Source organism: Bos taurus, chromosome 7 (genome assembly GCF_002263795.3).
Source record: "Bos taurus isolate L1 Dominette 01449 registration number 42190680 breed Hereford chromosome 7, ARS-UCD2.0, whole genome shotgun sequence".
Classification (NCBI taxonomy): domain Eukaryota; kingdom Metazoa; phylum Chordata; class Mammalia; order Artiodactyla; family Bovidae; genus Bos; species Bos taurus.
Genome location: NC_037334.1, coordinates 27,279,360 through 27,351,448, shown reverse-complemented (window position 1 = coordinate 27,351,448; position 72,089 = coordinate 27,279,360). Strand labels below are relative to the sequence as shown.

The following is a 72,089-nucleotide window of genomic DNA, read 5'->3' as shown; positions in this document are numbered from 1 at the left end:
TTTCTCCCAGACTGTGGCTTGTCTTTTCATTCTCTTTATGTCTCTCCAAGAAAGCTTCTCTCCTCTCCAATGCTCTGCTCTGCCAACTCTAGCCATCTGGGTTTTCTCCTACCTCCTCATTCTGCCTGGGTTCCCTTCCTGCAGCCTGAACATTCTCTCCAGGAAGTCAGCTGGAACAATCAGAGAACTCACCTCCATTGTTTCTCTTCTCTCAGGATTAACTGTCCTTCTGTACCTAATCTGCAGCATCTTGAAAACCATTGTTTATACATTTTTTCTGGATTTTTTTCATTGGGATGATATAATAAAAATCAAATGGAAATTCTTTGAAAATTCCCTGAGCAGACAAAACCAATTTAGACATAAAAGAGAAATTCAGTGTAGTTTATTTTATAAGACTCAGTTGACCTGGGTCATTTCTTCTTCATGCTTCTGGAAATCATAACCAAAACTTGAAGTGTTTCCTAAGGTTGATATGAGGTATATATCCTGACCAATTTTCCCTATCAGTTAGGAAAATCCTAATATGATAACCAATAACAGAAAATTAAACAGTTACTGCCTTTCCACTGTTTGGAGAAGGCAATGGCACCCCACTCCAGTACTCTTGCCTGGAAAATCCCATGGACAGAGGAGCCTGGTGGGCTCTAGTCCATGGGGTCGCTAAAAGTCGGACATGACTGAGCGACTTCACTTTGACTTTTCACTTTCATGCATTGGAGAATGAAATGGCAACCCACTCCAGTACTGTTGCCTAGAGAATCCCAGGGATGGGGGAGCCTGGTGGGCTGCCGTCTATAGGGTTGCACAGAGTCGGACACGACTGAAGCGACTTAGCAGTAGCAGCCTTTCCACTATGTAAGTTGCTCCATAATATACCCCTGAGCCTCGCAGCATGAGCCTCGTTCCATGTTTGGGTTGAGTGCTCCCAATTCATGGACTGTCTTTTCGGTGTGTGCACAATCAACTTCTACTAATGACCACTTCAGTGGTTCACTGATTTTACTTCAGTTGTTGCTGAACTTTTGACACACAGAGATGGCAAATCTAGTCCAGGTTACTCCGTCTTGAGTGGAAATGGAATTCCCACACCAGAGAAATTTGATCTCAAGTACTGTGAAATAGGTAGAAAGAACTGTTAACTTGAACACACCCCCACACCATATACAAAAATAAACTCAAAATGGCTTAAAGACTTGAACATAAGCACGATACCATAAAACTCCTAGAAGAGATCATAAGCAAAACATTCTCTGACGTAAATCGTAGCAATGTTTTCTTAGGTTGTCTCCTGAGGCAATAGAAATAAAAACAAAAATAAGCGAATGGGACCTAATCAAACTTATCAGCTTTTGCACAGCAAGGGAAACTATAAACAAAATGAACGACAACGTACAGAACAGGAGAAAATATTTGCAAATGATGTGACTGACAAGGGCTTAATTTCCAAAATATACAAACAGCTTATACAACTCAACAGAAACAACAAACAAACATCCCAATCCAAAAATGAGCAGAAGATCTAAATAGACATTTCTCCAAAAAGAAATAAAAACGGTCAGAAGGCACATGAAAAGATGCTCAGTATTGATGAGTATCAGAGAAATTCAAATGAATACTACAGTGAGGTACCAGCTCACACCAGTCAGAATGGCCGTCATTAAGAATTCTACAAATAAATGCTGGAGAGGATGTGGAGCAAAGGGAACTCTTCAACACTTGCTGGGAATGTAAGTTGGTACAACAACTATGGAAAACAGCATGGAGAATAGAGTTGCCATATCATCCAGCAGTCCCACTCCTGGGCATATATCCAGACAAAACTGTAATTCAAAATGATGCATGCACTCCTATGTTCATAGTCAAAACATGGAAACAACCTAAATGTCCATCAACAGATGAATGGATAAAGAAGATGGGGCACACATACGCAATGGTCTACTACTGAGCCATAAAAAAGAATGAAATAATGCCACTTGCAGCAACAAGGATGCAACTAAAGAGTATCATACTAAGTGAAGTCAGAGAAAGAAAGACAAATACCACATGGTGTCACAATATCACAAAATATGATACAAAAGGAACTATCTGTGAAACAAAAACAGAATTACAGATATAGAGAAGAGCCTAGCGGTTGCCAAGAGGGAAGGGGTAGGGGGAGGGATGGAGTGGGAGGTTGGGGTTAGTGGATGCAAGCTATTATGTATGGAATGGATAAAAACCAAGATGCTACTGTATAGCACAGAGAGTTATATTCAGTATCCTATGATAAACAATAATGGAAGAGAATATTTTTAAAAAAGAATTATATACATGTATAACAACCACTTTGCTGTACAACCGAAATTAACACACTGTAAATCCATTATATTTCAAAAGAATTGTTAACTTGATGATGTAACCGAGCAGGGTCCTATGAAGCCTTCTCAGAACAAACTCCAACCTCCCCATGTCCTCTGCCTGTCTCTTGTCTGGAGAAAAACCTTAACCTCGTAGGCATTCCCTGAGTTCCAAAGAGTAAATTTAATCAGAGAACTGAGAAAAATGCAGAAGGAAGGGAAAACAGTCAAGCAAGACGAAATAAAAGTTTAGCCATTAAACAAAGTCAAGGACCTTTTGTTCCTCCTCAAGGGCTATGGATAAAATTCTGAGTCATGTCCTCTGAGCTGTTTTGCAGATCCTGACACCACCACCAAGTGGAAGAAGTTAACTGTATGCTGCCCACAAGCACAATAGAATCCCAACCCGTTGGAACCAGAAGGTTGATGATGTTGACTCTCAATTACCTCACCACCAGCCAATCAAAAGAATGTCCGTGAGCTGATCACACACCTCACAACCCAGTCTTTAAAAACCTTTCCCTGAAAGCCTTTAGGGACTTTGGGCCTTTTAAGTATTAGTTGCCTGGACTCCTTGCTTGATGCAATAAAAGGTGCACTTTCCTTCACCATGACCTGGTACATCAGTAGATTGACTTTACTGCAACAGGCAAGTGGACCCAAGTTTGGTTCAATAACAGTGACAGTAAAGGGAATCAGAACACAAAGACAGCATGGAAATAGCAAACCCAGGTTTGGAGGGAACAAGAGTCAGGTGGCTGAAAATAGCCGAGCTTAGAAGCTGGGGACCGGCTGGGTGGAGCTGAAATTCAGCCTTCTGCAGAAGGGGCACGTCAGGGGGCAGTAATGTGTCAGAGGGGGCATAATGAGGCTGGTTCTGCAAATGCTGGATAAACTGCAAACCAGATCCACCTGCTGCTCCAGAACAAATTGCCAGTGCCAAGCCAAAGCCATGAGAATAAGATCACACTCACTGTAACAGGAAGAAGTTAAGAAACCGGAACGAAGCGCAATCCCTTCTTCCTGTCCAGCCTCACAGGCTCTCCCTAGAGCCCCATGTTAGCAAAATCTAATAGGGAGCAGTTGGCAAAACAGAAATATGGTTTGAAAAGTTGCAACTTTAGCAGCACAAAGCAGAGTGCAAAGGAAGGGCTTTAAGCTAAGAAAGAATCCCTTAATAATGGCTATGAGGCACCCCTTGGGCTATGCAGCATCCATACACATCCCTTCTATAGACACTTGAACTCTCACACAAGAAACACAACTTTGTTTCTAACAGGACGCAACTCCACTTCATGCAAAGGAAGGCAGCCTCATCCTTACCCGAAAATGATGAGAAGCAGTCCTGACACTGGTTGTATCCACTTCTGTGACACAGCAACTTCCACAAGCTACTTGGAGATCCAGACTACCTCCTCCGCCCAACCTCCTCCATCTCCTCCATGAGTTCCTTACTTCCCCCGTCCCAGCCCCGACCCCCCCCACGCACAGGTGTTTGGTGGTTCAAAGCCTCAGTGGTTGAGGTGCCTCAGAAACGGGCTAAGAACTCAATATGCTCCACAGTGCACGTGTCTGTGCTCAATGACAGCTCCCAACTCAATGAGTTCTTCTGGGGTGGGGAGGTGACAGTCCTCTGAAGTGTCCAGGGCCCTGTGAATCCTGCCACCTTCTCTGATCCCCACACCATCCCCTTGATGAGCCTGGGCTCCGGTCCTTGTTGAGTCCTGGTTGCACCAGCAACTCTCAGAGAAGAGGGCTGCAGAAGAGGAGGGGCCTTGAGGTGTTGAAATTGCCAAGGGACCATCCCCCACCCCACACCCTCACCATCCAGCTCTGCCCACCTTTAACTGTGGGAGCACCGAAGAGGCATCCAGTGCCCCTGCCAAGGCCCCCTCAGTGAGGCTGAACTTGCCCTCTTGGACTGCTTTTCCAAGGGAGAAGATGCAAGCCTCATGCCTACCCACATCGGTGAGTTGGCATCAATGTGGACAGAGTCATACAGGCTGAATCAGGGTCCTGGGAAATAGGAGGTCAGGGAGAGGAAAAGAAGGAAAGGCCCACCCCTGCTGATCTGAGCTAAGCTTCAGGGCTTCTAACCCAGGGCTGCAGAAGGAGAAGGCAAGTCTGCAGCTCTGCAGGGTTACCAGGACGGCATGCACACGCTGATTCAGGGAGATCCCAGTGCCCCATCCTCTGGTCTCAGGGAGGGTGTGAAGAAGGCAGCCGGCTACCTGAAGCACCGGAGGCAATTCCACACCTGCACCTGTCCCAACTCCCCCCCAGGAAGGAGTGGCTCCTTCCCCAGGGCTCTAGCACTGCCAGCCACCTCCTTCTCTCTCCTGGTATCTGGCCCTGTCCCCAAGTCTTGTAACTCCAGGAGACATTTCTGTATGTTACTGGACCAAGGACGAGAAAAATAAAGAATTCAAAGCTCCCCAAAGAGTTTTAATTTAAAATAAATAAAATTATTTTTCATTATCCCTCAAATTTGGTCATAGTGCCATCTGAATATTCTGCTCTCTAGTGACTAAATTGTAAAGTTAGCCTCCAACAAAACAGTGTAGAATATTAAGGGGTAGGAAAAAGAAAAAAATTGTTACTATAAACAAATATTAATACAAATCATACAAATATACACACACATACACACAGGAAACAATAGGCATAGCTGCAATAGCCTTCATTTTTGTAACTAACCACAAAAACAAATTTATAATCTCCTTCCATCTTCCACTACCCTTTACATCTTTTCTTTGACCTCAGAAAGAACCTCAGCTGATCAGAATTCTTTACCTGGCAAGGCGACTCAAATCTTTATTCCTGAAGGATCTGAATTCCCAGCGCCTTTCTCTCTCTTCTTCTCCCCACCACCTTTTGTTGGTAGTGGTGGTGGTTGTGTATTGGCTCAATGGCATGAACAAACCAAAGTAGATATTTGGCAGTCTTAGCTTCCAATTCAATAGAGACATTTGTCCATTCAGACAAACATTTGTCTGCTCCAAACCAGCAGAGTTCAAAATTGCAGGGTTGGGGGGCAAGAATCCCACAAGTAGATTATTATTAAATAGTAATAGTGAAAGGAAGACTTCCCTGGGGGTCCAGTGATTAGGAATCCGCCTGCCAGTGCAGGGGACATGGGTTCAATCCCTGGTCCGGGAACCACATGCTGCATGGCGACTAAGCCAGGCAACTACTGAGCCCACGGGCCCTCGAGCCTGTGCTCCTCAAGAAGAGCAGCCACTGCAGTGAGGAGCCTGAGCACTGCAACAAAGAGCTGCCACAGCTCACTACAACTAGAGAATGTCCACACAGCAATGAAGGCTCAGTGCGGCCAAAAAAAAAAAAAAAAATTAATTAATTAGTTTTGAAAAATATTGAAAGGAGATACACTTAACTCCAACCTTGACTCTTGGGCCTGTGCCTATAGGAGAGGCACGCGTATGTTAGTTTCTTTCTTCACCCTGTAAGATAGAACCCTATGCTTTCAGGGTGTCTCTTCTAACTGGTAGCCTAACAGGCCTTTTATGAGGCCATGCCCTGTCTTATTAAGCCAGCAGCTTCTGAGTGATGGAGTATGTGGCAAAAAAAAAAAAAAGAAAAGAAAAAACCAGTGGATTCTGTGGGCACTAGTCCTCTGCTGAAATTCTGTATCATGAAATGAGTTCTTGATCAGAAGCAATGTGGCATGCAGTGAAGTCACCACGATGGTGAGTAAGGCAGAAACATGGACAAGGAAGGCAGATCCATATCAAGAACACATATCTATTCCAAAGAGAAATCTTTCCCCTCCATGTTGGAAGAAGTCCCAAGCAACAAAAAGTCTTGCCACCAAGTTGATGGCTGGATCACAGAGGAATGACGTTATATCAAAGGTTGTTGCCAGGTTAGGCACTCAGATGGAACACCCCTGGTGAAGGTAACTTTGTGTGGTTGAATCTAGAACAAAACTTCATGACAATCAATATTCATTCTCTATTTAAAGATTAACATCTGAATGCACTATTTTACAGGACTCTAAACAAGGACTCTAGCCCTTAGGGTCGCCCTTTCAAAAAACAGAGATAATCACAGTTTCTGGTCTGCCTCCCCACCAGCATTGGACTTGTTAAAACGCTATTTATTAAGTGGATGCCTAATTGGGCAGTCAATCCGAGATGGTCAGCTGTCAGGGAAGTGTGAAAAAATTTTCCAGATTGCTTGGCTTTGCATGGTTCTGCTGGCTACTCCAGGAGAGAAGAGCGGTAAGTGAGCCAGCTGCATCTCTTCCATGGCACACTTCCTCATTTTCAAGGCTGTGGCAAATTTCCATTCAAGGGTTAAAGCCGCCCATGGGGAAATTAAACCATTTCTTGCTCAACAAAGAAATAAGGACAACAGCCACATGATAATGCTGGGGCTCTGACACGCTTGATCTGTATAACGTTGCGTGGAGGACGTGATACGCTGCTGGCTTTACAGACAAGCATATGTGACCCAATTTGTTTGCCATACAGTAATTCCAGAGAGGTAGAGTTTACTGACAGAAGAAAAATGAAGTCAGAGTACTGACTGCACAATCCAAGCCGAGTGGCTGCTTAACAGAATACAATGCTGTGTAAATCCTGAAGCCATCCCGGAGTAAAGAAAACTGAGTAACAAGGAGAAAGAAATACTAGAAATGAAATACTGGGTGATTTCCACTTACATCTCCCCCCAAATTTAGTTACCTTTGGTAACTAAAATAGGCATGAGCTCTATTTTCTTAGTACTACTTAAGGTATATATTTAATTTTCTTAAATTCCCTTAAAAAACTTAATTCTATGGTTTTGATTTTAGGTTGCAAACATTTAAAATCTGCAGCAGGAAGTTCTCAGTTTTGCCAGTTCTTTTACTGTCATGTAACCAACTACGTTTGTATGTGGATTTCATGTTACTTTCTGTGTATTTAATCATGAAATTTAATTTTGCATACTTATTTGTAATGTTTCTTTTAAATAAAAGTGACTAATTTTGTTGATAAGAAACAGGGGGAATAAATACAGTCTCAGTCTCCATCTGGGCTCGAATTCCTCCCCATGAGCAGAATCTGACTAGCAATCTTGATAAAAGTAGCAAATAAGCTCTGGGTCACCATACACATCCTTTGTTGTCATTGTTGTTTAACTCTTAGGAATCCTTAAGAGAGGTTTTCAAGTGGATTTTTACATCCTTCTGTATGAATAATGAGTAGTATATGATATTGATGCTTTCCTCCGACACTGTTTTCTTTAATGCGAACATGAAATTCAACTTAAGGCAAGTCTGTTTTGCAGGCTTGTGACTGTATGATCTTACTGCCCAAATGGATTTTTAAATAAAGTTTTATATATATAAAAAAATAACACAGTCTATGGACTTTTTGAGGGGACCGAGCTTCCTTAAGACTCCTGATCTTTTTCCTTGTACTTTCAATATTAGTTTCAAAGAACAAATAATATGAAAACAGGTATCCAAAAATGAGATGAATTTGGCCTAAGAAGCAACCGTAAACCTTTCTGAGCAATTGATTCATTTCTCCATTTGAGGGACAGATAATTAAATTGGGTGGGAATCCACCTATGTCAAGTTGTAGTCTCTAGAAGAAGGGTTTCGTCAGGTAAGGAAAGAACATGCCTGGCTCCAATCAGAACTAGACCCTTCCATTTCTGCATGGAGCCTAAATGAAGGTTAAAAGTTTGCTAGCTTCAGATGAAGATGGCAGAGTGGGAAGACCCTGGGTTCACTTCCTCCCGTGTGCACAGCAAAACTACAACTATTTACAGAGCAACTACTGATGAAAACAACCTGAAGACCAGCAGAAAAGCTTCTCTACAACCAAAGACATAAGGAAGGAACCACAATGAGATGGGCAGGAGGGGTAGAGATGAGGTATAGTCAAGGTCCACATCCCTAGCCAGGCAACCCACAAACAGGAGGGTAATCCCAATTGCAGAGGTTTTCTCAAAAGAGGGTTTTGAGCCCCACATTGGGCCCCCCAGCTCAGAGTCCTGCAATAGGAAAACAAGTCCCCAGAACATCTGGCTTTGAAGGCCAGATGTTTTGGGAGAGTCAGAGGGTTGTAGGAAACGAGCTCCATTCTTAAGGGCTCACATGAATATCTCATATGCTCAGAGACCTAACACAGAGGCAGTAATCTGAAAGGAGCCTGATCAGACCCCTTCTGAGCCTCCCAGAGTGGGAGGAGGCAAATGGGATTCCCCTTGGGACATAAATACTAACAGCAGCCATTTGAGAAGCTTGTTCTACCACAAGGACACTGGTCCTGCAAAGTGCCATTTTGGAGTCCTCTCTCCAACCTGTTAGCATCAGGGCTTACCTGCCCACCAGCTGGGTTAGAACCAGTCCTGGAAACCCTAGACTGCATAGCCCCCTTACCTCTGAACCCAGCCCTGTCTACCAATAGGCCAGCCCCAGCCCCAGGGTTCCCTGGGATGTGCAGCCAGCAGTGCCATGACCCTACCCTACCCAACAGCAGGCCAGCAGCTTATGTATGAGGCAGGGTCTGGCAGCCAACCAGACCAGGGCCCAGCCCTACCTACCCGTGGGCCAACAGTAGTCAGCCACACCACAGCAGATGGACCCATACAGTCCACGCAGGGGCAGCACTCAGTTCAGTTCAGTTCAGTTCAGTCACTCAGTCATGTCCAGTGGTTTGCGACCCCATGGACTGCAGCACGCCAGGCATCCCTGTCTATCACCAACTGCCAGAGCTTACTCAAACTCATGTCCATTGAGTCAGCGATGCCATCCAACCATCTCATCCTCTGTCATCCCCTTCTCCTCCTACCTGCCTTCAATCTTTCCCAGCTTCAGGGTCTTTTTAAATGAGTCAGTTCTTCACATCAGGTGGCCAAAGTTTTGGAGTTTCAGCTTCAGCATTGGTCCTTTCAATGAATATTCAGGACTGATTTCCTTTAGGATGGACTGGTCCAAGGGACTCTCAAGAGTCTTCTCCAAAACCATAGTTCAAAAGCATCAATTCTTTGGCACTCAGCCTTCTTAACAGTTCAACTCTCACATCCATACATGACAACTGGAAAAACCATAGCTTTGACTAAACAGACCTTGGTTGGGAAAGTAATGTCTCTGCTTTTTAATATGCTGTCTAGGTTGGTCATAACTTTTCTTCCAAGAAGCAAGCGTCTTTTCATTTCATGGCTGCAGTCACCATCTGCAGTGATTTGGGAGCCCCCAAAATTAAAGTCTCTCGCTGTTTTCATTGTGTCCCCATTTATTTGCCATGAAGTACTGGAGTCGGAAGCCAGGATCTTAGTGTTCTGAATGTTGAGTTTTAAGCCAACTTTTTCACTCTCCTCTTTCACTTTCATTAAGAGGTTCTTTAGTTCTTCTCTTTCTGCCATAAGAGTGGTGTCATCTGCGTATCTGAGGTTATTGAGATTTCTCCGGGCAATCTTGATTCCAGCTTGTGCTTCATCCAGCCCAACATTTCACATGATGTACTCTGCATGTAAGTTAAATAAGCAGGGTGACAATATACAGTCTTAATATACAGAACTCCTTTCCCGATTTGGAACCAGTCTGTTGTTCCATGTCCAGTTCTAACTGTTCCTACTTTGTCTGCATACAGATTTCTCAGAAGGCAGGTAAGGTGGTCTGGTATTCCCATTTCTTTAAGAATTTTCCACAGTTTGTTGTGATCCACGCAGTCAAAGGCTTTGGCATACTCAATAAAGCAGAAGTAGATGTTTTTCTAGAATTCTCTTGCTTTTTCGATGATCCAACAGATGTTGGCAATTTGATCTTTGGTTCCTCTGCCCTTTCTAAATCCAGCTTGCAAAATACTCCTTATTGCAAAATTCAGACTTAAATTGATAAAAGAAGGGAAAACCACTAGAACATCCAGGCATGACCTAAATCAAACCCCTTGATTATACAGTGGAAGTGACAAATATATTCAAGGGATTAGATCTGATAGACAGAGTACATGAAGAACTATGGACAGAGGTTCATGACATTGTTATAGGAGGCAGTAATCAAGACCATCCCCAAGAAAAGGAAATGCAAAAAGGCAAACTGGTTGTCTGAGGAGGCCTTACAAATAGCTGAGAAAAGAAGAGAAGTGAAAGGCAAAGAAGAAAGGGAAAAATATACCCAACTGAATGCAGAGTTTCAGAGAATAACAAGGAGAGATAAGAAAGCCTTCTTAAGTAAACAATGCAAAGAAATAGAGGAAAATGATAGAATGGGAAAAAATACTACAGAGCTCTTCAAGAAAATTAGAGATACCAAGGGAACATTTCAGGCAAAGATGGGCACAATAAAGGACAGAAATGGTATGGACCTAATAGAAGCAGAAGATATTAAGAAGGTGGCAAGAATACACAGAAGAACTATACAAAAAAGATCTTCATGACCCAGATCACCATGATGGTGTGGTCACTCACCTAGAGCCAAACATTCTGGAATGCAAAGTCAAGTGGGCCTTAGGAAGCATCACTACAAACAAAGCTAGTGGAGGTGATGGAATTCCAGCTGAGCTATTTCAAATCCTAAAAGATGATACTGTTAAAGTGCTGCACTCAATATGCCAGCAAGTTTGGAAAACTCAGCAATGGCCACAGGACTGGAAAAGGTCAGTTCTCATTCCAATCCCAAAGACAAGCAACGCCAAAGAATGTTCAAACTACCACAGAATTACACTCATCTCAAACACTAGCAAAGTAATCCTCAAAATTCTGCAAGCCAGGCTTCAATAGTATGTGAGCCATGAACTTCCAGATGTTCAAGCTGGATTTAGAATGGGGCAACTAGAGCATATAAATCTGGTAACCAGAAGGGAGTGCTGCTGGGTCCCACAGGATATCTTCTATGTAAAGCCACTTCTCTAGTGTTAGGAAACATAACTGATCCACCTAACACAGAAAAATAAAAACAGAGAAAGGCAAAATGAGATGACAAAGGAATATTCCAAACAAAGGAATAAGAAAAAGCTCCAGAAAAAGAACAAAGGAAAGCAATTATAATGAAGAGATCGAGGTAATGATCGTAAAGATACTCAACAAACTCAGGAGAAGAATGAATGAATACAGTGAGAAGTTTAACAAAGAGTTTGAAACTAAAACGAAAAGCCAAATAGAGTTTAAGAATATTGTAAGCTGGACTTCCCTGGTGGTCTAGCTGTGAAAAATCCACCTGCCAGGGCAGAGGACACAGGTTCGATCCTTGGTCCAGGAAGAGTCCACATACCCTGGGGCAACTAAGCCCGGCACCACAATGACTCACACCCTGTTAGTGGGAATGTAAATTGGGGTAGCCACTATAGAAAACAATATGGAGTTTCTGGGAAAAAATTAGAACTACCACCCAACCCAGCAATTCCACTCCTGGGTATTTTTCCAGAGAAAACAAAAACTCTAAAAAAGAAATAACACACCCCACTGAAGCTTTATTTACTAGCCAAGATATGGAAGCAACCTGAGTGCCCATTGATAGATGAATGGATAAAAAAGATGGTATACACACAGACACACTGGAATATTGTCATTAAAAAAAAAAAGAATGAAACCTTACCATTTGCAACAACATGTATGGAGGGTATTATGCTAAGTGAAATAAGTCAGGCAGAGAAAGCAAAATACCATATGCTTTCACTTATATGTGGAACCTAAAAACAAAATAAATGAACAGCACAGCAAAACAGTAACAGACATAGATACAAGAACAAACGAGTGGTTTCCAGAGGGGAGGGAGATAGGGAAAAATGAAATAGGTGAGGCATAAATTCCAGTTATAAAATGAGTCATGGAGATGTAACACCCAGCACAGGTATACAGTCATTTTGTAGTAACTTTGTGGGGTGACAGGTGGTAACTAGACTTATCACAGTGATCATTTTGTAATGCATAGAAATACTGAATCACTATGTTGTGTGCCTGGAACTAACATAGTGTTGTAGGTCAATTATCCTTCAATTTTTTTTTTAAAGTTTGCTAAATGTCATCTGGGGAAGTGGTGATGAATATGAAATAAGGACACCTGAAAAGCCTCTGAAGCTATAAAATGACATAAAAACTGTAATAAGATGATGGCACGTACAGGGCTGCCTTTTCGGAGGCGAGTAACCTTAATGGCCTGAATAGATCTGTGTGAAAGGTTGTCAGCTTTCTGTCTGGTTCTGCTCCAAGCAAATATTCCCCATGACCACGTCGGCTAGTGAGGTGTGCTGTGTGCTTAGTCACCCAGTTGGGTCCAACTCTTTGTGAATCCATGGACTGTAGCCCACCAGGCTCCTCTGTCCATGAGGATTCTCCAGGCAAGAATACTGGAGTGGGTTGTCATGCCCTCCTCCAGGGATTTTCTCAACCCAGGGATCAAATCCTGGTTTGATACAGGTCTCCCGCATTGCAGGCGGATTCTTTACCATCTGAGCCACCAGGTAAGTCCCAACGTATAGAAATAAGAACACGGTCTTCCTGAAAAAAGAGGAGACTGTATCAATTTCTTTTTTTTTTTTTTTAATTTTAATTGGAGGCTAATTACTTTACAATATTGTAGTGGTTTTTGCCATACATTGACATGAATCTGCCACGGGTGTACATGTGTTCCCCATCCTGACCCTCCCTCCCCACTCCCTCCCCATCCCACCCCTCAGGGTCGTCCCAGTGCACCGGCCCTGAGCACCCTGCCTCATGCATCAAGTCTGGACTGGCGATCTGTTTCACATACGATAATATACATGTTTCAATGCTATTCTCTCAAATTATCCCACCCTCGCCTTCTCCCATAGAGTCCAAAAGACTGTTCTATACATCTGTGTCTCTTTTGTGGTCTTGCATACAGGGTCATCATTAACATCTCTCTAAATTCCATACATATGCGTTAGTATACTCTATTGGTGTTTTTCTTTCTGACTTACTTCATTCTGTATAATAGGCTCCAGTTTCATCCACCTCATCAGAACTGATTCAAATGCATTCTTTTAATGGCTGAGTAATACTCCATTGTGTATATGTACCACAGCTTTCTTATCCATTCATCTGCTGATGGACATCTAGGTTACTTCCATGTCCTGGCTATTATAAACAGTGTTGTGCTGAACACTGGGGTACATGTGTCTCTTTCAATTCTGGTTTCCTCAGTGTGTATGCCCAGCAGTGGGATTGCTAGGTCATAAGGCAGTTCTAGTTCCAGTTTTTTAAGGAATCTCCACACTGTTCTTCATAGTGGCCGTACTAGTTTGCATTCCTACCAACTGTGTAAGAGGGTTCCCCTTTCTCCACACCCTCTCCAGCATTTATTGCTTGTAGACTTTTGGATAGCAGCCATTCTGACCGGCATGAGATGGTACCTCATTGTGGTTTTGATTTGCATTTCTCTGATAATGAGTGATGTTGAGCATCTCTTCATCTGTTTGTTACCCATCTGTACGTCTTTTTTGGAGAAATGTCTGTTTAGTTCTTTGACCCACTTTTTTAATTGGGTCGTTTATTTTTCTGGAAGTGAGCTGCAGGAGCTGCTTGTATATTTTTGAGATTCATTCTTTGTCAGTTGCTTCATCTATTATTTTCTCCCAATCTGAAGGCTGTCTTTCACCTTGCTTATAGTTTCCTTCGTTGCGCAAAAGCTTCTTTCAACAACTCAGTGGACATGAGTTTGAGCAAATTCCGGGAGATAATGAAGGATAGAGTAGCCTGTCATCCATGAGGTCGCAAAGAGTTGGACACAACTTAGCTACTGTACAATACTATCTAGACCTTGGTTTCAGGAAGTAAGCAAGCATAGAAGTTAGTTTTTTCTTTCATGAATTTGATTTTCATTAAGCATGTAGGATCCCATGAACATTATATTTCATGTTTAATAGTATTACTTATTTACTGAAACTTGGCACCAGACAGTACAACTAGACATTGCAATTCCCTGGTGAGACTAGTTTGAACAGCTAGGACACAAACGCTGGCTGAGTTTGAAACACTCAGCTCAAGCAGCTCATTCTCCCAGGTACTTAGGTTTCATCTACCTTCAAGCTCTCCTAACTTACTCTGGCACTGGGAAAAGCACAGGCCTGCTGCAACAGAAGTGTTCTTATCTGCCTCTCTTCTCAATCTGATTCTGTGACCACAGGCCCAGTCTGAGAAGGAATTCTTTGATTATTGGGCCATTCTATTTAGCAACTCTGCATTTCTCAGGGATAAACTCACAATGGAATTAAAACCATGGCCCTCGCACCAAAACTACATGGTCAGTGCCAACCTCAGCATCCCAGGGAGGATCCTGAAACCCCGTCAGATCTCCTGAATTAAAATTTCTGGTGATGGGTTTGAGAATCTAGTCTTCTCACTTAGAGTAAAATGGTTAAGTCCAAACGCATGCTAGTTGTGAACCATGAGTTCCTTTACATTTGCAACAGATGACAGTAAGTCTAAATATCACATTTATTAGGTAACTTAAGAACTTCATTCTCAGTCAAATGTACTAAAAAGGATCACAATATGGTGTCCCATTTGGACATAGAATTACTTTGTGCTGAAGGCTTTTGAGTCTATGAAATCTCTTATCTACCAAAAAGCAGAGTCTCCCAACAGAACTCAATTGTCGTAAGTCCACTCCCTGAGAAGAACTCTAATTTAATCACACCCAACAGACATTGTTGGACGACTAGCATTTTTCCACTTAGTCTCCTAAGTGAGCCCATTTACCTTTCCAAAACTTCATTTGTTTTCCCCTAAGTGCCTTTTCTCTCCCTCCCTTTCTCCTATTCATCTAGGTATATAAGACTCCAACTATGTAACTGCTTCTTTGGGGTTTTCACTTCTTTTCTGTGAAGTCCTTCATACATGTAACATTATTTATATCAGTAAAATCTGTATAGATTTTCTCCTGTGAAGCTGCCATTTATCAATTTAATTTGCAGGTCTCACAGACTGAACACAAGAGGATGGAGGAAAAGCATTTCCTCCCCTACAGTGTCAAGTAAAGTCCATGGAAATTTGTGACATTCATCCAGTAGAACAACAGTCAGAAGAATTTTTTATTTTTAGATTAGAACTGGCCCAGACAAAGGACATAGATATTCTTGATATTCCCAGGAGTTCTGGAAGAAGTGATATACCAATTTCTAATTCTAGTGACTTATGAGCTCAAAAGTAGTTAGCAAGTGTCGAGACCATAGATTCTAGAACCCAAATCGCTACATTCAATTTTTTTTCCAGTGACTTACTAACACTGAGGTTTGGCAAAGTTCCCTGTCTTTTTGGCATTCATCACATTGCCTGAAATGGAGATAGTGACTCACAATTCTGCATGTTTATTGGAAGCATTCAATGAAATAATGGGCAAGAGAATCTGGGAAGCGAATCTGAGCCTCATCTTCCAGGGATGCAAAATCCCCCCTTTATGATCATTTTTACTTGATTAAGGATCACTTGTGTTGGAACTGAGTATCTCATCATAGAATGCAATTATGAACATATCTGAGGTTTCTCCTTATGAGTCACAAATTATATGAACACTGTCTTTCTCACACAAATAGTAACAGGAACTTGTTACAAAGCTCTTTTTTATATATATAATATGCCTTCAAGCCACAGAAAAATCTGGCCAAAAATGAATTTATTCCTGTATCAATATTAAAATTTTACAGATGAGGAAGCTAAATTCTGAGAAACTAAATGACTTTACTAAGGGACTAAATGCCAGGGGAACACACTTGAACCCAGATGCTCTGGTTCAAAAATCCCAGCCTCTTCCTACCACACACTCTGCCTCATGAGCTTGTCCTAAATCCACACTGTAGTCCTTTGAAAAATCTCCTAACCAGGAGGGTGGAAAAAAAAAAAAAAACTAATCCCAAAAGACTCTCAAATTAAAATTATTGTAGACTTCATGTTATATCACATTTCATTAACCATAATGAGATGTCACATGTCACAAACCAGCTATTATATGGACAAGATTAATATAGCCATTCTTTAAATAACTCAGTTTGCATTTTTTGTTAAATATAACAGTAACTTAAGAATTTACATTTTGCCTTAAGTTATGCAAACTTTACCCAGAAATTCTGAAATAAGTTTGATTTTGATCTAGTGGGAACAACTCTCCTTTGCTTAAGGGCAAAGTGTTGGGCCCATTAACCTTTCAAAATCCATTTAGTGCAACGATCCTATGATTTTACTGAGACCTGATGTTTCAGTTCAATTGTATGACCAGTATTTGTGACTGTGGTGTTGCCATAGTAACTTACATCATTATAAAGAAGTTTAATGCACATACAAGGCTGCTATTAAGGGGGGAACAAATTCATTACAAAAGTATCTTTGATAAGAACTAATTGAAGTCCACATAGTAATGTGAAATTACTATTCTCTGGACTTTCAGTTCAGTTCAGTTGCTTAGTCATGTCTGACTCTTTGCAACCCCATGGACTGCAACACATCAGGCCTCCCTGTCCATCACCAACTCCCGGAGTTCACTCAAACTCACATCCATCGAGTCAGTGGTGCCATCCAACAATCTCATCCTCTGTCATCCCCTTCTCCTCCTGCCTTCAATCTTTCCCAGCATCAGAGTCTTTTCCAATGAGTCAGTTCTTCACATCAGGTGGCCAAAGTTTTGGAGTTTCAGCTTTAGCATCACTCCTTCCAATGAATATTCAGGACTGATTTCCTTTAGGATGGACTGGTTGGATCTCCTTACAGTCCAAGGGACTCTCAAGAGTCTTCTCCAACACCACAGTTCAAAAGCATCAATTCTTCAGCGCTCAGCTTTCTTTATAGTCCAACTCTCACATCCATACGTGACTACTGGAAAAACCTTAGCTTTGACTAGATGGACCTTTTTTGGCAAAGTAATGTCTCTGCTTTTTAATATGCTGTCTAGGTTGGTCATAGCTTTTTTTCCAAGCAGCAAGCGTCTTTTCATTTCATGGCTGCAGTCACCATCTGCAGTGATTTTGGAGCCCAAAAAAATAAAGTCTATCACTGTTTCCATTGTTTCCCCATCTATCTGCCATGAAGTGATGGAACCAGCTGCCATGATCTTAGTTTTCTGAATGTTGAGCTTTAAGCCAACTTTTTCACTTTCTTCTTTCACTTTCATCAAGAGGTTCTTTAGTTCTTCTTCGCTTTTTGCCATAAGGGTGGTGTCATCTGCATATCTGAGGTTATTGATATTTCTCCCAGCAATCTTGATTCCAGCTTGTGCTTCATCCAGCCCAGTGTTTCTCATGAAGTACTCTGCATATAAGTTAAACAAGCAGGGTGACGACATACAGCCTTGACAGTAATGTAAATCAATTCATGTATTACTGGTATCAAATATCTCACATGAATCTAGTCCTAACACATTAAGATTTAAATAGCCAGATTCTATTCCAAGCATCCAGGGCATTTTTGAGCTTAAAAACATTTCTACACCTCCCAGATTTCAACGTAATTGCTCATTTACTCTATTAGTTTCTACTCCTACAGACTTAATTTACATCACCTCATTTATCCAGATTTCAACCCTCCAGAACTCTCAAGCAACCAGAGCATCTCATACTCTGATAGTTCAAAATAAAAGAAAGCAAGAAACAGTAATAAAAAGGCAAAAGTTAACCAAACAATTAAAAAGAGAAACAGCCCGAAGAATAACTGAACACACAACTTCTGGAGGTTGTTAGAAGGCAAAATTCTGGTTTTCTAATGACCAGGCCTGGCCTTTTGTATAAAGCTCATAAAACAATGGGGAAAGAAAAGATGATTGGAGAAAAAGAGCAAAGGAAATGGGAAATGGCTGTTGATAAGGAGAAAACAGGATGGGTCAAGGAGCCAGGCAGCGTCCACTTAGTGAAAAAGAGAGCAGAGGCACCCATCTGAGAGGATCCGCCTCTCTGAATGGGTCACTCAGGCTTCCACCAGCCCTGTGAGCCAACACCAGAGCAGGGTGTGCCCCTGCCCCCAGAATGCAGTCTGAGGACAACCAGTTCCCACTGTCACCTGGGGGGGGAAGGCTGGGAGCCAGACCAGGCCAGGAGAGCCCTCAGACCTAATTGTAAGTCTAAGCCCAGGGAGGAGACAGAGAGAAGGGTGGCTGAAAACATCATGAAAGATGGGTTAGGCAAAGCCGTCAAGAAGTCCTTAGGCCAAAGGGGCAAAGAACGGAGCTCCAAGAGGTCCAAGATTGGGTCTGTCTTCACGTTCTACCATACGCAGTGGGCTAGGAGCAGCCGTGGGGGCCTGGCCTCAGTGCACCTTGGTGATGGATGTCAGAGTACAGCGGCTGGCGCCCTTGGTCAGTCATGCTTCCTGCAGCCAGAGGTCTGTGAAGCACATCTGAGTGACCACCACGTCCCCCACCCCACTGGATAAGTAGTGAAACTGAGTCACAGAGGGAAGTTAAGTAACTTCTGAAAAGTCAGAACTAGTAGTAGAGGAACCAAGGCTTTGATGCTCTGGTTTCAGAAGCCATGCTGCTGAGCACTATGCTATAGGCTGTCTCCTGCCTAAGCCTACGTTTTTCACACCTTCAGAAACTGTTTAAAATTCACAACATTGTCTTTAACAGACAACTGCATGTGCTTCACTGGGAATACAGCATTCAAGAAAAGGCACTCTATAATAGTTTCGGTAGATGCCCATCAAAGCACAGTTACTACATTCATAAACCACCAAAATTAGGACAGCATTTCCTAAGCCTAGATAACTACAGAGCAGTCTAAAAAACTAAAATAAAAATCATACATCCAGAATGACTCCTGAGCCCATGATGTGGAATAATTGAAATGATCACTATTTCTTGTTTTATTTCCATCCCACCTCCAGCCCTTGACAACCACAAATCATTCTCTATGTCTGGTCACTATTCTTTTTAATAGCACAACATCAATCAACTCTATTTCATTAGGTCCCTCAAATCTTAGAATACCTGATGTATGTTTCCATTCTCTAGGACCAAGCAAGGCCAAATTCTGAATGAGAAACCACGTATCACTGGGTGAAGATTTTCTTAGTAGACTTGGAAACACGTCTCAGTATCCTAAGTTTCTTTCCTACAAGTAAACATTTCTAGAAAAATTTTCTTTATGGAAAAGGGACTACAGAACTGAAAGCCCTGGAGACAAAAGCTGCACAAGGCTCCCCCAGGGCCTCTCATCACATCTCAGGCTGAACCAAGTCCACCTGCCACTTGCTGTCTGGCTCCAGCTCTGAGGGTCAGTGCAGGCACCCCTGGCCTCCACAGCAGCCCGGGACCCTCGTCTAATTCCCTCTGTGGCCAGGATTGCAGCCAGCACCCAGGGCCCTGGGAGCAAAGACATAAGGAACCAAAGCCACTCCTCGTTCATGCCTCACACCCAGGAGCTCCAGGGGCCCAAACGTCCCATTTCTTTAAAGTCACCAGGGAGTAAACCTATTAAATTGTTCAAGATTTCAAGGGCCAGTGAAAAGTTATCCCAAACTAAGTAAAGTCCCTCCTGGAAGCCATTCAGTGGAGAACATCCATGCTGTGGCTTCCATCCATCTATCCATTCAAATTTTGCACCCAAGGGCACTCATTTGGGAATCACTGTCCCTGGACTCAGAATCATACAAATGGCAGGTCTTTTGTCCTCTTTCTGGGCCTCAGATTGCTTAATAAAATACATTTCAAGTGTCTTACTCCCTCTGCATGTGACAGACAACCAGGAACTTTAACTTTTATATAAAGAAAATCCACTAAAAGCAAAAACCTATTTGTATTAATTTGATTTGTTTTCCTTATGATAATTCAGGAAAATAACTGCCAAGAATAATGGTCCCAAATCCTCTGAGTTTGGTCTGAATTTGCAATGTATGAGGCCACCCTCCATCCACCCCCACAAACACACTGATCCCAGAATGCACTGGGCCCCTGAGACTACAGCTGGAAGCAGCTGGCACATCTCAGATCTTAGGTTTCACCAAAAAGTGTATCAAGTGGGACATTTCAGCTGGGTGGGGATTGTGGGTGGTTTTTCCCTCAGACTGGGTGTGTGAGAATGTGGTGTCCTTTTCTCACCATCCACCAAGCGAAGCTTTCCAACGCACAGACAAACGTGAAAAGAATCTCCCTTTTCTAACACCCTGTTAAACTCTGGGAAATCGCCCATTTGCAAAGAAAAAATGTCCTTGGCTTTTTGTTTGCTTTTGTCTTGCGTAAGCCTGCCATCAAGTACCACCCAGAATACGCCAATCATTTTTGCCATACGTGCCTCTTAAAACACTGTCTTTTTCACTATGAAGTTTGACTAGTCAGGACTGGATACTGAGACTCTCAGCACTGAAACTCTGAAAGTAACTCATGTCAGATGGGCACACGCCATAGTCCCTGTCTCCCTTTTGGTGATTATCAACTGAAAACAGTGATGATGACCCAAAAGAGGATAGTGATGCAAAGCAAGCACAGTATCTCCCCAAATGCCCCACTGATCTACCACCTGAAAGGCAGAGGGGCATATTACTTTCTCAGAGAAATCAGAGTATTACTCTGGCTAAATATCAAGTTATGTGATATTCTGAAGAAAATAAAAGTAGACAATAGACAATACAATGTTAATTAATAGTATTAACACCGTGTACAAATTAAATTTTATCCTCTATTTGGGCTTCAGAGAAGGCAGGAGACAGGCCAAAAACAAAAAAGGGTCTTTTCCTCTCAGGAAAAGGCCCACTTGTGAATTTTTACTCAGTTCCAGGGAAACAACCTTCATAGCTCCATATACAGGTAAGGGGCAGTTTTCCCCTTACATTGGTAGGAAGGAAGAGCTAGTCTAGTTCCCTAGGTTACAGAGGCAGTGACAGAACAAGAAACAGGCAGGATTACCTGGGTAAGGACCCTGTCGCAGCAAAAAGACTCTGGACCCAAACCGTAGGTATTGATAATTTAAGAGTAAGTTACAAACAATGAGGGACACAGACGTATTCCATTTTTGCTTTTAAAACTACATCTATAACTAATATCCCGTGGGTCAGAATTCTAGCTCTCTTCCTAGTCTCGTGAAAGTGTGCACCACATTGCCAGCACACACCCCCTGCCTCCCTCCGGGCCGGTCACACCAGTCTCACCCCCCTCCTTCCAGAAAGTCTGTCCTATGTGCCAGAAATTGTTCCTCCATCCTCTCAGCTTCTGTGGCTCTGGAGCCTATGGACTGAATGGACAAAAGAGAGATTAAGAACAAAAATTTCCACCAGGCCAACCTGATGACCCAATCTGCTTTCAGGGCATGGGGCATGCAGAGCTAAAAGTGCTTGTTTTAAAATCCCATGACTCCAATCAGATTGATAAAATTCCCAACTTCATGACTGTCTAAGCTTAATGGGAATTCCTAGAGGGGAAAAAAATATTATAAACTGAACACTGAAGGGAAAGCCTTTTCTCATACAAACCTGTTATCTAGAGGCATAGCTCCCAGACTGCCTCCTCCCCACTGTCTGCACGTCACCACAGTCACCACTGCTTGAAAAGAGACAGAATTTCCTTGTTCCTTTACGGTTAAGGTAAGTGAAACGCAGCTTAGACAACTAGGTGTATGTAGGAAAGAACTAGGTTAAAAGAGAAGGAAACATGTGATTGTCAAGAAGTTCTTACTCATATGAGCTAAATTAGACTAGGCAATAAAGAAATTAAAATCTTATAAAGGACACCAGGAAACAGAAATTGCTTCCAATGACATAAACATAATAGAGGAAAAAATCTTAAAAAAAAAAAACAAGCAAGTGATTGCTTGCACTCTCCTTATACTTAAGAGCAAAAAAATTCCAAGGTGCACATACCAGACTTTTTGCTTTGCTGCCAGTTGTAGGCATGTAGCTATTTTCAGCCTCATAGGACAAACCAATAGATCAATACTTAATGTACTGATTTGTTATTTACATTTCTAATCCAAAGGGTAAGAGGGGACATGCTCCATTTTGGTGAGCATATTTATGAAATAAATTACCAAAGAAAATAGGCTTCCCTCATAGTTCAGTCAGTAAAGAATCTGCCTGCAATGCAGGAGACCTTGGTTCGATTCCTGGGTTGGGAAGATCCCCCGGAGGACAGCATGGCAACACACTCCAGTATTCTTGCCTGGAGAATCCCGTGGATAGAGGAGCCTGGCAGGCTACAGTCCATAGAGTCTCAAGAGTCAGACACAACTTGCCGACTAAATTACCACCACCAAAGAAAATACCCTCAGCTGAAGCTGTCTTAAGATTCAGAACATCTCTAACTGGCATGGTTTTCTATGATCATCCCAGCTAGATTCAGATTTCTAATCCAAATCGCTCCTCAGAAAAGCCAAGACACCTGTTTCAATTAGGTTTGGCTGCAAGTCGTAAACCAAACATGGTAACTCCGATAGCATAAACAAGGCAGATGGTCATCTCTCTGTCTCAAAAGAGCCTAGGAGCTGGCACTCCAGAGGTGATTCGTCTGCACCCAGAAGTTTTCAGGAACCCAGGCTATTTGAATACATGGCCACAGCCTGCTGTAAGAGACTAGTAGATACTATCTGTCTTTATCCAGGCACTCATGCACCCTCCACAAGAAGGAGAGGATGGATGCTGGAGTAGGAAATGAGCTGTCTCTACCAGATCCAAATTCTACCAAACACATAAAAGGGATCACAATATGCCGCCCCCAAATATGCCACTTTGGCATAAGAATTCTCCTTGAGCTGAAGGCAATTGAGAAAAAGCTCTCTGCTCATCCCCCATCAGCCTAAAAGCTTAACTTGCCTTGTGAAGATGTCCTCCTCTCTCACACCCAGAAGGAAAGAACGTTTATCACCAGAGCTTAAGACAGCACCCAGACGAGTCTGCAGAAACTAAACCTTACTATTGACAGATAACTCTTTCTCTGTTTCCCCGTATACTCAACATCCCAAAACTTACTACCCCTAGAAACCCAAATCCCCTTAACTTCATCTTTTCAATCCTCCACCATTCATTGCCCTTTGTTAAAATGGAATGTAAGTCCTCAACAATAACTACTTCTTGGGTTTTCACTTCATTTGTAAGAAGGTCTCATGTCAGTTGCTCAGTCATGTCCAACTCTTTGGGACTCCACGGACTGTATGGACTATAGCCTGCCAGGCTCCTCTGTCCATGGTGATTCTCCAGGCAAGAATACTGGAGTGGGTTGCCATTTCCTTCTCCAAGGGATCTTTCCAACCCAGAGATTGAACCCGGGTCTCCTGCATTGTAGGCAGATCCTTCTGAGCCACCAGGAAAGTCCCCTCTGTGTACATAAAATACTATTAAAATTTGTATTTCTTTTCTTCTGCTAATCTTTTTCTCAGTTTAATTCACAGGTCTCAGTGAAAGAACATAAGAGTGAGGAAGAATTTTTTTTCCTTCCCCACACATACAAATCGAAGTCAAACCCTCCACAGAGCATCCATTTATTTCTTTATTCAACAAACATTTACTGATTCCATACTATGTGGGAGGAGAGACAGAAAACTTAGTTAAGCTCGGTAAGGTCCTGCCCTCACAGAGCTTTCCTTTAGTAAGGGAAGCAGACATTAAAAAATGACTGGTGCAGGGCTTCCCTGGTGGCTCAGTGGTAAAGAATTCTGCTCATGCAGGAAACACAGATTCAGTTCCTGATCTGGGAAAATCCCAAATGTCCCGGAGCAACTAAGCCTGCAAGCCTCCACTACTGAAGCCTGTAAACCTAGAGCCACTGCTCCTTAACAGGAGAAGCCACTGCAGTGAGAAGCCCGTGCACTGCAACAAAAAAAGTAGCCCCTGCTCTCCACAACTAGAGAAGAGCCCTCAGAGCAGTGAAGACACAGCGCAGCCAAAAATAAATAATTTTAAAAATACATTACCGGTGCATCAGAACCGTGCGGATGCAACAAGAAGATCTAACACCGGGGTGAGAATGATCATATGAAACTTTCTGTAACCTTCCTTATTGTTGTTAAGGAACAGACAAAAAAAATAATAATAATAATAATAACAAACCAGAAGTAGGCCTTGTAAGTTCAATAACAGCCCTAAAGCGAATTTCCTGTAGTGATTGACTTGGAGCCACAGAGCGGCCAGCACAATGCTGCTTAACCGTAAACAAAGGTCAGCCAGGGAGACTTTGCTGGAGGAAATCGGTCATCTAGTTAAAAAAAGCCTCTTTGTTTCTGGAAGCTACGAAAAATCCAAGCCTTTCAAGTCATTTGGGCAACACAGAGGGAACAATTGGGCTTTTCCCTTTTTCAGAGGATGCACTTTACGGAGATGAATCCGGCTGGGGGAGAACGAGGGCAGCACACCGACTAGGTTCTTCACAAAGATCCGAGACTGGGGGGATGTCGTGACTTCAGCCACTTAGCCAGAGTGGCATGTAGACTGTGACATCTCGACCTGGGAGGGAGGGGGCCCTCGGTGGTGCGGAAGCTCTGAGAGGGCTGGGAGGGAGGCGGGGGGATACCAGCAGCAGCTAGCTCTCTGCTTTCGTGAGCAAGAATAAAATGAAATCCCTCAAGGAACAAAGGAGGGAGTGTGGTCCTGAGAAAGTCCTTGTTATATGTGCAGAGGTCAAAAAATACAATGGGGAACGCAGACTCAGCTTACCTGTGTTCATAGGAGATGCTGGAATGATGTGCCACTTACTAGGCAGCTAAGGCAGACTGCAGACGTAGGCAGAGGTGAGAATTCATCTTCTCTTTTTCTGACTCCTTGTGCAGGGCAAACTACGAGAATAAAAAGTTCACTGAGTCATTCCTACAGAGTCTACAGCCCTAAGCTGTAGAAAGTTTCCTGGTACTTTTTCCTCAGAGGTTCTTTCAATTTCAAGAGGTTAAAATCATTTGATCACTCTGTTTTGGGTAGCTAGAGTCTGGATTTAAAACACCAGGAAACACTGCAATGATTATGCAGAATTCTTTTAAGTTAGGGCAGATCACTAAGTCAAGAAAAGAAAGAAAAACCTTCAATGAATCATCTTTGTTATTCTTACCACAGTTTGTTACATTTTTAAAATGAATAACTGAGGGAAGTAATATAAAACTGACATTCCATTCTCCACGTTGCAATTCAAAATAAAACAAGATGCATCCCTGAGACACTGTCCCCTCGTGTTATCCCCAGAAAAGACAAGGCCACGTGTCGTCTCCTCCCCTAAAAAGAACACAGGAAAAGACGCTCTCATAGTCTTCTCATGAGGACTCCTCTCACAGGCTGTTTGAGATTATGAGCAAAGAGCATTTCCTGGCTCACAGCTGAATGTCCTCATTTTAATTGCAAACTCAATCCCTAAACTGGAGAAAATGTCTCCTCTTTTCACTCAGATTTTTTCACAGCTGAAAGCCAAACAATTTGAATATGAGTTCACCAGCTCAAAAGGAGAGATTCAGTGCTATGCCATGTGGCTCACTGCAATCCAAGATCAAACCAGTTCCAGTCATGGTTCTTGGGTTCCTCTCAAGAGTCTTATTTTAAGACTTCCTTAAAGGGACTCTGAGCTCATCAGAGAAAGCACTGGCAATCCCACCACAACAGGAGTAGCCCCGCCTAAGGAGCATCTTTCTGACCATACACGAGACCATGCCATCCTCCCCACTCCTTTCCAGATGTGTCTATGCGACAGCCTAGGTCTGGACCTGTCAAATAGGGGTTAACCTCCACATTGTGTGGTCTCTCCCAGACCCTGTTTATCAAAGGAATGACCTTTGAATCAGAGGTGACCCCCATCAGTCCAGATCTCTGAGCTTCTCTTAACTAAATCAGTGCCCCTGGACTGGCCCAGACCAGCTCCACACAGAATACTGGGAGCTCACTGCTTCTTCCAGTATCACCATGCATCTATTACACTTTACCCAGAAAGTTCTAACATCTGACATCGCACTTGTATTTTACAATAGTGCTGGGAAAAGAAGTATTAGAGGAAGATTATGCCCATTTTACAGAGAAGACAGGGGCCTCAGAAGAGATGTGGTTTAAGTTGAGAATGGAATCCTGCCCTTCTGACAGCCCTGATACAAAAGATTAGAAATCCACTGAGCCACACCAGAAAATGCAGAGGAAGCTTGCATCTGGTTCTCAGCCTTTGTTTTCCCACTTCTCTTAAACCAGCACTGACTTCTCCAGGTACCCACTTTCCACTTGGCTATTGGCTCTCTACAGGATTTCCTGACTTTGTCAACTCTACCTCCAACTATCCTATTTGTCGAAACTTCTCTCTTCCACCTCCCATTCTGTTCTAACCACCTCTGAAATTTCCCTGACTGGCTGCTTTTGGAAGCTGATGACTTCTATTTTTTATGAAGGGTCATGACGAATAGCCCTAAGTAATCATAGCAGAATCTAAATGAATTCTTAACTGGCTGATCATCAGAGCCCAAGGAAGTAAAATGACATGTGAGAAGACATTCCCCAAAGTGGGCAGAAGGGAGTATTTTTAACAAGCACTCTGGTAGAAGTTGCTAATTTTCCCCCAATAATCATTTTGTCCTCTCTCAACAGAACACCCAAGTTGTGTCTGAGTACACAGCTGCCAAAAATTAAGGTTTGTTTCTCAACCTCCCATTCGGCTGTATATGCTATGTGACTAAGTTCTGCCACGTGATGTGACATGTTGCAATTGACATCTGCAACTTCCTGGTCACACCCTGAAGTGGAAGAGTGCCCTCCCCTACCCAAGTATGTGGTAGCGATGAGTCATCTTTCATCAGGCAGAACAATCAGAAGCTTCAGGCCCAGACACCAGGAGGTCACCAGTTCACCCTGGACTACCTACATCTGGACTGTTAAGTAGGAAAGAGATATTACCTTGTTGAGCTTTCATTCTTTGCAGTCTCTGAAAGAGAAGCTAAAATCATATCCTGAATATGGGCCTTGACTGAAAGTCTATAAGCTGTCTTCATTCTTCTTGGTATAAATACTGCCTTTAGCCGAGAAGGGTCAGACTGGGGTAGGCTTGATTCACCAGGGCCTAAACCTCAGAACCTTTCGGCTGGAAGGAAATGTGTGAAACTTGGAAAGATCATCTGAGCTGTGGCCCACCTGTGGCTAACTGGCATGCACAGCCTCCTTCCAAAGAAATTTAAATTTGAATTCTTTTCTGAAGGCTAACACCCAAATATAAATCAAGCACTTAGCCAATTTTGGTCCACGGTCTCCACATGGCCCAGCCTATTCATTTTATAGATGAGAGAGCTAGGGCACAGATAGGTCAAATTATTCCTCTAAGAACATTCAGGTTCTTAGAAGCAGAACTGAGCTGAAGACACAGATGCTCCACCTCCCAGACCTGTGCCACCTATACATCTAGCTGAAGCCCCAGGCATCTCAGCTCCCAGAAAAGCAGGCAGGGTGAGGGACAGCATCATTTTAGCTGACTCAGGACTCAACATTTCAGGAAAGGTCACAGAAACTACCTTGTTGAGCCTTCATTCTTTGTAGTATGTTACAGGAGCTAAAATCTATTCTTTGTCTACTTTATTTCTTCCAGAGCAGTTCAGTCCTAACACCACTAGGCAGGTGGAAGACTGTCCCCATTTGGGGACAGCTATGTATAGGATGCCTGAGTGGGCTGAGAAAGAAATCCACCCAGGAGATGAGACCAGCACCCTCAAAACCAGAAGTAGGTGAGGGAAGTGTCCTCAGAAAGATGGGAGATTGGCTATTCCAGTGAAAAATACATCAGGGGTAATGAGAGGCAGTTTCTTACTATCAGAGTTGCAAATACCAAAAGATAAAGAACTAAAATGAACTGTGATGTTGGGTTGGATATGGAAGTTTTGATGTGAACTCCTAGCTCTCAGTATAAGCAGATAGATTCAGAAGACAGAGGTACTTGTGTATACAGTTGACCCTTGAACAACGCATTAGAGCACTAACCCTCTGCAGTCAAAAATATACATATAACTTAAAGTTGGCCTGCTGTATATGAGGTCCTGATCCTGCAGATTCAACCAACATACGACTGTGTAATACTGTAATTCTGTTGAAAAACATCTGAGCGTAAGTGGACCAGTTCAATTACTCAATTGTGTCCAACTCTTTTGCGACTGTATGGACTGCAGCACACCAGGCTTCCCTGTCCATCACCAACTCCTGGAGCTTGCCCAAACACATGTCCACTGAGTCAGTGATGCCATCCAACCATTTCATCCTGTTATCCCCTTCTCCCCCTGCCTTCAGGCTTTCCTAGCATCAGGGTCTTTTCTAATGAGTCAGTTTTTCGCAACAGGTAGCCAAAGCATTGGAGTTTCAGCTTCAGCCTCAGCACTTTCAATAAATATTCAGGGTTGATTTCCCTTAGGATTGACTGGTTTGATCTCCTTGCAGTCCAAGGGACTCTCAAGTCTTCAATACCACAGTTCAAAAGCATCATTTCTTCGGCATTCAGCTTTATGGTCCAAATCTCACATCCATACATGACTACTGAAAAAACCATAGCTTATGTAGACTAGACAGACCTTTGTCTGCAAAGTAATGTCTCTGTGGACCAGTGCAGTTCAAACTCATTCAACAGTCGGTTGTACGTGTATTTCCCAGCTCTATCCTCTGTAAGGATCTAGCAGCAGTGATATCTTCATGTCACTAGTCATACCTACACCAGATTTTGGCTTCCAAATGACTCTCTTTTTTTGGCTGTGCTTCATGGCATATAAAATTCTAGTTCCTTAACCAGGGTTCAAACCTATGCCTGATGCAGTAGAAACACAGAGTCCTAACCACTGGACCACCAAGGGAATTGCCCTAAATATGGTTCTTGACTAAAAGGAATCAGAGCTCCTGGGAGAAATGGCTGGTATCAGAACTGGAGTAAGTTAATTACAAGAACAACCTGGGACATCTTGTTTCAAAAAGCTAGCAAGTGCCCAAAGACCAAGGACACACTCAAAAAGCACAAACGTCAGCTCGAGGGGAACTCTGCTGGCCAAATCAGGAACATCAAGGTACACTGTGAGCATCCAAAGAGGTAATAAAACAAATGGATTATAACTCACTGTATAAAATAGGAAAATAGATGCGACAACTAAGTGGATAAAAGAAAGTTTGAGGGCGAACTGAACACACAGGTAGTTTCAAAGTACCTCCCCACGGAGGACATTAATTTACAAAGGAGAAATAGTTCACAAAGAAAAAAGCTAGTAGACACCACTCTGGTCAAGGTATCAATGGTCATATGAGTAATAAGACAAAACGCAATCATGCACCATCTCATGGGACGCAGTTAGGGGAACATGGCATCATTTCTGCAATTGGAACTGCTAAAGTGCACAACCTGAAGTTGAAGGTCACCCTACAAAGGAAGTGGTCTGCAGTTTCCAAAGTATCCAGGCCGTAAAAGTCAAGAAGAGACTAAAGGAAACTAAGTATGTATGACATGACTCCCTTTGCTATAAAAGACTCAACTGGCTCAAAGGAAAGGATGAGTGGAATCAGAGTATTAGTAACGTATCAATTGTATATGGTTACATAGTAAAATGTAGTTTGTGGGAAATAAATGCTGAAGTACTTGGAGCTGATGTGGAATCAGGTCAACAACACACTCTCACGGTTTACAGGGGGAAAAGTTACTTCTATTTTTAAGTTCATGATTATATAAAAAATAAGAACATTACAAAAGAAAAAAGATTAGCGATTGAGAAACAGGCAGGGAAGGAGGCATTACTAGAGCTCCAGTTTCAGGGGCTGCAACTCCTGTCACCAGACACTAACTCTGGGGCCAAAATGCTTGGGTGGAAATTTTAGTCCCATCATTTATCAGCAGTGAGACCTGGGGAATGTTGCTTACCCCCTCTCTGTACCTCATCAGTAAATTGAGGATCATAATACCTAATTTGTGGAACTGTTGAGAATTAAATGGGTTTATATTTAAGTGCTTTGAAAAGTGCCTGGATCACAGTTTAAGTAAAACACAGTGTCCCCTGGAGTTGTTAAAAATGGAGTAAACTCACATATATGCTCACTACGGGGAGCAGGGGAAGGAAGAAAAGTAATATTTTTTTTTAATGTAAAAGACACTATTCTGTGATTATAGCCATTGTTTTTCCTCTGACACTTCGGGCCTTATGTTTTACCTAAGCACAATACTCAACTGCAGCAAAGATGATCTGTGTAGTTATCAGATGGAGGTAGGGAAGTAACCAACGGTGCTGGAATGAAAAGCAGCTCAGAAAAGCCCAACCTTAAGTTTAGCACATTGAGTTTAACGAAAAACCTTTTCCATGGCGACTTCCTGGATACCTAAAAGTCGGAACGAATCACTCCCCTGCCACACTGAGGCGCTTGCTCTGATCAACAGCGCCACCTGCAGGGCAACACCGTGAAGGCTATTTGATAGTACTTGATCCTTGGCCAGAATTCTCTAATAGAAAACCCTAGAATTGCCAGTGAAAAGACCAACAAATTGCAAACGCTGAGGAGTTACTGAATCTGTCCTCCTATTTTCACACCTAATCTACCCAGGGAAGAAAACTGCCTCTGCAAAGATTTACACATAAGGAAAGAGGAAAAATCCAACTGACAACTAAAATCGTAAATTATATAGGAATAAATTTTGCTATGAATGATAAATATTTGAATTCAACAGATACCGTATACCTAGGTTTTTAAAATGAGTATTATAAATGGTTCTTTCCTACTTATAAATTTGTGATTCCAGTAAACATTTCAAAGAATTTCACTTTTCAAAACCCAATGCTTCTAAATTTCTTTCAGGAAAACACATTAAAAAAATTTTTTTTCAAGTGCAAAATACAGAACACACCCTAATAAACATTTACTGAGCTCTTACCATTGACAGGCACTATGTTACTTTGTGGGAGAAGCCAATGGCAACCCACTCCAGTACTCTTGCCTGGAAAATCCCATGGACGGAGGAGGGGCCTCGTGGGCTGCAGTCCATGGGGTCACTAGGAGTCAGACACGACTGAGCAACTTCACTTTCACTTTTCACTTTCATGCATTGGAGAAGGAAACAGCAACCCACTCCAGTGTTCTTGCCTGGAGAATCCCAGGGACGGGGGAGCCTGGTGGGCTGCTGTCTATGGGGTCGCACAGAGTCGGACATGACTGAAGTGACTTAGCAGCAGCAGCAGCAGCATGTTACTTTGTAATATTTTTTAAAAATCTTTATAATTGTTACTGTCCTGTAGAGTAGAAATGCTAACCACAGCTGCTCAGGTCCACTGTGGAGGTGGAACTCTCACAGTATGGTTACAACACTCAGGGAGGGTCAGTCACAAGGGGATTCAGTGTAACCAGCATCCAGCAGCACAGGACTAGGACCTGGACTCCCAGCACCTTAAATCACATGGCCAGAAATAATGCATACAGATGTACATTTTAACTTCTATGGCTATTATAAGTAACTTTTATTAAACCAGTAATAAAACAAAGAGGGCCATTTAAAGGCAAAAATTTTTAATAAATGTCACAGCAAAAAATGTCCTTGTTGCTAGAAAGATGTAGAAAACTGAATTAGTTTCAGAGAAAACTTCTGGAGTCAGTTTAATTTGACTTTTATAACCTAAGATTAGAGCTGTTGGTACCCCTCTCACCAGTGTATTGCAGATTATTATTTCAAATTGGCTATAGCATGGCATGGCTTCAGGAGATACACAGGAAGATGGAGAACCTCCTTAAATACCTGATTAGAGAGAAATTATAAATGTAAAAATTTTTTAATTAAAACACTAACACAGCTTGTGTTTCAGAATACTCATTAAAAAATAAAATGCTTGGGAAAAAAACTGGGTATAAAAAATACTTCAATTACTATTAATCTCATATAATTTCACAAAATGAAAACAACCAGTTACTACATGGTTCCTAAAAATGTTTTAAAATAGTGTTTTATTTTCTTTGGATTATATTCTATAGACAGGGCTACAAGACCTAGCACTGTAACTTACAAAGAAAAACCATGGTGAGGTTTTTTTTAAAAAAAAAAAAACAAAACAAATGCTCAAAGAGAGTAATTTTCTCAAGCATCAGCTTGTATTAAAAAGTATGTATATATCAATACAAGGTGATTTAGTCTATTCTGAACTTCAAAACATGGAAGAAAACTTGGCTTTCGGCACAATCATTTCATGAGATGTTTAAAAGGAATCCCTGGTTCAGGAAAAAAATGGGAAACAGTGTGCGGGTATGTGTGCTAGGGAGTGGGGGTGGTGGAAACGGGATCAAGAAGTGGAGGATTTCAAGCACCTGATTCTCCAAGATCATTTTCTTTTTCATTGGCTTTAATTTTTAATCAAAGTTATACATCCTCTTGATTTAAAGACACAAACAGCTCTGTAAGACCTGTTATGGAAAACAGTAACGTCTCCTTCTTCGTGTCCCTCCCCCTCAACCAATTTACCTTCTCCTGAAGCAAAGATTTTTACAGAATTTCCTATCTTTATAAGCCTATGTTGGTATTTCCTGTTTTGTAATTTTAGACATTATTGATTCTCCACCACAGAACATAACTGCCTGCCTTTCTAACCTACTCTCATACCCTGAACTCCTGCCAACATGCTCTAAAAAGGTTTATCACCATGTTTGGCTTAATATTCAAGGTTGACCACAGCTTTACTTAGGTGAACACTAGTCACAGCTGGGCCATAGAACATGCTATGAATACCATTCCTTCCCTGACAAATTTTAAATTGGTTGGTCTTTTCATTTGCTTGCTTCTCTGTCATAATTCAGCCCCAAACTCTTTGCCCATTGTCTAAATCTCTCCAATACATCCTGACACATCAGGTCCTGTACAAACGTCATCTTCTTCCAAGGCTTCTGCCCAGTCCAGTCTGGCAGGAGTCAAGGTGCTGGGTAGCTGCTACCCATTAGGGGAGCGAAGGCTGCCAGGAAGATGGAACTGCAGGAGCCAGTGTGCGCTTGGCAGGGCCCTTGGCTGAACCACTCCCGGGGCTCCTGGGCAGATTCTCAAGAGAAGGAGGCAGATGCTCAGCAAAGAGAAGGTGAACTACGCCGAGGTCACTGCAAACACACACTGCTACACACTTGGTATTCTCTAAGAACAAACCTAAAGGAAATCACAGAAGCCTAACAGCTAAAAAGGAGGGTCTGAGGTTGCCTAAGAAATCCAGAAGTGCTTCGCATAGAAGCCCAGTCATCCAGAGGTGCAGGTTCTAGGGGGGCAGGGGCAAATCTCCGTCTGTCTCGCAAATTTCTTCTGTGGTGACACAGGTGATCCTGAGCGAGAGAAGCTGTGATGGTGATGAACGCCCTCAGTCATCTTAAACGCCAAGTCGATCCACAAGCGCAACTGTGCTATGGTCCTCCATAAACAACGGACACTCTCTTCAATCACACCCTTTCCAGGCTGTGAGGGTGACGTGAATCCAGCTCGCCTCTGATTTCTTTATTTGCTTAGGAGATGTTCCTGCATCTACTGACAAGACTTCTATTTTCTTCTCTATTATGTTCTGATTTTTTCCAAATTCCCACCATGACATGTACTATTATTTTTTCTAAATTATAAAAATAATCCTAAATTTAAAAAATCAGTAACTACTAGTAACATAAAAATTCACCTACTCTACTTTTTATTACTTGAGATGACGTCATGAAAACTTTTATTTTTTAAAAAATGAGTCTCTTGATTTAGGCCTCAGACACATAAGGGATTAGCCACCGTCATATTCAAAATGATACATTTATTCAAGGCAAATACTCATTTTCTTTGTCTTCCTCAGAAGAAAGAGTTGTAACAATGCGTGAAAGACTTGAAATGTCAATTTAAAGCACTTTTTACTGAAACTTGATTCCTTGGGCCAGAGGAAGGTCCTTACTGTAGTTGATGGTACTACGGGGGGTAAAAAATGAACAAAATTAAATGAAGAATAGTACACACGTAATAGAGGAAATTTTATGTCACGCAAAAAATGTAGCCGATCTGCAATATGTCAACAAGGCCAAATGTTCAAGTTATAAGATGGTGAAAAAAATTAGTATACAAAAAAGTTAGTATAGATCCAGTTTTATAAAAGAAAAAAAAAGGAGAAACACAAAAGTCTGAAAAGACACAGCATTATCTGTTAGTCGTGGTTTTCAGGGTGTAAAGAATATGGAGACTATAACTTCATCTTCTTTATGTCTCTCAATAACGTGCAGTGAATTAGCAGGAAAAACACAGGGATTCACATTTGATAGAGATAAGAACTATACTAATTTGGAAAATAAAAGGTTCCCTTTTAGCCATCTGGCTTTACTCCTGACACAGAGCGTCCCCATTAAATGGGTTCCAAAAAGGCCGCAGCTATTAATACATGCTTGGTCCCCTAGATCCCAAGTACACAAGACAAATAAAAGGAACAAGACTGTCTTCAACAAAAGGGAATCAGACAAAGAGCATGCGTATGTCTGAGACTAAACAAGCCATAGCCAAAGCACCTCAGAAACTCCTGACATACATTCAAAAATTTGCTAAGAGTAGATCTTAAGCATGCATGCACGTGTGCGCACACACACACAATGATGTGAGGCTAAGAATGTGCTAACCTGGCTGTGGGACTCTTTTCACAATGTATGCATACGTAAATCATCATGTTATACATTTTAAATATATTGCGATTTTCTCAATTATATACCTCAGTAAAGCTGGAGGGGGAAAAAAAATTCCTGACCTACATGAAGTTGCTGGAGAACCCCCCACCACCTCCTTCTGAAGTTCTAGAGCCAGTGAGAAACAGTAAATGAGACCAACAGTGTCCCGGTTCCCCACCTGTGCTCCTTTAACACCTAACACCACACGGGCCTCACCTCACATACCACCTTATTGCACTTGGATGGAGCGATTTCTAGTTAAAGGGGAGGGAAAATAGAAAACAAGTAAAAACTCCTAATCAAAATCTCCCAGCAACAGGTTCCCTCACCGGCTACCCTTGTGCTGTTCTACTTTCAAGGTTCATGCTCGCTATTCCCAGAGAGCAGGATATCCCCCACTCACTAGCCAGGCCTGCAGGCAGCCCGCCCACCTCCATGTCCTTCTACCCTGGTAGATTGCTGGGGTAGGTTAACCACACCCAGGGAAAAAACTCAAAGGACAGCCTCTTCCGCTTTATCCTGCGGGATGACCTCAAGTGTCTTGCTACGGTCCTGTCCCTAGACAGAAACCACTGGTTTCACAGTCAGGCGCTGGGCACTAGCTGAGGACAGTTAGGAAAATAACAGTACCAAGTGGATGATCTGGGAGGGGAGAGCTGTGGAATGTTAGAAACACAAAATCAAGAGAAATTACACGAACACAGAGCAGGAAGCAGAAATGTGTAAAGCATGTTCCAGAGGCTGTAAGGCCAAACCGCTTCCCCAAAGCCTTCTCTTACCAAGTAGATCTTCTCATGTACTGCTTCCAGGCATCACTGCCTGACTCCCTGCCACCGCCAGTGTGCTTCTCTCCTCCTAGAGAAGTACACAAACAGCTCATGAGCAGCGCCTGTGTGGGCTCCTACTCAGCATCATGGAAATGAAGACACCAGGGGACCAGAGCTACCTGACCAGTTACCTTACCTTTGGCCACAGTAGCTCCTCTGCAAACAAATAAATAAAAGAGACCAAAACAAACACAAAAAAGGGAACTACTATGAAAAATAAAGTTAAAGGAATTAACAAAAAATAGAAATATCAAGCAGCAGAAGGAACCTTAAAAAATACCTTACCATTAGACCAAGGTGTTAAGAGTAGAAACCTCTCGACAAGGGAAATATAATTTATTTTCCCATTTATGCTTATCTCTATATAATTTTCTAAAATATACATAAACTAATCTTATAATAATAAAATGCTTAAATGTTTTATTAATATTTTTAAAGATATTATAAAAAGATAATGATTCCACAAAACAAGAAAAGGCTACATTTAAAAGTATGCTATCAAAGTACACTTAATATTGTTTTTTGGTAAGAGCAGAGGAGAAAAAACTTGAGAGAAGGATTAGAAGAAAAGTTTGAAGAAATCTCTCAAAAAGACTTATGATATAGATAAAGGGAAAAAAATTAGATAATTCTTCAAGAGATAACATTCAAATAATAGGAGTTCTAGAAATTAAAACAGAAAAAAAAAAAATCAAAGGGAAAAAAACACCACCAAAACAAAATAAAACTATCAAAAGCTTTCCACAACTGAAACTTGTGAGTTCCAATACTAAGGCCAATTACTAGCCCACTGACTGTGCAACAAGAATCTTACCAAGATCTCCACTGAGGCATATTACTGAAGAATTTCAGAACATCAGACGTAAGTAATAGACCCCAAACTTTTGAAATGAGGGGAAAGATCAGAAATCAAAGTGGATTGGGCTTTTCAGCTACAGTAATGGAAACCAGAAGACAAGTAAGATATAACTTCAAAGTCTGAGAAAAGTTACAATCTGCGCAGAAAATACACAGCAGATCTGTTTACAATGCCGCTAGCATCTGGAAATTTACAGGCTAACCAGCTCCCCATATGGTCTCACTGGGCAAACAATGTAGTTTTATGTTTAATACCGGTTTTCCTTCTCAAGAGTCTGAAATCTGGGGGCATGTTAGGCCTTGCATGCCTGGGCGACCAACTCCCAATAAAAGCTTTGGGTACCAAGTCTCTATGCTTTCCTGGCAGACAATGTTTCACACATGTTGTCCAACACAGTAAAAGAAAAAGGATTCTCCACATACCAAATGCACCTCCAATCTCAGCCCCACTTGTCGGAATGTTGACGTTTACAATGCCACAGTCTGATCCTTTTGGTCTGCATATATAAAAAGGGAGGCACAGCGAAAGCAAAATATAGGGAAGTTAAAAAAATACACACACACACACACAAATGAATAAATAAATAAGCCAAACAAAACTTCTAAGATTCTCAGTGCTGAAAAACAGATTTTCACCTATGATGGTGTCATTTTCTTTTTTGTAAAGTCCATTCACCACACAAATCAGACTTATATACATTTTCAAAATAGATAAAGTTATACCCAAGCCAGCGAAAGATTCTGCCCATATCCTTGGTAAAGATGCTACTTGAAAGTCCCTGTTTGACTTCATTGTTCCATGCAAAGACCTCATCTTCATTCTAAAAGGAAAGACATTGGAAGCTGTTAGATGATACAGTGTCAGGTCCAACCACTAATGGTAAACTCATTCCATAAAATTTACCAGTGTAATCGTAGGGGAACTAAGGAGTCAACATCTTCCTAATACAGTGCTTTGTGGGATCTTCCCCTCAAATGAACTTTGAGAAAAACATAGGGGGACTTGCTTGGCTGTCCAGTGGCTAAGATTCAGTGTTCCCAGTACTGGGAATCTGGGTTCCATCCCTCATCAGGGAACTAGATCCCATATGCTGCAACTAAGAGTTTCCATATGAAGACCCAGCACAGCCAAATAAACATAAAACACACATACACACACACAAGTACATTCTTCCGTTCATGCCAGGACATATAAGATCTATGATTTACTAAGCTCTTACTACATGCAGCATAAACACACTGACCTGGGCATTGAACATGCATTTATATATTTAATTCTCAGCCAATGACATAGGATCAATGTTATCCAAAATTTACAGATTAGGCAAGAGGGGCTAAATGATATGCTCAGAAACTCAAACATGTAGACACACGACAAAACATGAAACTACAATTTATAGTCACATTATGTGGAACAACAGTAGACAACTTAAAGCAAGATTTTAATTCATGCAATCACATAATTGCAACAAGGCATGTCTCGTTACCCTTTAAGTGTTAATCATAGTAGCCAAGCCTCAATTCAATCTCTAAGCTTCTGCTGGCAGAGTAGGACCTGCTGCATGTGAGGAAGGAGACCCTCTAGATACCTATGTCTGCTGAAACCTCTGGCAGCCTGTCCTCTGATACAGGTTGTAACTGTATGTTTATATCTTCTCATTTTGTCTATTGATATTGAACACTCAGACTATCAAACTACCTGATCCCTTTTGTGCACAAGATGATTGCACAGCATACACAGCTCAGAATCAGGTGATACAGACAATCTGGGCCACATTCTCCATTAATTTCAACATTGGCCCTTGGCTTGTCTCAATTCCCCTGGAATCTAGCTTAACATGCTTTATTGTCTGAAGTGTTCGGATCATGATATTTTGTCCTTAACTTTCAAATCCCTACTAGTCAGAGTCATTTTATAAAACCTCCCCAAAAGGCTAACTGAGTGAAATTTAATATGCCTTTATTTTCTCCTGGTCTTCTCATTTGTTTCAACATTAAACTAGAGAAAAGCGAGAAGGAATCCACATTTTACCTTGAATTTAAAGACATAAAGAATCGGGGCAAAAGTCTCTGTGTGTACAATGGATGCGTCATGGTCAAGACCTGTCACGATTGTCGGTTCTACGTAATTTCCAGGGCGATCCATAACCTGCAGCAGAGAACGGAAATAAAACCAAGAACGTTTGTTTTTGGTTCTTCGGTTCAGCAGATACCATCTTTGCCTATACTTTAAGGTCTTTTTTTTTTCATATGGACCGTTTTTAAAGTCTTTATTGAATCTGTCACGTTATTGCTTCTGTTCTATGTTTTGGTTTTTTGGCGGGGCATGTGGGATATCAGCTCCTCAACCAGGGATCAAACCCACACTCCCTGCATCGGAATGCGAAGTCTTTGCCAGGGAAGTTCCATGCCTATACTTTTGGGGAAAAAAACAAATATCATTTATAAGTGAATTATTTCTCCAAAATAACTTCCCATCATGAATGACAATTTCTCTGCCACCTATTGGTTCTAACTTAGTTGGTCAGAAAAAGAAAAGAAAAAAGGGTCCAGGACAGAGAGCCAGGCTAAGCATCATGACCAAGTTACAGTGAAAAAAACGCAGCTACAGGTGGCTATTTTTAACTCCACATAATTTTTAAAGAGGTAATCTATATCCATCCTGTTAACAACATACCCCCCCCACCTCCTCCCTAATTCTTACGTTGAAGCCTTAAACCTCACCTTCTCCACTGTGACTAAATTTGAAGACAGGACCTTCAAGGAGGCAAAGTTAAATGAGGTCATGTGGGTGAGGCCCTTAGATAGAACTAATTGCTCATAAGAAGAGACACCAAGGACCTCCTCTCTCCAGCAGACCATGTGAAGACACTGAGAGAAGGTGGCCACCTGCAATCCAGAGGCCTCATCAGGAAGAACCAAACTTGCCAGCACCTTGATTTTGGACTCAGCCTCCAGAACTGTGAGACAATAAACGTGTTGCTTAAGCCACCCACTCTGTGATGCTTTGTTATGGCAGCCCTAGCAAACTAACACACAGGAACACAGAAACCTGAAGCTCCAAAAGGGCATACTGTAGACACGCTCCTAACTAAGCTCCACATAACCAAATCGCTAGTTCATCTCCACGTTAACTTCTATAAAATACTCTGATGCCGGCAGCAAGCTGCTTGGCCAGTGGTCAGTTCTCCGGTGTGCCTGTAGAATTCTGTTCTCACCGTTCTGAGCTGTATGTTTACCAACAGTCATCTGTATTTACCCCCAGTTCTGTATGCAGCAGCTGTATTTGTTACTGTAATCCTATATTGCATTATGTAACTTAAGCAAATATTACCCAAGGGGGGGAAAAAGTTACTTCTAAAAAGATTAAGTTATATGCTTAAAAAAAAAAACTCAAGGTAAATAAGTAACAAAAATACAAATATGGATACACATGTCTATCAGGTGAAATGTAGGTGTGTCAATGTTAAGAGAAGGATTCTGCTCTCAGAGAGCTTTGCAAGAGACTCAGTTCACTGTGATTTTTAAAGAACTGAAAATACATTGTAGATAATAAATGATACTTATAGCTTATTCAAGGATGAAGACAAATTTCTATCGTACATGAAGAAAATGCCTTGGATCTACATCTCAAGAATCAAACAAATAGAGTGTGAAATGAAATTCATATTTTACAGCAAGACAAGAAAAATTTAACCATCAAAAGCTTTCTTTGCCCTATGGCCTCCTCTCTCCCCTCTACTGTGCATTGTGTATCTGTATTATGCGTCAACCAAACCTCCCCATAAGCAGAAACACCTGCTCAACCATAAAGAGCAAACATTCTCCAAGCACCAATAATACAGTTCCTAAAATGTAACACTCCTTCATTATCTTGTAAGGAGCCACGATGACATTTCTCTAGACTGTGTAAACTCTCATTTAATATACAGCCCTCTGTCTAAAATACTTTTCTAACCGCCTTGACTTCTAACAGGCAGAATGGTTCTCGAAACGTTCCAAGATGCTGTTCCTGGGTTATAATCCTCAACTTGGCTCAAATAAAATTTTCCATTTCTTTCTTAAACCAATTAATTAATTTTCCACTGACAACAGTAATATGTGTCAAATTAAAATGCTTGTAGTGTGTATTTTTTTGACTCTCTGACTTAAATGACTTAAAAATCACGATTAAATGCAGATTTAAACTGTACTGAATACAGTCTTCCCCTGTACCATGAGAAAGGTCTTCATCTTCCTTCCATACAAATTGCCAGGCACACAATTCAAAGATAACCTTGGCTCTGAGTTGTGTCTTTTCAGAAATGTTCCATGCGTGTTACACTGTCATTCTTTCAAATATGTACTTACTCCCCTATTACAAAAGGAATGCAGAAAAGAAAGCCAGCAGTCAGGGACACTTCATCAATTTACCCAGAGCCTACTTGTGCGCAAAAGGAAAAGAAAGTCCTGATCTCAAGTGGTCCTTACCTTGCCACCATAGACAACGGTGCCACCTTCTTTCTTTGCTTCTTCCACTGCTCCAAGAAACATGCTCACTGCCTGTTTGGTGTGGAGTGGCCCATACAGAACATTAGCTGGAGAGAAAAAAAGAATGCTCTTCATTTCACCCTAAAAGGCATCATTTTATTATTCTAACAGCTATTCCAATGAGCACACCAATCCCTTCATGTATCACTTCGGTTTAGAGCAGGAGGTTTCAGCATTCTTTCTCTGCAAAGAGCCAGACAGTAACTATTTAATGCTTGGTGTGACACGTGGTCTCTGCCATGACTACTCAACTCCACCAATGCAGTGCAAAAGCAGCCACAGAAGACTTGCAAAAAAGCAGGTGTGACTGAGTCCTCATAAGCTTTCTATAGAGAAACATGGAGGGTCAAATCTAGGCAAAGAGCTATCAATTCATCAGAGAGCTGCAGTCAAAATATAGGCTCTGCTTCTTCATTACAGGGTGACTATTCTCTAAGAACCTCATAGGCCCAGCAGTCGTGAACAAGTTAAGGGTGCACAGGGGGTCGGGGAGGCGATGAGGTCAGACCACGCAAGACTATAAACTTGCTAAAATGGGGCTCCAAAGGCATCGAAGTTTTAGTCCAAAAGCAATGAATGTGTTAAGCAAGAGAGTGAATTATCTGATTACATTTTTTAAACTACTTTGGTTATGCTGGAAGGCAGAAATGGAAGCAGAGAAGTCAGGTAGGTGCCTCTTGCCACCTTGCCTAAGGGAATATGGTGGTTAACTCCAAAGAGGGAAACAGAGAAGGAGCAGCTCCTCAAACTCTCCCCACCTCAAGATCATTTCCCAAGCTCACGCACCAGCTCACATGAAACACTCAGATCCTAACTCGGAGCAGACTTGTCACTCCAACTGCCCAATAATAACCTGTTTCAGAGTCCCTTGGGCCTCTCGGAAAGGGAAAATATATATGTAGAAAATCAGAAACTCTTATACCATCAGCAGTTAAAAAGAAAATCTCTGAACTCAACCGGATACTCACAGTCCCAAGGGTTCCCAACACGGATCTGTGCGTAGGCCTTTTTAAGTCTATTGACAACTTCATCATGGATGCTTTCATGTAAGAACTAAATGAAGAAACATTCAAGGGATTAAGAAATAAAAATGCACTATTAATAGTACATATAAATGCACAAAATTGCTAACAATGTACAATTTTATTTTTTTCCTGCAGCATTTTTTTTTTTTTTTGGCCACATTGTGAAGCTGTGGGATCTTACTTCCCTGGCCAGGGATTGAACCCATGCCCTCAGCAGTGAAATCTCAGAGCCCTAACCACTAGACTGCCAAGGAATTCTTCCAATTTTTCTTTTTCTTTCTTTTTTTTTTTTTAAAGGTTTACCTATTTATTTGGCTGGGCTAGGTCTTAGTTGCAGCATGTGGGATCTAGTTCCCCAACCAGGGATCGAACCTGGGCCCCCTGCCTTGGAAGCTCATAGTCTTAACCACTGGACCACCAGGGAAGTTCTCCCAACTTTTCTTTATAGTACTGATTTATACAGGTGACCCTGGAACAACATGGGTTTGAACTGCTCAAGTCCCCCTGTATAAAAATATTTTTCTAGAATAAATGCTTCAGGACTACATGGTTCACAGTTGGTTGAAACAGAAGATTTTGAATACAGAGGGCCAATGATAAATCATAGAGAGGTATGTAGTACTGGAGTGGATTTTTCTAAGGACTACTACTGTCCCTATAGAAATTGATTTGGGTTATGACCCAAATAGTATCCTTTAATATTTGACACTTAATAGAAAGGATACAATAGTATCCTTTGATATTTGACCCAAATAGTATCCTTTAATATTTGACACTTAATAGAAAGGATACAATAGTATCCTTTAATATTTGACACTTAATAGAAAGCATAGCTATGCATATTTGCTCCAGGACACAAAAGAAAAACAAAAGTTGACCAAATAAAAAAATACTTGACATTTACATCATTTCATAGTTTGCCATGTAATTAAGACTACAATATTTTGGAGTATGACTGCTTCCTTCTAAGCTTTAATGTAATAAATGCTTAAGGTGAACAAATGTAATAAATTATAAATACTTAATGAAAATTGTAGCTTATTAAATGTTTTTGAGAACTTCAACTGAATAATGCAAAAACAAAGAAAAGATTGATATTCATTCACTATAAAATATAGGAAAAGTGAAAATGAGAGGTCATGGCAAAAGTAAAGACTTAATTTCCCTATTATCTTATTCTAAAATTAATTTAAATTATGCTAATCTTATAAAGAATTTGTTCACATTCATTGTGGGTGAGAGGAAAAACTCAAAGCTATGGCCACCTCAGAAGAGTTGACTCATTGGAAAAGACCTTGATGCTGGGAGGGATTGGGGCAGGAGGAGAAGGGGACGACAGAGGATGAGATGGCTGGATGGCATCACTGACTCAATGCACATGAGTTTGGGTGAACTCCGGGAGTTGGTGATGGACAGGGAGTCCTGGCGTGCTGCGATTCATGGAGTGGTAAAGAGCTGGACATGACTGAGCGACTGAACTGAACTGAACTGAACTGAATTCCTCCATAATTCGATTTTTTTTTTTAATGACAGGAGGAAAACTCAACAACAATTATTTTTAAAAAGGCAAATGCAGCCAAATTTTCTGCCTAATCAAAACTTGTTTGGCACAAATTTTCAGTAGCATGAGTCATGAAAATCAAGGCTGTATCCCATAAAAAAACATTTTAAAATCCAGCCCAAAACTAAGAGTGGATATTAAACTTCCCAAGCCCCAAACACTGAAGGGAAACCACTCTTATCATATTCACTTAATATTTATGTGCTCTATACACTATGTGAACAGACTTAGACATTTCTAAAGACAGAATACACATAACATTTACTTTCCAGAAAATTATGTAACATCAAGTCAGATCCAAGACTTGACTTACAGGCCAAAATTTTTTTAATTTTTAAAATATTTTACTACTTAAAATGTCTATAAAAAAGCCAAAATTGTCTGTCTTTTAGCAAACAGTTTCTAATTTTTCAAATGTTTTGTTGTTGTTCAGGCTCTAAGTCATGTCCGACTCTTTGCGACCCCCTAGGGTGTTCAGGTTGTTTTATTCTCCAAGTGGCATGGGACTCGGTCCACATTGTTAGGTGCAGGATTGAAAGCAGGTCTAATCTCCCAAGTCCAACTTCAGGGAGGGCTGGGCCACGTCTAGCTTGGGGCAGAGCTGAGGCAGGGACCCCCGCTGACCAGCACAATGTGCCACGAGCACAGAACAGAGCCTGAGCATCAACCACATTCAGAAACCGCAGGTTTCTAGTGGCGCTTCTATCACACTGCCTGAATGGTACAGTGTGTTAAAAAATGGCAATGGAAAAGCGGGACACCCTCACATGCCCACGCAGACACTCACCAGGCGCCTCGCGGTGGTGCACCTCTGGCCGGCTGTGCCCACGGCTGCAAAGAGAGCTGAGGGGACGACTAAGCTGAGGTCCGCGTCCTCAAAAGCTTAGGGAAACAAAACACACCCATTAGTGTCATGAAGTAGGCAGACAAGGTCCTTGACACTAAGTGGTGCAAGATGATGCCTTTAGAAAGCACTGGAAGAGAACAGCAGAACTATTTCTCTAAGATGAGCAGGTTCATACCGCAGAGGCAACTTCTCTCCCAGGGAAAATGATATGAGAATAGAGCGATGAGTTCATCCTCTTTGACCTGTTTTATCTTTCACCTCTTGGGAGTTTCTGGTGCTGACTAAGCCTTGTCTGCACTCAAACGTGATCTCTTCTATAAGACACCGTTGTCTTTGTCAGTTTTACTTGCCTCCACCCTCAACCCCACGGCCGATTACAATGGCAGCTTCCCTGGGCCATAGAGAGCCCACTGGGACCCTTCTGATTTATTACCAACATCAAACCAAGCTCTCTAACAATATCGACACCCTCACCTGCATCAGTCCGTTCCCTTAAATGCCACTTGTTCCCCCCTTTACTCCCTCACCAGATGACCTTACCCTGCACTTCGCGAAAAATCTTGGATAAGCCCTTTCCTGCTTCCTCTGCAACAAAATCACCTCCAGATTCCTCTCCCCTTTTGTCTATATTCCTTCCTCCTACTCTTCTGCCCTCTGAAGAAAAAACGAGCATTGTCTTTACAAGATTAACCCTTCCAGTGATACACTGTATTACTTATAACTCTTTCCTTTCCACTCCTTCCATAAACTTACAGTCCCAATTGCCTTTTACATCCTCAATTTTCCCCTGCCCAGTCTAATAGCATTCTCAGACTAATGTGATAGTTAAGAAGGTAGTTTGTACAACCAAACAGACCAAAGTTCTTATCCATCCCCATCCCTTTTTAGTTGTGTTATTTTTACCTTTTTAAGCCTCAGTTTCCTCACCCATAAAATGGAATACTATTATCTGGGGTACTAATGGACGATAGGAAGGAGTTTTAGAAAGAGAGCTGTGCTCTGGGGTCTGATTGCCAGGATACAAATGCTGACTCTGTCACTTTAGGCACATATCATTTTAAGCCTCAGTGTAACTTTCTAATGAGATTAATAAAGGTATCTGCCTCATGGGACTATTGTGGGGATTAAATGACATATGGCATATGAAACAGCTTATCACAGTACTTGTCAAATGCCTGCTGCTGCTACTGCTGCTGCTGCTAAGTCACTTCAGTCGTGTCCGACTCTGTGCGACCCCATAGAAGGCAGCCCACCAGGCTCCCCCATCCATGGGATTCTCCAGGCAGGAACACTGGAGTGGGTTGCCATTTCCTTCTCCAATGCATGAAAGTGAAAAAAATAAAGTGAAGTAGCTCCATCGTATCCGACTCCTAGCGACCCCATGGACTGCAGCCTACCAGGCTCCTCCATCCATGGAATTTTCCAGGCAAGAGTACTGGAGTGGAGTGCCATTGCCTAGTGATCAATAAATGCTAACTGTATTTTTTAATCAGCTCTCTCTTACAAGACTAGAAGTTCATCCAGAACAAATCCTTCATCATACACTTTTTCTATTCCTGGTGTCCCCCACAAACACAAAAGCATTAAACACAATAACGACAGCAATGTACAATTAGGAAGTTTTTTAATCATAAAATTCATGATTCTGCGAAGTCTCAACCAACTGATATTCATTATATTATCCAGAAGTTACGATGGTGGACTATTTCCTTTTGTGTCAAACAAGTGAAAAAGAGAATTAACTAATCCCTAAGACTATAGCTAAATGATAAAATACCTTAAGGAAGTGTTCCTTCCCAATGTGAAAGCACTCAACATTCCACTGATGACAAACTAGTATTTCTGGAAACAGATCATATAAAGAGTGACTTATTTATTCTAGAGAAACATGTGGCCCGTTTAAAAAAAAAAATAGGAGAACAAGAAACATGCTACATTAGAAAGTCTCACACATAGGTTCTAAGCCCCAGGGAACATTTTCCAAACATGAACACACTGTGCTCTGTCTCATAAGGAAAAGTTCCCACGCACGGGAGTTAGATCTCAAACAACAGACAGAACAGATGAGTTCTCACATGAGTTCTACACATTCAGGATGACTACTGAAGATATGTCAACCAGAAAACAAACAAACAAAAAAGGCAGCCTTACCTATAATGGCATTGTTTCCTCCAAGTTCTAATAAACTTCTCCCTTTAGAAATATATAAACACAAATTAATGCCTATTTCAGTTTATTGCACACACCTGCAAACCACAGCCTATCCCATTTGCTTTACTTTCAGATTTAAAATATAGCATGAGCATAAATCAGTTGTACCTTAAGGAAAAGAAAAGTGAACGAGCATTGCACTAATGTCAAGATGACTGATTTTAATAACTGTCTGATGGTTATATGATAGAAAGTCCTTGTTCCTAGGAAATACACAAACATATTTAAAGGAATACAATGTCTTCAACTTTCTCAAAAGGTTCAAAAACAATATGTATGTGTTTTTGTGTGTGTATGTGTGTGTGTGCTGCTGAAGAGAAAGTGATTTTAAAAATGGGGCAAGTGACTGGTAAAACTTATTAAAGAGTATATGGGATTCTTTGTGTTAGTCTTACAATTTCTCTAAGCTTGAAATTATATCCCCTTTAACTCCAAACAGTTAGTGTAAAATGGTACAGTCACCGAGGAAAATTATATGACAATTTCCCAAGAACTTAAACACAGTACTACCATAAGATCTAACAATTCCACCTCTGGGTACTTAACCATAAGAAGTAAACAGGGGCCTAAGTAGTATTTGCAACAGCATTTTTCACAATAGCTAAGAGGTAGAATCAACCCAAGTATCTATAGACAAATGCACAGATAGATAAACAGTGGTATATCCATACAATAGAGTATTACTCAGTCTTTAAAAGGAAGTTCTGACACATGCTACAACATGGATAAACCTTGAAGATACTATGCTAAGTGAAATAACTGAGACACAGAAAGGCACCTACTGTATGAGTCTACTTATAAGAGGAGGCTCTTAGAATAGTCAAGTCTGAGACAGAAAACAGAATGCTTGTTCCCAAGGGCTAGGGGATGGAAGAAATAGGGAACTGGTTTTTAATGGGTAGAGAGTTGGGAAGACAAAAAAAGTTCTGGAAATGGATGATGGTGACAGTTTCACAACAATGTAAGTGCAAATGTCCTGAATGCAACTGAATTGTACAGTTATATATATAAACCAAATGTTAAGTTTTGTATATATATATATATATATACACACACATATATATTACCACAATAAAAGAGTTTAAAAATTATGTGCTCATTGTAGAAAATTATTTGGGGAAAAAAAAAAAAGGCGAAAAAGAATCAAATAAGCCAAAGGCATGGCACAAGTTACCATGAAATCTCTCCTCATACTTTGATACAGTGCCTTCCAATCTCTCTCCTATACATCTATATTCAGTTGAGATCATAATAATCAATTTTGCTTTATTTCCTTAATAAAAGCCTATCAGTTCAGTTTTTCTCTAAATTATTAAGAGCTGTATTTTTTAAACATCACAATATAGCATTCCATCACCATGATACAAGCCACCTTTTGTTTAACAACTTCTCTAGTGTTGCATATATTTGATGTTGATTACCTACCTCTCGATTATCTACTTAGGTCAGGGGCAAAGGGTATGACTATTACAGCTCCTGATACACGCTGCCAACTTACATTCCAGGAAGGTATACAGGAGGTTATGTACACCATTCTCATTTTACACTCCTGAGCACTGAGATTTGAGACCTGTTTGCCTCAACTTAGAGCTGTGTTTACTACTGACCTTTTAAATATATATTTATTTTTTCTTAACTGCACTTCAAAATCAGCTTCCATGTAAGTAACTTTTATTTACTTGTGGTATTAGCAGCATATGTAACAACCGGAGAATATGTTCTCACCTCCACTACTCTGAAACAGTTAAGCATCAAATGGATTTTTATTTTTAAAGGATTTTTTAAAATTAATTTATTTTTGGCTCTCTTGGGTCTTTCTTGCTGCGTGGGCTTTTCTCTAGTTAGATTGAGGGGGCTGCTCTCTAGTGTGGGCTTCTCATTGAGGTGGCTTCTTTGTTGCAGAGCACGGGGCTCTTGGGCCTGTAGGCTTCAGTCGTTGTGGCTTCTGGGCTCAAGAGCACCAGCTCAGTAGTTGCGCACAGCTTAGCTGCTTCAAGGCATGTAGGATCTTCCTGGATCAGGGATCAAACCCATGTCACCTGCAGTGGCACGTAGATTCTTTACCACTGAGCCACCAGGGAAGCCTAAGCATCAAGCAGATATTACATTACATAGGGATGGGGCTGTTATTACCAAAGCCACTGAGAGCTACATCATAAATGAGAGAAGAACAGACGCAAGTCTTCTATACCACATTCACTCTAGGTCCTGTACTCTGAATAGTCCTGTTTAAATCACGAGTTTTCTTTTTTTACTTGCTAAACTGGTCTGATACAGATTAATAAATACATTTGATATGATTCTACTACAGTCAGTTAGGGAGGGAATGACATCCTTTTCCAAATTATCGTATTATATCTGCTGTTAATATTAACCCACTATTAACTATATCTTTTCTTTTACTTGGACAGTCAGTCAAATAATCCATGGAAAAAACCCAATCTTTAGATTGCACATCCATAGTTGAGGGTATTAAAATGCTCATTATAAAGCCAACACTTACCAAACCTCTCCTGTACCATAAGGGCCACCTGTTTTCCCACTTGAGTGCTCCCGGTGAAGGACAACAGGTCCACTCGCTCATCCTTGGCCATTGCTGTGCTGCAGGGGAACAGACACGGTCACCCAAGGAGAGAAACCCAGCAATGCTGGCATCTGACAGTGCCTAACCCATTCTGGGAGCTCTCCATAAACAGAAATCGCCTCAAGGATGTTGTTAAGGAAGATATTCCTTCTTGTACTGATGGGTGACTGGACATTTCAACTGGAGCATTTCCTCGATGAGCATCTCAGTTATTTTGAAGTCTCTTAAACTGATTCTTTCAAGAATTAAAAGTTTAGGGACTTCCCTGGTGGTCCAGTGGTTAAGGCTCCATGCTCCCAATGCAGGGTGCACGGGTTCAATCCCTGGTCAGGGAACCGAGATCCCAGATGCTGCATGGCTTGACTAAAAACAAATAAACTCTTCAAAATAAAATAATTAAAAAATATTTTTGAAAAAGAATTAAAAGTGCAAAAACTGTAGGGAAATATCCTAATCATCCCTCTTGGAAGCTGACTTAGAAAGTCTGTGCTAGGATTTCCAGTTTCTAAGGAAGGTAGACCAGACACTGTCAATCTGAACCTCCTTGCTTATAGCTCAGTGCTTCAAAGGGTGTGGTGTGTGCCAAGCAAGACAGACACAGATTCAGACCAATGCAGGGCTGGAAATGCTTGATGACACTGTACATGTGGGCTTTCCCAGGTCAGTCCAGCACACATGGGCACTGACACTGGAGGGGGTTGCTGCTTAAAGCCCTCTTGTACACACTACTGTTATCACCTGAGCAATACCAAGGCCAACTTGAAGGACTGCACATCTCAAGTATAAGAACAGAGTGGGTCAAAGGATAGACATGTTTTAAATGTCATGTTTTAAATGACATTTAGATAATACTTCACTATATGCACTCTTTATATAGGAGTTGTATTTTCTAAATAAAATTTCTAAAATGTTTTCACTTATCTAAAAAAAAAACAGTCTTTACTACTCCTTTTTTAGACTGCCCATTAAGTACAATAGATGGAGACAAGAGTAAGTCTTTCACCATACCAGTAAGGGTCCTAAGACCTGACTCCTAGGAAACATCACCTAATAAAAAGGCCAGTAGAACCAGCTTTTACCATGGTTCAGAGAAAGTATAGTCCATTCCAGCTAAAAAAGGAGGTTGTGACATTCTGCCAAGTGAAAGAAGCCAAATGCAAAGGCAACATGTTGTATGATTGCATTTATAAGAAATATCCCAGACAGGCAAATACAGAGACAGGAAGTAGAAGAGGGGCTGCCAGGGGAAGAGGGAGGGGAAGTGACTGCTCTGTGTCTCAGGCTCTTTTGAGGGGGGGTAACAAAAATGTTCTGGAATAAGGTAATGAGGATGGCTGTACAACACTGTGTCTATTCTAAAAACCACTGAACTGCACATTTTTAAAGAGAAAACTTTATGGTACGTGAACTACATGGACTTTTGAAAATCAATAAATCAGAAGTTGCCTCTCCAGGGTTCCCTTCTCTGGTCATGGAGGAACCCAGAGAACAGGCTACGTGTCCTCGGTGGGGAGTGAGACAGCAGAGCACAGCTCCACAGCTCTGCTTTGTAAGTGAGCACATTGATATATCAAACTCCAGGAAACCACAGGCTGCACGCTGGCACAGTAATGTGTAACACGAACACCTTACAAGAGTAGCTCTGGGCAATGAAAAAGACAATTCTCACTCACCCTCCAACAACATCTACATATTAATGAAGTAAAGCCCAGTGAGATCTGTAATAGTAAAGATTTCAAAACACCACTCTCACCTCCTCCACTATACTGGGTTTTGAAATTCTAGTAAAGATGATTCTAGGTGATCATCCCAGGTCCTTCAGCAGAAAGACACTCTGGGCCTGCTGACTCACCCGATATCTGCTCCACCACAAGTCAAGGAACAAATTGCACCAGGCAGCTTGTTGTCCTCCAGAACTTTGGCTATTATTCTAGAAAAGAAAAGGCGATTCTAAGGAAGGGGCTGATTTAATTTCTTACCATATTTTGAAAAATAATAAATTCCAACCATTTGGCTTTCCTTTTTCAACTTTCTCTCCCATCCCTCAAATATCTAGGCCTCACATACTAGAGGAGGTTTTCAAACACTTAAATGCAGAACTTTTTTTTTTCCCCTAAAAAAAACTTCATAAGAAGACAGGCAAAATATATAAAAGACCTAAAGCATTGGTTAAGAAGTCCAAGTGATCACTGTTCTCAAATACCTTCTGCCCAACTATGAAGACATCCAGTTCAAAGTGGTAAACTGATTACAGGGCTTTTGGGGGCAGGTGGGGGAGCCCTTTCTCACCACAAATCCATTAAAATAATGTTAAAGAAATAAAAAGGGATATATGGAATAAAACCCAGAAAGATGAAGACAATGAAGGATAGTTTCCATTAGCCATGAGAGGTTTTGCTGCATCTCTTCCAACCAGAGTCAGCTAGAGAGAGGGTAAAGGATGAGATGGGAAAAAGGTTCCCCAAACCAAGAGGGGATGTGGAGGAAACAGAAGAGGGCTCAGGACCTGCCTGCAGAACCCCAGAGAAGTTCAGGACTAGTGTCTACTGGCCTCCCACCAACCTCTCAGTCAGGAAACAGTGCCCCACCCACGAGACTAAAGTAAGGTGGACAAGCACAGTCCTTTCTTAAGTCTATGCTTACAACTGAGGCTGTTAGAGTCAAAATGAGAAACACAGTTCAGTGCAATTTAACTCTGATTTTAAGTTGTAAAATATGGCTCCAATAATTACGATTTCTCTGAAACAGGGTTCTTTCGTTGATTTTAAGCTTCCTGAGGGGGAGGTGCCTCAGTGGAGCAAAAATTCCTTTGATCCATCACCCCAAGCTATTGGCTACTTTCTACCTGATATTTCATAAAGATCTAAATCCTATACCCACTTCCATAAAAAAGATACCATTATCATACCCAAGTAAATTCTCCAATTGGCCCCCCAAATGTCCTTTACAGCTGTTTTCTTTCCTCCACCCATCAAGGATCACACACTGTAGCTGTCATGTCTGAGACTAAGGATCAGGTTGTATGATTCTCTCCAGGGACTCAGGGTGTATCTGCTGTCTGCACAAGCAGCTGACTGCGCCTGAAGGGCAGGCATTTTGCTTTGCACCTGCGGGTAAAAGTTAATCAAACCCTCTTTCCCTAATTCATGAGAATCTGACCTTGGGTTAACTCTCAGTTTTGTTCCTCAGCTTACCTGATAAACGCCAATGTCAACAATGCTATCTAGACAACACGGCTCACGGTAAAGGCAACCCCTGACTTATCACCCCCATCTAAACTGGAATAATGACCCGAGAACTATGACTGGAACCTCATGCTTTTGCTCTTCTCTGACCGCAGTGGCTTCTGTAACTACATGTCCCTCGTGAGTGGCTGAAAGCCACGCATACAAGAATTGTTACAAGACTTTTTGGTTTCTGTGGGGCATTGAGCTTCTAGGCCAAGGTAACCCCTGTCCAGTGTAGATCTCAGCTCCTTTTCCCGAAATAAACTGCTCCAAAAACAACGAATGAATAGAAATACCTGTACCTGATGCTATCCTCCCAGAAAACTATGTTCTTGTCTATATCCTTCTGAACAGACAGGTACAATACGTAGTCATCTTATGAGTCTGAACAGCAGCTGAATTTAAAAACTTCCAGTGAAAAAAAATAAACTCCCAGTGGATGGTATGATACCTGTGGTTAACTCCAGCACAATATATCATCATTTAACTTACTGTCTTCTATCACAAAAATCAGATGATATTCTCAATCATCTAAAAAAAAAAAAATCGGCCATGTTCCTATGTGAACACCTCAAACCTTTCAAAGGTTTAGCCAAATAAATATTTAAAAGCACAAAGAATAACTTTATGTTTTAGAATACCAAAGCAAAAAAAAAAAAAAAAAGAATACCAAAGCAATAACTGAAAACATTAAAATAATAATTTAATCTGCTATTTTATAACAACTGGCAAGTCAGTTCACCATATTCATATTAACTGTTTGCTTTTTTTTTTAAAGATTATTTTTAAAAACTGCCTAGGGGAATCTCATCATTTTTATGTGTTTTGTATATGGGTTCTTTTTCATATTTAATTTGAACCCTTACCTTGCAAGATATTGTTTCCTCAATATCACACATTCCTTTTAATACTGACACACACCACTCTCTTAGCCGACTTTTTGCTTCCTAAGCCAGTGTTCCTAAATGATCTTCTAACATTAAGGACCCTCTTATGAATAGACTCCATCACAAGCTCTCTGCCAATAATTCTTAAATCAGAGAATGCAGGCCATGCAAACAAGGCATCGTCAAGGGCCCATCATCACCCATACAGGCAGCCATTTTCCTCTATACGTTCTCTAATTCTGGAATGATAAATTAGTAACATGGATTTTATGACTTAACTAGTGTTATCATGTTTCCAAAGAGAAATAAATAAAACAGTAATTTTTAACCAAAAGATGAAATACATTTTAGACAGTGTCAGAAGAATCAGTTGAACAGTATAACCCTTTCTTTGTTTTGCTAAGGTCTATTAAACAAGAGCAATAAAAGTATTGGCCTGAGTAGAAATTAAGACCATTAACATGCTGCATAGTTACAGCATATAGCCCCTAAATTGCAAGACTATTTCCTCTCCACTGGATTTGTTTTTATTTTGCAAGTGACCAAAAAAAAAAAATGTTTTAAGAGTTCAACATTTATATCAGTATCTGGCATGTTTCCCACGACTTAAATGACATGGCCCTGAAAAAGATCTGTAAACTACACAATGATATAAAAATGTTATCACAATCAAAGAACAGAGTTTATCCAGATTCTATGCTAAAATAAATATGACACTTTCATGTCAGATTAAAAATTCAGTGCTATCAATCACCCTTTTACGATTCTCCCTGACCCAGGAAAAAGAAAGCCACACATACTTACTTTGTGACAGCTACACTGATGAGGGAAGTTGTAGGAGCTCCTTTCCTTGTAAGAGTAAAAAATAAAAACAAAAAATCAGCTTAATTTGGTGACAATCATAAATACCTTTTATTTTTAAGCAGAAGCAACAGTCTTTGTGAGAAAAAATTCTAAGTAAATAACACAGCCTAATAATTGAAAGAGAAATCAGTCCTTCGGTTTGGTGCCTCTGGGGTCCAAGGGACTATAACACTTTCATAAGTACAAAAATGGCCCTGAGCAGTTATGAACCTGCTTGCTGCACTGATCGCAGGAACTTTACATTAACCTCTGCCTATTGTGCCAACTCGGAGAAGGCAGTGGCACCCCACTCCAGTACTCTTGCCTGGAAAATCCCATGGACGGAGGATCCTGGTAGGCTGCAATCCATGGGGTCGCTAAGAGTTGGACATGACTGAGCGACTTCACTTTCACTTTTTACTTTCATGCATTGGAGAAGGAAATGGCAACCCACTCCAGTGTTCTTGCCTGGAGAATCCCGGGGACGGGGGAGCCTGGTGGGCTGCCGTCTATGGGGTCGCACAGAGTCGGACACGACTGAAGCGACTTAGCAGCAGCAGCATTGTGCAAACTGAGTAAAACAGAGATCAATCAACATGAGCTTTCACTGGAAGACTCAGGGGGCTTCGGAAAACCATACTGCTAGCCTTTGGTAACATGATGCCAAATCACTAACCCTTCCAACTATGCCCTGCTTATATAGTCTTTGAGTACCTTCAACTGAGTACAACACAACACTAAGATCATCAGTACGTACTAGCGGGGCAGACACAAAATGGGCAAAAACAATTCTCCTGGTTCTCCTGATGTAAGTTGCTCCATTGAACATGAAAGCTAAAAGCAAGCAACTGTTTTGTCATCTATAAACACTAACGTTTCCCCAGCTAACTTTTACTATTGCATATTTTATAGCAATGTAACATTTAACGCAGCAACGAGAATACGGGCCAAGTGCCTCAAAATCACTTGGGAATTCACTATTAAATTTTTATTGAATTAAAAAAAAAAAAGAATCATGTTTCTAAAAGAAGGTTGTGACTTATCACGAGTTCTCTTTTCCCTCCTAATTGTTTATTCAGTTTTCTGCTTGTGAAATGTAGCATAATGAAGACTGTATCTGGTGTTCAGTTCAGTTAGTCGGCCACTCAGTCGTATCCAACTCTGCCACCCCATCGACTGCAGCAAGCCAGGGTTCCCTGTCCATCACCAACTGCTGGAGCTTCTCAGAGATTTGGCTCCCAGTTTCTTGCACACCCAGTATCAACAACCTCGGAACTGTCTGAATGACAGAAGGGCCTTTGTTATGCTACTGAAGTAACTAGAGCCCCTCCCCACAAGATAGCTTCAGGATGGGAGGTGGTGATGAGAAAGATCAATCATGGGGAGGGAAGGAGGAAGACTTGAGTTTAGTCACATGTACAGTGATTTACTCAATCATGCCAATGTCATAAAAACCCCGTAAAAATTCTGGACGCCAAAGCTCAGTGATGCCTTCTGGTTGTGAAAGTGATATGTCCTGACCTCACAGAGAGAGGGCAGGGATGCTCTGTGTTTGAAACCCTTCTAAACCAGGCCCTAAATAGACCCTTTACAACAAAAGTGCAACCATTAAATACTGCGCTTTCTTGAGTTCTGTGGGCCATTCTAATGAATTACTGAAACCAACGTATGTGCTGTGCTTAAAGTCACTCAGTCATGTCCGACTCTTTGTGACCCCATGGACTGTGGCCTGCCAGGTCCCTCTGTCCATGGGGATTCTCCAGGCAAGAATACTGGAGTGGGATGCCATGCTCTCCTCCAGGGGATCCTCCCACCCAGGGATCAAACCCAGGTCTCCCACATTGGAGGCAGATTCTTCATCATCTGAGCCACCAGGGAAGCTCTACTGAAACCAGTGGTAACCTCCAAATCTGTAGACAGCCAGTGAGAACTGCAGATGTGCTGAGGACGGGGAACATTTGCAGCTAGCATCTTAAGAAGGAGGAGTCTCATGGAAGATTGAGCCCTTAAACAGGTGGAGTCTGACACTGAGCCCAAGCAATTAATGTCAAAATGGAATTACAGTATACTTGCTTGGGGTAGAAATAACTAGAAGGAAGAGGGTATAAGGCTGTGTCAAAAAGTTAAGTCAAAAAATATAAATTTTACCAATGGTAAAACATGTAAAGAACTAAAACCCAGCATTTCATAACTAGCAGGTGTCACTTGCTATGTTAACAGAAAGACTAGTAGAAAACATTTCAACTAGCAGAAAACATTTTGATATGCAAAGTACTACATTTGCAATACTTTCAGTAGTACCTGAAAACGGAGACTTTTACCATCTAACTAGTGCATAAAAAAAAATGAACCGTTCTTACCAAAGACAAGCATTCCCACAGATCATGGCAATGGCGTTGTTCCAGCCATACACGGCCACAGGGAAGTTGAAAGCAGTGATGATTCCAACCAGGCCTACAGGATTCCACTGTTCAATGAGAGCATGGCCAGGTCCTAAGGACGAAGAAGGCATGCAACATGCTTAAACACATTAATTTAACGCCTGCCGAGGTCACAAGAACAAAGTCTGCAATTTTTCAGTTTCAGAACAAAGATGCACCAGATCACGTGGGGACTACAGATGCTTTGAGCAGATGACCTTACACAGCTGGGGAACACTGGTACACTCACCAGCATACAACAAATGCTGTTATTACCAGACTATCTTATAAACCATAAGGATATCCATTAAGCCTCTACTCCTCAAAGGAACTCTGTGGATCAGGGCAGTGCCAGTCCCATCTGGGAGACAAGGAAACTTCAGAGGGTAAACGAGACATGTCCTCGGTGATGTGATCGCCAAGGGCAGGGCACGACCACAACACAGAGTCACGACTCTCAGGGCCATGTTCCTGACGGTGCCGGATGAAGCCCTCAGCTCACCTCTCTAAATTCAGGACAAGGTGACTCATGTACAGCGGGAAAAGTTTTACTAACTACATAAACGTTGAATGAATTAACTGTGCACATCTTTACATACATATAGGAAAACTGAAAATATAAATTAAAACAGTTGTATCTTATAGACCAACTTAAGTCACCATAATCCCACAAGTTGCTGTTGTTCAGTCACTCAGTTGTGCCTGACTCTTTGCAACCCTGGGGACTGCAGCAGCCCAGGCTTCCCTGTCCTTCACCATCTCCCAGGTTTGCTCAAACTCACGTCCATTGAGTTGGTGATGCCAATCAACCATCTCACCCCACAAGAGCCTTATTTAATCAAAGGCAGCTTGAAGCAGTGAAGAACCAGAGCAAGGAGTGCGAAGGTTCATGAATCCCAGCCATCTACCTTTCTGGCCATGCTCAGCCTGTCAGCAAGAACAGGGAACCCAGCACTTGTTCCACCTCACTCCCAGGCCCTCCCTTAGTCCGGGAACCCTATTCTCCCTGGAGGTGATGTGCTGGTACAGTCTCTTCCTCACACAGCCTGTCTCCTCCTCTCTGCCCCTCCCCTCCGTATCCTTCTCTCCAGGGAGACAGAATAGCTCTGATGACACCCTCCCGCCACACTCCGGCAACCCCATCACTACTGGAGCTGCCCTCAGGATAAAGTCCTAAACTCCAGGAAAAGTTCCTTCCCAAGGTTCCTCCTCCACCCATCTCTCCCTTCACACTGCGCCCTCCGGCAGGGCTGAAGTAACACAGTTCCCCTAATAAACCAAGTTCTCCCATCTTAAGCTTTCACACAGGCTTCTTCCCCGTTTAAAACCACCCCTGGGAAGACCCTGGCAGTCCAGTGGTTAAGATTTCATGCTTCCACCACAGGGCACAGGTATGATCCCTGGTTGAGGAACTAAGATCCTGCATGCCGTGTGGCAAATAAGTAAAAATAAGCAAAATTAAAATGCAAGGAATCTACAGCTTTATACATTTCTTGAGGGAAAGAACTACACTTTTTCAACCAAGTATTACCTATTAGATCACTTGGCAGACACTCAACAAACATTAACTGAATTAATGAAGTCAAAGTTACCCACTAGCTTCTGCATAAATGAATAATCTATTTTTTTAATGTGTAAGCAATTGAAAAGGATTTTAATTGGTGAGTCAGACATTAGAGCAGGTAAAAATCAAAGTTACTTGCTTGCACATATATACCTCCCCAAATTGGCAGTTTACCTTAACTCTGAAAAACCTCTGCAAAGTGTTCAATATAAAACTAACCTTGGCTAATGGGACTCACTGTTACATAGCAAATTATGGACAATAACTATACATTTGAAGAGAACTCCCTCTTTCTACCAGCAAGGAATTTGCCCAATATTCCAAGAGGAAACAGGAAAACGTGATTTTTTAATGTCTTTTCCTGATTATAAATGTAACCTAATTCCCAGTGTGGAAACTTTGGAAAATATAGAAGACAGACAGTACCAACCATTAATAATTCTGCCTTGCCAGATAACCAGCATTACTACTTCAGGAGATTTCCATCTCTGTGCTTTCAATACAGTCACATGAATTCACCTGGTTTGTTCCACTGACGTGGCAAACACACAAACTGTGTAAGCCCTTGTCTCCATCACTGAGTACAAGGCCGCAGCACAGTTTAACTGCCAAAGACTGAAAACACCCTAAACATCTATTACTTGGGAACCGGTCATCCTTGCAACAAAACAGCCATTAAAAAAAAAAAAAAAGATGAAGGAAGCACCTTATTGGAACAATATGAAACAATTTCTAAGATACAATAAGTAGGAAAGGAACACATGGTTTGCTACATATTCCGTCTGCACCTGAAAAAGCTCCAGAAAGATACACTCAAGAAACCAGAAACATTTGCTACGTTCATGGGAATACTATGGAGTATCCCACTGGGAGGAGGAAAATATTTCTTCCTTCACCTTTTTAGTCCTCTTTAATTCTGTGAAACGAAAAATACTATCTTTTCCAAAAAAAATCAAAATAATCTAAAAATAAGTTAGGTATATATAAAAAAAGAAGACAAAAGAAGTAAAAATAAGTACAACTTTCCTATAAAGTTTGCAGTTGGGGAAGGCAATCTTTATGATCTCTTGACAATATCTGCTAATAGACTGCCAAAATTATTTGCTCAGGCTTTGTCATGATTGGACATTTAGGCCATTCCCATTGTTTCCTGTTAATGGGACAATGCACACCCTAACACTTGAACCTCGGTTGCATTTCAGATTATTTACTTAAATCAAGATTCTGCAAACTTTCATTAAATATTTAAGGGATTTAAGGGAAACTTGCATTAAATATTTTTGGGATAGATATTTTTCCAAACTGTTTTCCAGATAAGATTGGTGATTCACTTCACAAAGTCTCCATAAAAAAGTGTCAGTCTCACCCATGAATTTGCCAACACTGAGCTTTATCTTTAAAAATTTAAAAAGTTTTAAGCATCTTGACCTGATTATTTTCACCTGTTTTAATTTGACTTTCTTAGTAAAGAGATTAAAGACATTTTCATATACAAGTATTTTGTGGAAACTGCTCACAACCAGAGAATCTTGGGGAGTTCTGTTTTGGAGTGCAATACTTCGCAGAACTGACTTCGCTGCTTACTTTCAGAAGGCAGGATGGGTCCCCCAATCATCCGAGATAAGCCAACAGCATAATCACAAACATCCACGTACTCCTGAACTTCTCCCACACCTTCCACCAAGATCTTCCCCATCTCCAAAGACACCTAAAAATACAAAAGACCAAGCAGCATTTTTCCAACAGAATTCCTGCTTTAAACATTAAATTTGAGGTGGGGAAAGCAACACATTTTGTTTCTACTTTGTGAGGGTTATAAACCAGTCTGTTCTTATTTTTCTGAAGAATTTTAAAGCCCAAGAATTGTCTTCACATTTTCCTGTCCATCTTGTTAATCCTTCCTCTAAAGAAAAGATTTTTGAAATATATGTTACAAATTTATATACATATTTTTGAAGTACATAAATTATGACCTTAAAAAGATCACATCTTATACACACAAGTAAAAAATAGCCTTATTCTTCACTCAAAGTACTATATATTTACTACAAAAATACTTTACCAAGCTTCCTAGTACTTGGATCTTCTCCCGCAAGGCATCTCCAATCTGTCTCACTACTTCTCCTCGCTTTGGAGCAGGAATCTACGGAAGGAATGGCATTTAAGTGTCTGCTGAAAAGTGTAAGCTCATGTCTATTATCACAGTACTAATGTGCTGTAAAAGAACAAAGCACAACCACATCAAAAACATGTTTTGATCTCATCAGTGTCTGACGTGACAGGACTTAAAACCCATTCCAGAGACGGAGAAAATATACAGATAACACATTCTTGGTGAGCAAGGAATGTGCCAAGTACAGAGAGAAATTCAGATTGAACACAACTTTTTGGGATGACTCTGCATGCTTAGTTGTTTGTTCCTTCAGCTGTGTCCAACTCTCTGCGACCCTATGGGCCGTGGCCTGCCAGTCTCCTCTGTTCATAGGATTCTCCAGGCAAGAATACTGGAGTGGTGGGATGACTCTGCTGCTGCTGCTGCGTTGCTTCAGTCGTGTCCGACTCTGAGACCCCAGAGACAGCAGCCCACCAGGTTCCCCCATCCCTGGGATTCTCCAGGCAAGAATACTGGAGCGGGTTGCCATTTCCTTCTCCTCTAAATACCTTACATAACCTGTAACCCTATATGATTCCCAGTGATGTTTTCATATGGGTCAAACTGATTGCAAACCCAAACCCTAAATTCAGCTTACTTAGGCTGGTGTCCAAAATCCATTCAAATCATAACACTCACTCACAAAATACTTTCTGAGCACTTACTGTGTGACATTAGCAATACTAGGCACTGGAGCTAAAATAATTGAGGCACTCATGGAGCTCAGGGCTCTTCTTCACTCTCTCTCTTCCCCAAAGGTACACCAAATATCCTTGTATAGTTTTTCTAATCTAAGGGTAGCCTGGCTTTCTATTAACATTTAAAATGCATCCTGCGCCCCCACTACTTTGAACAGGCAGTTCTACTTCTGGAAATTGAACATAAGTGTGCAAAAGTATAGGTTACAACAGCATTTACTGCGGTGCTGTTTCCAATAGAGAAACAGAAACCGTCCCAATGCCCATCAGCACATGATTGGTTAATTATGGAATAGCCATAAAATGGAGGGCTTCCCTGGTAGCACAGATGGTTAAGAATCAGTCTGCAATGCAGGAGACTGGGGTTCGATCCCTGGGTTGTGAAGATCCCCTGGAGGAGAGCATGGGAACCCACTCCAGTATTCTTGCCTGGAGAATCCCCATGGACAGAGGAGCCTGGTGGGCTACAGTCCACGGGTTCACAAAGAGTTGGACAGGACTGAGTGACTAAGCACAGAATAGCACATAAAATGTCTGGACACTTTCTAAAAAGAATAAAGAAGATTTATTATAAGGAAAAACTTCTAAGAGCCATAACAAGACAACAACAAAAAAAGCAAGATAATGCATATGGTAAGTAAACTTTTGCTTAGATTTGATGGAATATACAACAAGAGGTTAACAGTTGCAATTTCCAGGAAATGGAATCATAACATTTTGATTCTCTGCATTTTGTATGTCTGCAACATTTGCTATTTTTATGATACATGCACACTTTTGGAAACAGTAAACAAAAATTGTAACATTAAATGCAACAGCAAAGATCCTCTGTATTTTCTAAGGCATTGAAATGAGTTGAACCAAATTTAGCCCACACATTTATAGCCTTAGCAAATTGGTTAATTTCAACTCAGAATGGCTAATTCAGTACACATGACTGTTCTGAGCTTATTTATTCTATCAGTCTTTGAACCACCACTTACTGCATACATTTTATGTGCCAGATAGTACGCTATTCCCCAGGATTCAAGGGAAACAAGGCAGCTAGAATCAACTCCAATGGGGATGGCAGACACAAAACAGGAGATTATAATCTCACGTGGTAAGCGCCATGATGAAGCTAGACTACGCAAGTGGACCACCTTTGACTATTAACCCATCGTTACTTGGGGGCAAGGAGGTGGGAAGGAAGGGGGCTTTTTAGAGAGTTGAGGTCTTAAAGCATGACTGGTGTTTGCCATCTAAAGAGGTAGATAAAGTAGAGGGAAATTATGGGGGACAGAGAAGACAACATATGCAAAGGCTAAAAGGCAAGAGAATATGATCATTTCAGGAAACTATAAAGACTTCAAAGAAGTAGGAGTGGAAAGTAGGGGCCACACTGCAAAGGACCAGGTAAAGGATCCAAAGAGCAGTGGGGAAATCACTAGAGGATTCTGTACAGTGGGGAGAAAAATCCAGTGCATTTTAATTTTTTAGCTGCATCACGCAGCAGGCAGGGACTTGGCTCCCCGATCAAGGACCAAATCCAGGCCCAGTGCAGTGGAAGCACAGTCTTAACCACTGGCCCACCAACAAAGTCCCTCACAGTGCCTTTTAAAACACCACTCTATATGTGGTATAGAAAATGTTACCAGAGGGAGGAAAGATTCAGGCAGGAAATTATGAAGCCAGACAAGAGATGGTGGCTGTCTGGACCACAAAAACAGCAACAGAGATAAACAAACTGTTAAGACCCGGCAACTGATCAAGTCTCAACCCTGGGTACACATTAGAACCCACCACCCAAGGTTTAAACTACATTCCCTCTCAGACCACTCAAACTTGAATTTTTTTCTTTCTTTCTTCCCGCTTCCAAAATGATGGGTAGGAGCAGCAAGAGACAAAAAGAATGTCAGGGTTAAGTATGAGGTGAGGGATGAGGGCGAGCAGGAACCCAGGAAGACAGTCCCATTGCCCGTGTGGGTTTGACCAGCCCAGCACAACAGCACATCAATAACCTTAGACCCTCCTGAGACAGCCACCGAGAGTCCTCGTCCCTGCACACTTCACTCTGAAGTCAGGTTTACAGCGAGCATCAGAGGCAGCCATGAACAGGGAACTAAGAGCACTGAGTTCGTTATCTGCTGAGCCCTTTGGGAAGTATGGCAAAGACAACTGTGTTAAAGGGCTACAGAGACATATGTATACCTATGGCTGAGTCATGTTAATATTTGGCAGAAAACAACAAAATTCTACAAAGCAATTATCTTTCAGTTAAAAATTAACTGGAAAAAAAAAAAGAGAGAGCTACAGGTATCTGGAATCCCGTTATGCAGCTGGAGAAGGCCCATTCAAGTTCCTGTCATCAAGAGAAGAGACTCTGGCTTTCCTCCTCACCAGGAATCCAGAAGGAAAGTGATGATACCCACAGGGGATGCAGACGGGCAGAAACAGGTGGCATTTGGACTAAATCAGCTCATGAAAGAAAGCAGAGCAAGAATTCCCAACCAGGTTCTTGGTGGTTAGTTTTAGTTAAGAGAAACATTTTTATAAACTGCCTTTTCATATTGTCATACTCTGTCTCCTTTTTCCTTTAAAAAAAAAATAAGTTCCCTTTGAAAAATTCCAGGCCAAATACAAATGAACTAAATGGAACTGTGGTGTGTCCTCACAGGCAAGGCACCCAGAAGGGTCAGGGCCAAGCAGAAGTAGCCCCATGCAAGTGAGGAGCCAAGAGGAAAAGTTTGTACACCAGGAGGGGGCCAAGCCTTGTTCTGTTCATGTTTGAGGAGTCCTGGAGGCACACTGAAGAAATGCTCCGCTTCTTCCCTCAACTCTGGACTCAGTTGCTTAACTCAAATTCCAACAAGTGGGATTCCCATCACCCAGAAAAGCCACTCGTTCCCACTCAGCAGCCCCACTCTACGGAGAGCAATAAAACTGAAGAGCAGAAAGAAAGAACATTAGGTGAGGAGGCTGGCACGACTGTGGAAGAGCAGACTCCAAATCAGAACTTGAATTCAAAAACAGCAATAGCAAAGTACAGCACAATATTCAAGACATCACAGTGCCAACTGCCACCCCCCTGGGCAAAGCCAAGACTGACCTAAAAGTCAGTTCAGGGAAAGAGAAGACCCTGAATTCACAAATCTTTTTTCAAACAAGACTGTATTTACTGTGGGTACATACACACATATATTGGAAGTTTCTAATCAAAAGTTCTGCTAGCATTCAAAACAGCACATGCAAAGAGTGAATCTTAATGCAACTTATGGACTTCAGTTACTAACTGATGTGTCTGTACTGGCTCACCAATTATAAGAGGTACCACACTAAGGCAGGGTGTTAATATAGGAAACTTAGGAGTTCAGAATAAGCCACCCCAGAATGGGCCAGTCTGACAAGTTCTTTGGCTTTACTTTGAGCTACAGATAATTAAGGCCCAGGAGACTCAGGAAAAGATTTCTAACTCCCCTTAACAGCCCAAAAGAAATTAGAAAGGGACCTGTACCAGGAGTTATCACCAGTGAAAACTTTTTTATATCTGACTTATCTGCATGAGAGGGAAAACATCTGCTTACCGAACACTTGCTCTGCTCACATTCCTAGCACCTGTCCTCCTCTTTGAAGCCCTGGGCTCCTACCCCTTTACTTAGCTCAGGATGGTGTATAAGCCTCAACTGCCTGGATGCCTTTGGGTCTCATATCTTTATGCCTCCCCCTCATAAAAAATTAAAATTTGTTTTTCTCCTGCTAATCTGTTGTATATTGGTTAAGTATTAGACCAGCCAAAGAACATAGAAGGGAAGAATAAAAAATTTTCCTCCCCTACAGTTTCACCCTAAAACTTTTCTAAAATATAGTCTATTAATTGAAAAAACAAAAGCAATACAGCTGTCCCTCAGTATCCATGAGAGATTGATTCAGGACCCCCACGGATTCCAAAACCTATGGATGCTCAAGCACCTTAAACAGAGTGGTGGAGAACAGTCAGCACTCCATACCTGCAGATGTGAGCCCCGCAGATGGGGAATGAGCTGATTTAAAAGAAGTCGACATGGCATCGGTCACTATTCTCTACACTGCTAGGGTGAACTTCACTTAGCACACTACTTTTGGAAGCAGAATTTTCTTTGTTCAAGGATTTTTTCAGTTCAGTTTTTGATTGTATATAATAAACCCTGAGCCTAACTTATAGCCAAAATTAGTTAAAGGAAACGTTCTTCCTGCTTTGCACAGAGGCAGTCTCTTGGCTAACAGTAACCCTGCAACCAATTCAGGGCTCTCCTGGAGAGTCTGCCCTTCCCCAAGTCCCCAGAGCAACCACTGATTCCGGAGAAAAAACAACAAAAAAACCCCCACTGAGGCTCAGCAGTTCCAAATTCAGCAGCACATGGTTCTAAAAATCAAACAGGTACTAAGGTTTAGCCCTGTGTGTAGGCATGCTAAATGACTAACTCATTTAACCCTTATGATAACCCAAGAGGCAAGCACACCTGGCCTCCTCTTTCTACGAAAGACAAAGCGCACTAAGGCGATGTAACTACCTGGCAGAGCTGGGTTAACCTTTCAGGATATTCCTATAGCTTCAGGCCAAGTATCTCAGGCGGAAGACCAAAAGGGATGTTCAGGGTAAACCAGAAGATCCAGACTAAGCCAGTTCTTTACTCTCCCCTCCTCCCGAGCCTGGCCCTCATCTATCGACAGCTCAGGGTGGTCCAGCCCAGCTCCAGTCAGGTCCTACACCTGCTCACAGAACTAGTTGAGACAGAGATGGGGGAGGCAGAATTAGCCTCAAAGCCTCATCAGACTGCCGAGGAACTGGAGCCTAGGCCCTATGAGAGCTGTGGCTGACACCACTCCCTCTGAACCAAGAATGCCAACCTACTGGTAACATCCCCTCCCTGCCCCTAAAAAAACTTGGAGGTGGGGGAGGAGCATATGGTTTATTTTTAGCATAGATATTCCTTTCTCTTTGCTTAATTTTTGGAGACTTGGCTGTTCATAGATCAGTTGGAGACCAAAGTGTTCATAGATTGTTTACGCTACAACAGTACAGAGTTCTTTTCCCTTTAAAATTATCCTGCTATTGAAGCCAAAATATGGAAAAGAGTACTAGTTTAGGACTACAGCTTAGAGATAGTCAAAGCCCCCAAGAAGCTCCAGTTTCAGCAAGGGGGCAATGGCTGCCTCCGGTCTGTCATGACAGTAGGTGTCTGTGTCCCGGACTCTGTACTTACATCTGCCCAGATGCTCCATGCTTCTCTTGCTTTCTCTACAGTTTCTTCATAGTCAGCCATGCTGGCCTAAATAAATATTTGAAGGGAGACAAAGGGAAAAGGAAAGGGCAGTGATGATCTTCTCCTAAGAACACAGACTTTTGGAAAAGAACTGTAAAATCCCCAGTGACCCTAAGATTTGTGGTTTAAAATGATTATCACGGGTTATACTTCCCAAAACTTGCTGGAATTTGCTAAGTTAGAATCTGTACTTTTTAAAACCTTGCCTTTCAAAACAAGGTCCAGGAGTCCCATCTGTGAGCAATACCTGAAGTATATTAGAAATTCAGAACCTGAGGCTACAGCGTAGATTCAAGAGGTCAGAACATTCATCTTAACCCAAGTCCCCTGGTGATCCAGAAACACAGACCTCAGTGGAACCCCTCTTGGGTAGTCCTCTCTAGGGGTCTCCTTTTCCAGGGCACATACACTCTCACAGAGTTACAGGGTCTCCCCGAGAATGTTTTTTTTTTCGAGCCAGGCAGTGTAGCATGCAGGATCTAAGATCCCCGACCAGGATCAAACACATGTTCCCAGCAACTGAAGCCCAATATCTTAACCACTGAACCTGCAGGAAAGTCCCTCACCCAGACATTCCTAAATGTTAAAAGGAAACATTCTTTGACTTTGTAAATCTGTGTTACTCAGAGATCACTGGCACAAACTCCCTAAGGGCACCTTGCATTTAAAGAAAAAAAAAAGCACTTACCTGTCTGACTCTTGCAATGGGCTCATTGTTAGCAGGACAGTAGGTGGTGATAACCTAAAACAAAAAGATGTTGTACATAAATAGAAAATGGGGGAGCAGACCAAATGGAGGAAGGTAAAAAGGCAGGTGGGCGGGGGCGGAACTAAGATACAATAACCAAACTCAGAACCTTTACATTGGTGGTGGTGGTGGTGGTTTAGTCGCCAAGTCCTGTCCGACTCTTGTGACCCCATGGACTGTAGCCCGCCAGGATGCTCTGTCCATAGGATTCTCCAGGTGAGAATACTGAAGTGGGTTGCCATTTCCTTCTCCATTAACTTGTTACAAACAGGAGACTAGAGTTTTCACTTTTGACCTGAACACTCAGAACAACCTTTTCGTCAAAACCCACCCTCGCTATCCAAATATTAGGCATCTAAACAAAAGCCTAAAAGTAACACGTTATTTTGCCTCTTCTTCCATTAACAGACCAAAGTTACAAGTTTTAGGGACTTCCCTATAGCTGAAATGGTAAAGAATCTGCCTGCAATGCAGGAGACGTGGGTCAGGAAGATCCCCTGGAGAAGGGAATGGCAATCGGCTCCAGAATTCTTACGTGGAGAATGTCATGGACAGAGCATCCTGGCGGGCTACAGTCCATGGGGTCGCAAGAGTCGGACAGGACTTGGCGACTAAACCACCACCACCACCACCAATGTAAGGTTCTGAGTTTGGTTATTGTATCTGTATCTGTACCCTGGCGAGCTACAGTCCGTAGGGTCGCAAAAGAGTCGGACACAACTGAGCAAACACACTCGCAGTTACAAGTCTAGCTTATTCCCTCTCTCCATAACTCTGCCCAGCCTCTGGTCAGAGGTGAAAGGCCAAGGCTAGACAACCATTCATGCATTGGAGAAGGAAACGGCAACCCACTCCAGTGTTCTTGCCTGGAGAATCCCAGGGACGGGGGAGCCTGGTGGGCTGCCGTCTCTGGGGTCGGACACAACTGAAGCGACTTAGCAGCAGCAGCAGACAACCATGGGAAAGGCGTGTGTCCACATGAACTGGAGGGATACATTAGGGAAAAAAACAACCCAGGTATAGTTTTAAAAAGGCTTTCAGGAAAGGTATTTTATCCATGAACCTAATGATTGGATACCACAGGAAAAACAGGATAAAACCATCAATGGGGGATTGGGAACAATTAAAACCACCTGCACTTCCTACACCCACAGATAACTAAAAGATGCCTTTCCTCTAACAAAGCGGTTCATTCAACAAACTGTTGGGATGTTATATAACGTTTTCTTACAAGTTTTCTTTCGTATGCAGCCCTCAAAAAAAAATCCAAGTAATAACAACCTTATCTTTCCATCCTAGTCTATAAAACATTTTATTGAACATTAACAGAGTCAAGCTGTTAGGGTCTGGAAATAGAGAAATGCTGAAAATCTGGCCCTCAAGGAAGCTCTGAGCCCAATGACTGAAAAACAGGATTTCGGCAACTTCGAGCTTGCATTCCAGAGGATTTCAAAAGATAATATAAAATTGTAGAACATTACCTGTGGCGCACGTCACATGTGAGGAGCCACAGTCAAGTAGAAAAGTCAGATGATTGCCACCGCCAAGTGTGTGGCATTTCGCACTACAGAGTGCAGAACTCTGCCGTGCGGTTTTAAGTACGCTTGGGAAGTTCAACCCCTTTCTGCTCCAAAATGAACTCGATTCTCGGTAACACGCAGGACCTAATATCTAGTAGCACTTTTAATGGTTCTACTTGAGAAAACGTTTACTATGGACTTCAAAACTTCCCACCCAGTATAAGCCGACAGCATCCGCGGGGATTAGGGCTGGGCAGTGCCTGTCCCGCCTCCCAGGGCGAAGAGAGGCCGCAGAGATTTGCCCAAGATATGCATACCTCTCCCCGGCCTCCCCAGCTTCCATTATATACGCCGTCGTTTTCCTCGCGGAGCCCCAGCTCCTTCAGCCAAGCATACTGGGGTTGATTGATGAGCAGAGTGGACATGAAGGCGGCAGGCCTGTTCCAAGATCCGGAGAACTTGCTCTTCCTTGCAACGCGCACGCAGAGCAGACCAGGAACGCGCCACATACTTAGTCAGGGATGCGAAGAGCGCCTGCGGCCCGAGGAACTGAAGTGGGGCCCCGCCCCCCACCCGGAGGAGCCCATTGGGTAGGCCCGGCCCCGCCCTCGAGCACGCCCCCCGCCGTCGCCCTGCCTAGCTGGATCTTGCGCGGGAGCCGGGAGCTGTAGCCTGGAGGTCAACCAGGGCCTGGAAAACAATGAGGGTGAAACCCGGAGGAAGTGAGCAGGCTACTGCCATCTAGTGAAAGACGGCGGGAACAGCGGCACCAGCTAGAACTTTTTCCAGCAAAATATTGGCTCTAAAATACAGTGAGTTAGAGCCAGGCCTCTCAGGCTGGAATGTGCATGTGATCTCTCCTAGCTATCGTGTTAAATGCACATTGTGATTCTGTAGGTCTGGACTGGGGTCTGAGAGTCGGTATTTTAACCAGTTCTGGTGGAAAGGAGAGGATTGTTTCCGCCCCTTTGTTACATTACAAATTAGAGTTTTCTAATTAATGAAAAATGGTAAATTGTGGTAGTTCCCTCCAAATATTCTGAGTGGGTATATTCTTGCTTTTCAAGAAACAAAGACAGTTTTGATCAATCTCCTTTTTTCTCCATTGCTTTCTCTTCCTGCAATATTCTTGCCATCCCCACCATCCCATCTGCCACCTTTAATTCCACAGTAACTAGGCCTATCCTATTTAAGGGAAATGGCAACATCTCAATCAGCATGATTTGGGCAGGAGTTTAAAATATACACACACTCTCAAATCCTTGCATAAATAAGGTGATTCCAAACCTACTTTCCCAAAATATTACTTCTCCGTACTTGCCTTGTGGCCTTCCACATGGCAACCAGACAGTTGAGAGTCACACATTTCTTTCCAAAGCCTGTGTTTTCCTCTCATGGTGCCTTTGCCCTACTGTTCCCTCCACCTGTAAAACCTTTCCTTCCATCTCTGCATTCAAGCTTTATCTGTTCGACCCTTAGAACATAAATGATTTCAACAAATCATGTTGAAATAGGCAGGTATCAAGCATCTACCAGAAACTGTGGTAAGTGCTGGCGATATCTGAATAGTGTTTCCACTTGAAAATGTTATACTTTTCCCCCATTAAGGCAAGGACCGCCTCTGACTCATCCTTGCATGACTCCACAACTCCCAGCATCCCACCAGGCTCACATTCATTTACATCATTGGGAAAAAAATGAACCTATGAACACACCTCAACAGTAATAAGCAAGGATACCCTGTTCAGCATTGGTAATCCATATCAACAACCCAACTACTTCTGTCCATCCACTCCTAGGACTGATGCACTAATTTCCTTCATTTCAATTCTCAGGCATTTTAAAGAATTTAAGTCTCCTCGCTTTCTGGCTGCCAGTAAGATTCTTTGTACATCTATCCCGACATCACATCCTTCCATTCTCTTCCCCTCCATTTGATTCAAAAAATGAAAAGTGCATTTACAGATGCACTAAATTTTAGAAGCAACACATGATGCTCTCAAGGAATGTTAACTTTCATCTCTTCACTAAGTTGAAAAGAGAGGTTCATGGTGGTCTCCCTCTAAACAAGTTTTGGGACGACAGACACTAGCAACTGCCTATATGGAAAATAGGCATTACATCTCTCTTCCACCTTCTTTTTTCAAAACTTATTTAGCCTGTCAATAGGAGGTCAGGAAAAATCACCAACAATGAATTTTGATGGGGCAAAGCGGGAAAATATAGAAGTAAATGAATCCTATGAAGGCACATTTCACATTTGAAAAAGAATTAAATGGATTGTACATGAAAGCATATATAAAAACCGCAAAGCCCTACAGAAATTCAAATGTCAGGATACCTTGAACTAATTTTGTATTAAAAGTGGAGGAGTTAGTAGATGGCAAATTCTACTTTCCAAATGACTTATCAAAGGCCTCAGAGAGTGGTTAAAGCAAAGACTCTGGAGTCACAGCATAAGTACAAATGACCAGTGCTTGGGAAGTCCTCTGTGAATACTAGCTGTCTTTATTCTTCAAAGATAGTTGGCCAGAAGGCAAAGTGATACGAACATGCATGCTTGCCCCAAGGCAGCAGTAAATTGGAGAAATCACCACCACCCAGAATATAATTTTAGCATCTGATTTTTCAGAGCATGAGTGAGTGACACTAACTATTGCTCTGGGCATACTCAGATTAATCAAGCTCACCAAAATATCAAAATATGATTTGCAACTAACATGCTGGCTTATTATTTAATGGGGAAAATTATCCTCAGAAAGGACCAACCATTCACATCCTCTAAATACTGTGTTCTCTCCCAGGATACATTCTACCTATCTAGTGGTTTAATGAGCCCAGTGTCAGAAGAAGAGTTATTGATTAATAATATTTGATTCCAGCATTCAATGGTATCAGGCTACTACAGTCTCTCAAATGTCCAAATTAACCTATAGATTCAATGCAATCCCAATCAAAATACCAGAATTGGCAAGCATATTTTAAAGTTTAAATGGAAAGGCAAATGATCTAGAATAGTCAAAACAGTTTTAAGGGAAAAAAAGAACAAATCTACATTACCTGACTTTAACAATTATTTTAACAATTTTACAATTGTTACAAAGCTACAATAATCAAGAAAATGTCACACTGGTATAAAGACAGAAGTAAAGATCAATGGATCAGAATAGGGTACTCAAAAATAGACTTTCACATGTATAGTCAATTTTTAATGAAGGTGTCAAAGAAATCAAAAGAGAAAGAATAGTCTTTTCAACAAAGAGTGCTATATTATTTGGATATTCAGGTGCAAAAAAAAAGAACCTTGATTTCTACTTCATGCTATATACAAGAATTAAGTTAATATGAACCATAGACTTACAAGTAAGAACTAAAACATCTAGTGGAAAACATTGGAGAAAATCTTTAGTGTGCGGGGCTGTTCTGTGCATTATATGATATTTAGCTGCATCCCATACCACACAGTATAATGTTAATAACAGCATGAAAACGTA

The 72,089-nt window shown here is 41.7% G+C and overlaps 1 protein-coding gene across 1 annotated transcript; it reads right to left on the bottom strand.

The window, feature by feature from the left end:
* Positions 1 to 31,603: 31,603 nt before the first annotated feature.
* On the bottom strand, positions 31,604 to 69,119 carry ALDH7A1 (aldehyde dehydrogenase 7 family member A1). The gene is given in 18 exon segments (NM_001045969.2): positions 31,604 to 34,071; positions 35,591 to 35,666; positions 36,920 to 36,993; positions 37,220 to 37,317; positions 38,529 to 38,645; positions 40,967 to 41,073; positions 41,995 to 42,079; positions 44,400 to 44,494; positions 46,611 to 46,652; positions 49,174 to 49,271; positions 51,107 to 51,184; positions 54,173 to 54,217; positions 56,572 to 56,704; positions 59,780 to 59,903; positions 60,258 to 60,338; positions 66,268 to 66,333; positions 67,016 to 67,069; positions 68,913 to 69,119. Coding segments are annotated over 18 exon segments (1,620 nt in total). The 5' UTR covers positions 69,105 to 69,119; the 3' UTR covers positions 31,604 to 34,016.
* Positions 69,120 to 72,089: the final 2,970 nt, after the last annotated feature.